At 44.6% G+C, this 63,097-nt stretch overlaps 1 protein-coding gene across 1 annotated transcript; it reads left to right on the top strand.

The window, feature by feature from the left end:
- The first annotated feature begins 6,849 nt into the window (after positions 1–6,849).
- Positions 6,850–28,576, top strand: HDHD5 (haloacid dehalogenase like hydrolase domain containing 5). The gene is made up of 8 exons (XM_066236259.1): positions 6,850–7,011; positions 16,220–16,423; positions 17,699–17,811; positions 19,354–19,447; positions 20,663–20,696; positions 22,830–23,004; positions 25,224–25,412; positions 27,749–28,576. The coding sequence occupies exons 1-8, from the start codon at positions 6,871–6,873 to the stop codon at positions 28,080–28,082; spliced, it is 1,284 nt and encodes a 427-aa protein (XP_066092356.1). The 5' UTR covers positions 6,850–6,870; the 3' UTR covers positions 28,083–28,576.
- The last annotated feature ends 34,521 nt before the right edge of the window (positions 28,577–63,097 follow it).

Below are 63,097 nucleotides of genomic sequence, written 5' to 3'. Positions count from 1 at the left end.
ATATCCACTGCGCCACCATAGGTCAGGTTCAAACATACCGTAATTTTCTGTAGTAGAAAAGGGACTCTTGCAACATCATCTGCTCTGAAGGAGGGTGGAGGCCCTCTTCCTTGCTGGCCACAACCATTCCCTAAAACTGGGAGCTATACTTAGGGTTCCAGATCTCTTTCAGAAAACCTCTGCCCTTCTTTACACCTGAATATCCACAGGTCAGGCAATATACCATATTTCCCCATTATAAGACGCTCCCATGTATAAGATGCACCTTAATTTTGGGGTCCGAAATCTGAAAAAAAATGTATTTCATAAAGTTATTGAACTCAAGATTTATTCATCATAAAATTCATACAACTTCTTATCTGCGTGAGAAAGCAGAAAATGCAAGTAAAAAAAAAACTATAATCACTGTATAAGATGCACCATTTTTGGACCCCAAATTTTCCAGAAAAGGGTGCATCTTATATATGGGGGCATATGGTATTGAGTTTCTATACATTAATAATGAATTATCAGAAAAATAAATTAAGGAAACAATTCATTTACAATTAAGAAAGAGTAACATACCTAGGAATAAATTAAACCAAGGAGGTGAAAAACTTGTACACTGAAAACTGTAACATATTGATGGGAGAAGTTGAAGAAAACACAAATAAATGGAAAGACATTTCATGATCATGGATTTAAGAAATTAATATTGTTAAAATATTTATACTATCCAAAACAATCTATAAATTCCATGCAATCTCTATGAAAAATCCTATGGCATTTTTCACATAAATAGAACAAACAATCCTAAAATTTATTTGAAACAACACTAGACCCCAAGAGCCAAAGCAATCTTGAGAAAGAACAAAACTGGGGCCATCAGGCTGCTTGATTTCAAACTATATTGCAGAGCTATAGTAATCAAAAAGGACACATAGACCAATGGAACAGAATGGAGAGCCCAGAAATAAACTAACACCTATATGGTCAATTAACCTGTGATGCAGAGCCAAGCATACATGATGGGGAAAAGACAGTCTCTCCAATAAATGGTGCCAGGAAAACTGAATGGCTATATGCAAAAGATAAAACTGGACCTCTACCTTACACCATACACAAAAATAAACTCAAAATAGATTAAAGACCCGAAGTCATAAAACTCCTAGGAGAAAACATAGGCGGTAAGCTCCTTAACATTGGTCGTGGTTATGATTCTTTGGATTTGACACCAAAACCAAAGGCAACAAAAGCAAAAATAATTAAGTGAGATTGTATCAAACTAAAAAAGCGTCTGTTACAGCATAGGAAACCATCAATAAAATAAAAAGGCAACCTACTGAATTGGAAATAAATATTTGCAAATACTATATCTAATAAGATGTTAATATCTAAAATAGGTCCTGGATGGTTGGCTCAGTGGTAGAGCATTGGCCTAGTGTGTGGATGTCCTGGGTTTGATTCCCGGTCAGGGCATACAGGAGAAACGCCCATCTGCTTCTCCAGCTCTCCCCCTCTTGCTTCTCTCTCTCTCTCTCCTCCTCCTGCAGCCATGTCTCAATTGGAGAGAGTTGGCCCTGGGCTCTGGGGATGGCTCCATGGCCTCAGCCTCAGGTACTAAAAAGAGCTTCATTGCGTTGCAGAGCAACACCCCAAATGGGCAGAGCATTGCCCCCTAGTGGGCTTGCTAGGTGGATCCCGGTCAGGGTGCATGTGGGAGTTTGTCTCTGCCTCCCCTTCTCTCACTGAAAAAAAAAAAAAAAAAAAAAAAAAAAAAAAAAAAAAAAAAAAAAAAAAAAAAAAATATATATATATATATATATATATATATATATATATATATATATATATATATATATATATATAAACCTCATACAACTCAATAGCCAAAAAACCCAAACACTCTGATTTAAAAATGGGCAGGGGATCTGCATATATATTTTTCCAAAGAAGACATACAGATGGCCAACAGATACATGAGAAGGTGCTCAATGTTACTAATCATCAGGGAAATGCAAATCAAAACCACAGTCAGCCTGACCTGTGGTGGCCCAGTGGATAAAGTGTTGACCTGGAACCCTGAGGTCCCAGGTTTGAAACCCTGGGCTTGCCTGGTCAAGGCACATGTGGGAGTTGATGCTTCCTGCTCCTCCCAGTTCTCTCTCTCTCTCTCCTCTCTAAAATGAATAAAGTCTTAAAAAAAAAAAAAAAACACCATAATCAGATATCACCTAACATGTTAGAATGGCTCTTCTCTCACGAAAATCAATAAATAAAATTTTAAAACACCCCCAAAACAAAATACGGAAACAATTTAGGTGCCAAGCATGGATGAAGGATAAAGAAAATGTGGTGTGTGTGTATATATATATATATAATGTAATATTATTCAGAAATAAAAACAATGAAATCTTGCCATTTGCAACAACCTGATGGACTTTGAGGGCCTCATGCTAAGGCAGCGTTTTTCAACCTTTTTCATCTCATGGCACATATAAACTAATAAAATTCTGTGGCACACCAAAAAATATATTTTTTGCCAATTTAACAAAAAAATTAGGTATAATTTTGATTCATTTATACCAGATGGCTATATGTTGTGTTAGCTGTTGTCATTTTTTTATATGACAATCTAAGGTAAAAGAGGTCAGTGCTTCTGACTAAATGGTCAGGTATTGCATGTTTTTTGTTTGTTTTAAGATTTTATTTATTTACTTTAGAGAGAGGGGCAGGGGAGAGAAGTGGAAAGCATTAACTCATAGTTGCTTCTCATATGTGCCTTGACCTGGCAAGCCCAGGGTTTTGAACCAGCGACCTCAGCACTCCAAGTCAACTCTTTATCCACTGTGCCACCACAGATCAAGCAGATATTGCATGTTTTTTAAATTCCTGAAGCACACCAGTGTGCTACAGCACAATGGTTGAAAATCGCTGTGCTAAGGGAAATGAGACAGAGAAAGACAGATACCATATACTCTCTTATATGTGGAATAAAAAACAAACAACTCATCCCAAAACCAAGGTCATAACGAGAACAGGAAGACAGATTGGTAGTTACCGGAGGCAGGGATGGGTGAAATGGCTGAAGGGGGTCAAAAGGTATGAACTTCTGTTAGTGTAGGCAGCTCCAGATTAAAAGAGAAGAGAGCTAGAGTGGCTGGACCTGGTTGACTCTGGGAGTTACACTTAATCAGGCTTAGATCTGGAAGTTACAGCTACAGACACCCTAAAGCAGTGGTTCTCAAACTTTTTGCAGTCAGGATGCATTTAAAATCCTGCAAATAATTATAGGCGTACTATATACAAATTTCTGAGAAATATGTTATAATAAGTAAAATATTAAAGAAAAAAATACAAAGTCCAAGCGTGCTTTTATGGTAATTAAATGAAATAAATATGACAAAATTAAATTTATTCTGATTTTTGTAACATTTTTCTGTTACATTTTTTGAGTTATGCTTTTTAGAATTCGTAAAAAAGAGGGGTTAAAAAATAAAAAAAATGACAAAAGAGTTATCTTTTTATATATATAGATACATTCTTAGTAAGATTTAGTAAATTTGGCAGGTCCCAGCGTGAATGTGTTAAGTTTTTCATTCTTGTGTTGATGAGAAACATGAGCTTGATGTGTCCTAGTGATTTCTTCAATGTTTGGGCATATATTTGAAAGGCAAACTCTCATTTCCTTGTCAAAACATTGAAGAATTCCTCTCTTTTTACTCTTAATTGTGTTGAGTGCAGAAAACCTCCACCATACATACCATCTTAACTTTACACCAAACAAAGCATAGAAGAAACTTGCCTCCAGTATTCCCGGGGAACATGGGGGATAATGTAAACAATCCAGCACCACAGCTTAACAGCCTTTTGCAACCTAATCAGGCAAGTGAGGTGGGGGGTTGGGCACACTGTCAGCTTACAGCCAATTCCCCACACCTCTGTTTCCCCAAACTCTAACTCCAAAAACCCTGTTGGTTTTTTGGTCCCCAACAGGCACATATATCTCTTGAATACCATAGGGCGCACCTGGAAATCTTCTAGGACACACCAGTGTGCCCTGGCGCACACTTTGAGAACCACTGCCCTAAAGGATAGCAGAATTCCTGCCCAGGGGATTAACATCCTTCCGCTCCACTTTCTGTGTAGGGAGGAAGGACCAGCATTCCTATCTCCCCAGAGAAATACCACTCTATTTCCCACAGACTACTGAGGTGAGAAAGAACCAGTAAAGGGGGAAGTTCCTTTGCTGGGTGCATGCGTGGTAGAAACCAAGATGATGCAAGCAGAAGTGAGCACATGGTCAGTAGAAACCAGAAACATAGCAGAATTTTGGGACATGCACAGTAAAAACCAAGATGATGCAGGGGAAGACCTTATACTTTCAGGCATGTACAGTAGGAGCCAAGATGGTGACCATAAAGGAGAAGTGTCTAACCTGGGAAAAGAACCAGATTGGATGAGGGACATGAAACCCACAAAGATCAAGGAAAGGGATTGGGTAGGGGAGAACCCAGCACAAGCATGTGATGGATTAGGAAAGAGATTGGTTAGTCTGAAAGAAAGCTGGCTCTTTCCCAAGCCTGAGATAATATAATCAAAGCTTAACACAGGTCTCTGTGGCGCAGTGGATAGAGTGTCAGACTGGGATGCATAGAACCCAGGTTCGAGACCCCAAGGTCACCAAGCTTGAGTGCGGGCTCATCTGGTTTGAGCAAGGCTCACCTGCTTGAGCCCAAGGTTGCTGGCTTGAGCAAGGGGTCACTCGCTCTGCTGTAGCCCCCGGTCAAGGCACATATGAGAAAGCAATCATTGAGCAACTAAGGTGCTGCAACGAAGACTTGATGCTTCTCATTTCTCTCCCTTCCTATCTGTCTGTCTGTCTGTCCCTATCTGTCTGTCCTTCTCTCTGTTTATGTCACAAAAAATAAATAAATAAATAAAAACAATAAAAAAAGCTTAACACAGTCTTGTCTGGGTGGCACAAGTTTGTTTGTTCGTTTGCTGGCCTGTTCATCCGTGCATTCTCTCTGCAGCAGCTGCACAGTCCCAAGTGCAGGCTGGGGTGCAGCGGACAGTGTTGGCTGGAGCAGAGCTGAGAAGAGACTAAGCTAGCCAGACAGGGCTAGAGACTAGCTGGACTAAACCTTGGCATGGACTGAACTGAATTACAAAAGCCTCGGATGCTCTGCTGATTGCCCTTCTCCAGGGCTTGATGAAGACAAGGCTGAACTTCTTTCACAGTGGAATGGAGTTAAGCCACTTGCTTGTGGATGAGACACTGGGCACAAGGGAACAGTCTTATGTATTTGCTCCAGCTGCAACAACTCTTACCACTACCCTCATCCTCCCATACATGGGTCCCTGAAATGCTTCTCTTGCAACTCCGTGGAAGAATCCCATTTCCACCATCAACACTTCTAGCTATAAGTAAATAAGCCCTATGGATGTAAAGTACAGCATGACAACTATAGTTAATAGTAGATTGTGTATTTAAAAGCTGTTAAAAGAAGCCTGACCAGGTGGTGGCGCAGTGGATAGAGCGTCAGACTGGAATGCGGAGGACCCAGGCTGGAGACCCGAGGTTGCCAGCTTAAGCGCGGGCTCATCTGGTTTGAGCAAGGCTCACCTCAAGAAAGGGGTTACTCGGTCTGCTGAAGGCCCAAGGTCAAGGCACATATGAGAGAGCAACCAATGAACAACTAAGGAGTCTCAATGAAAAACTGATGATTGATGCTTCTCATCTCTCTTCGTTCCTGTCTGTCTACCCCTATCTGTCTCTCCCTCTGTCACTGAAAAAATAAATTAATTAATTTAAAAAAATTCTAAAAAAAAAAAAAAAGCTGTTAAAAGAAGAGATCTAAAAAAAAAATTCTTGGCCTCAAAGCTGAGGACCAAAGGGTATTATTGCTAACCCCTGAGTTAGCAGCGTCCCTGTCCATCCCTGATGCCCACCTTTCTTCTTCTCCCTAATGTTAGATACATTGTAGGCTCACCTATTCTTAGTAATAACTACCATATCCCAGGACAAATCAAATGGTCTTGCCCTGGCTGGGTGGCTCAGTGAATAGAATGTCATCCTGGCTCACCGAGGTTGCAGGTTTGATCCTAGGTTAGGGCATGTAAGAGAAGCAATCAATAAGTGCACAACTAAATGGAGCAACTAAGTGGAATGAGTTGATGCTTCTCTCTCTCTCTCTCTCTCCCTCCCTCCCCTCTCTCAAATTAATGGAAACAAAAGATTTGATCAGTTCATTAAAAAAGGGGTGGGGTCCAGAGGCAACATCCTACACATTTCAAATGGTGGGAACACACAACTGTGCTTAATTAGTAATTCAATCCTCTTTTGGGACAGTTACTATTTCAGGACTTTGTATTACAATCGGGTCTCAACCACCATACAAAGTGTAAGTCTGGAGGGATTACTTCTTTCCCCAGGCAACAGCACAGAGCCCAGCAGAAAGTAGGATTATAGTAAATATTCACAAATACAAAAATGAAGAATTGATGTCTGGGGATTTGAACTTTAAAAGAAAGGTTTGCTCTCCCACCCCTTCCTGGCAATCAAAAGTTTAGTTACCTCCACATGCATCCCCTCCCTAAATGTTATCAAGGGTTGAGGGAGCTGGAACTTGAGGCTGAGCCCTACGATCCAGGAAGATAGCAGGCACAAAGGCCATGCCAACCATGCACGACAGCCTGTGACCCCAAATGTCTGCCTACCTTGAGCCTCTTAGCTGGCCCGCGTGCTGCCTGCCCCGCATACTGCCTATGTCCCCGACACACACGCGCGGGACTACAACTCCCAGGAGGACTCGGGCGGCGCGGACCGTTGATTGGCTGCACCGCGGCCGCGGGCGGACAGACGCAGAACGCTCTGGAGGCGGCCAGATGGCTGTTCTCGGCTCTCTGGCCTTGGTTCGTGGGGCAGCTGGGCTCTGGCGGCGGGCGGTGTGCGCGTCCGCGGGGCTCCGGACCCGCTGCCCCGGGAAAGGTTATGCGGTGGGCCCTACGCTAGGGAAGACCGCGCAGGTGAGCGGTCCGCTGGGTTCGTGGCGAGGCCGGGAGCGGCGGGAGGAAGGGAGGGCCGCCGGGGAGCGGCCGTGACTGGGCAGCTGCTGCCAGGACGCCCGGGGCGCTCATGTGCCCCTCACTGTCTCCCCGACGACGCGGGCGGCCCGGCGTGTCTCTAGCCGGGGGCACGGCCTTTCTGGCGGGGCGCCCGGAGATAGCCCCCGGCCTCTTGCCGCTCTCGACCCCCGCCACTCCCTGCGCTTTCTGCCCGTCGGTTTCGCAGGTCAGGGAATGGTGCGTGCGCCTCCCCTCTGGCTCCCACGATCACAGCCTTCTGTTTAATTCCCAGCTACATTTGAAAGAGGCTGGGACTCGTGACGGCCTCCCCTGCGTAGCCGTATGGGGAAAGGGACACCCCTTTGCGGTGGCCGCGGTGCCCTGCGGCCTGCGGGTGAGGAGCCGCTGAGGTCCCCTTGTTACAGCGAAATCTAATTACCTAGCTCTCTTGGGCTTGGAGGCCGGTGTAACCCCGGTAAAAAACTCCGAAGCTGCAGTTCGGAGTCAAGTTTTGTTGTTTTTTGTGACAAGCGGTCAGTGAGAGTCAGAGAGAGGGACAGACAAGACAGGAAGGGAGAGAGATGAGAAACATCAATTCTTTGTTGTGGCTCCTTAGTTCATTGATTTCTCGTATGTGCCTTGACCGTGGGCCTTCAGCAGACCGAGGGACCCCTTGGGCTCAAGCTGGTGAGCCTTGCTCAAACCAGATGAGCCCGCGCTCAAGCTGGTGACCTTGGAGTCCCAAACCTGGGTCCTCCACATCCCAGTCTGACACACTGTGCCACTGCCTGATCAGGCTAGAGTCAAGTTTTTAGAAACTTTTTTTTTTTTTTTTTTGTATTTTTCTGAAGTTGGAAATGGGGCGGTAGTCAGACAGACTCCCGCATGCGCCCTACCGGGATACACCCGGCATGCCGACCAGGGGGCGATGCTCTGCCCCTTTGGGGCGTTGCTCTGTTGCAACCAGAGCCATTTTAGCGCCTGAGGCAGAGGCCATAGAGCCATCCTCAGCGCCCGGGCCAACTTTGCTCCAATGGAACCTTGGCTGCGAGAGAAGAGAGAGACAGAGAGGAAGGAGAGGGGGAAGGGTGGAGAGTAGATGGGCACTTTTCCTGTGTGCCCTGGCTGGGAATCGAACCCGAGACTCCTGCACACCAGGCTGACGTTCTACCACTGAGCCAACTGGCCAGGGCAGCAACTTTTTTTTTTTCTTTCTGAAGCTGGAAACGGGGAGAGACAGTCAGACAGACTCCTGCATGCGTCCCACCAGGGGGCGATGCTCTGCCCCTCTGGGGTGTCGCTCTGCCGCGACCAGAGCCACTCTAGTGCCTGGGGCAGAGGCCAAGGAGCCATCCCCAGCGCCCAGGCCATCTTTGCTCCAATGGAGCCTTGGCTGTGGGAGGGGAAGAGAGAGACAGAGGAAGGAGGGGAAGGGGGTGGAGAAGCAAATGGGCACTTCTCCTATGTGCCCTGGCCGGAATCGAACCCAGGTCCCCCCGCACGCCAGGCCCACGCTCTACTGCTGAGCCAACCGGCCAGTGCTGCAGCCAACTTTTTTTAAAAAGGCCAAACACATGTGGTAGACCACCGTGGTGGGTTGCTAAGCCTGGTGGTCACGTCTGTCACCCTCACTTTCCCCTGTGCCACTTTGTCTTCTAAATCCATACTTTCTGTGAGTAATGTTGATAATATTACACATTTCTATAATGCTTTCACAATAACCCTTTGAGGTATTTTAAGTTAATTAATTATTTAAAAAAACAAAAACAGCCTGACCAGGCGGTGGTGCAGTAGATAGAGCATCGGACTGGGATACAGAGGACCCAGGTTCGAGATCCCGAGGCCACCAGCTTGAGCGCTGGCTCATCTGGTTTGAGCAAAATCCCACCAGCTTGAACCCAAGGTTGCTGGCTCCAGCAAGGGGTTACTCGGTCTGCTGAAGGCCCGCAGTCAAGGCACATATGAGAAAGCAATCAATGAACAACTAAAGTATTGCAACGCGCAATGAAAAACTAATGATTGATGCTTCTCATCTCTCTCCGTTCCAGTCTATCCTTCTCTCTGACTCACTCTCTGTCTCTGTAAAAAATAAAAAAATAAAGGATCTTTTAAAAAAACCCAAAAAACAAACAAACAAAACCCAACCAGACCAGGTAGTGGCACAGTGAATAGAGCATCAGACTGGGATGTGGAGGACCCAGGTTCAAAACCTGGAGGTCACAGGAAATGCTGAGGTCGCCGGTTCGAAACCCTGGGCTTGCCTGGTCAAGGCACATATGGGAGTTGATGCTTCCAGCTCCTCCGCCCCTTCTCTCTCTCTGTCCTCTCTCTCTCTCTCTGTCTCTCCCTCTCCTCTCTAAAATGAATAAATAAAAAATTTAAAAAAAACAAACCTGGAGGTCACTGGATTGAGCGAGAGGTGGCTGGCTTGAGAGTGGGATCATAGACCTGACTCCATGGTCGCTGCCTTGAGCCCAAGATTGCTGGCTTGAAGCTGGAGGTCACTGGTTTGAGCAAGAGGTCACTAGTTCTGCTGTAGCGCCTACCCTTCCCCATCAAGGCACATGAGAAGGCAGTCAATGAACAACTAGAGTGCTTCAGGGAAGAATTGATGCTTCTCATCTCTCCCTTCCTATCTGTCCCTCTTTATCTCTCTCTCACTGTCACAAAAAACAAGCAAACAAAAAATACCGTATTTTCCCATGTATATCATGCACCCTTTTTTGAAAAATTTGGGTTCTGAAAACTGGGTGCATATTATACAGTGGTTGTAGGTTTTTTTATTTGTATTTCATGCTTTTTCACACTTGTTAATGGTATGTTATGGTAGGTTATGTTTTGCCATGTTCTGCCCAGAAATGGCTCAGAAAAGATTTTCGTACAGTGCTGAATTCAAGTTAAAAGTGATCCAGCCCTGGCCGGTTGGCTCAGTGGTAGAGTGTTGTCGGCCTGGCATGCAGGAGTCCCAGGTTCAATTCCCGGCCAGGGCATACAGGAGAAGCACCCATCTGCTTCTTCACCCCTCCCCCTCTCCTTCCTCTCTGTCTCTCTCTTCCCCTCCTGCAGCCAAGGCTCCATTGGAGCAAAGTTGGCCTGGGTGCTGGGGATGGCTCTACAGCCTCTGCCTCAGGTACTAGAATGGCTCTGGTTGCAACAGAGCATCGCCCCCTGGTGTGCATGCCATGTAGCTCCAGGTTGGGCACATGTGGGAGTCTGTCTGACTGCCTCCCCGTTTCCAACTTCAGAAAAATACAAAAAAAAAAAAAAGTGATCCAGTTTGCAAAAGTGAATGGAAATCATGCTGCTGAACATAAGTTTGGTCCTCCTCCAACTGAGAAATCAATCCAAGACTGGCTACGGGAAAATGGCCTGATTTAGAGAGGGAACTGAAGATATGTATTGAAGAGCAAAGGGCAACTGGAATTTCTATGTGCACAAAGATGGTTCAGCATGAGGGAAGAATTGCTGATGAAAACAAAATTACTGATTTCAAAGGAAGACACAATTGTTGCTTCAGATTCATGAAACAGAATGGACTAAGCATGTGTACATGCACCAGATTTGCTCAAAAGATGCCTAAAAAAGCTATGAGCAGAAAGTCTTTGAATTTCATCGTTTTGTCATTCAATATTGGAAGACACATCAGTTTGAGTTGGGATGGATTGCAAATGTGGACAAAGTCCCCTTCAGTTTGATGTCCCAGGTAACAGAACTGTTGATAAGAAGGGGGTGAAGCCTGACCAGGCAGTGGTGCAGTGGATAGAGTGTTGGACTGGGATGCGAAGGACCCAGGTTCGAGACCTTGAGGTCGCCAGCTTGAGCGTGGGCTCATCTGGTTTGAGCGAGGCTCACCTGCTTGGACCCAAGGTCACTGGCTTGAGCAAGGTGTCACTCAGTCTGCTATAGCCCTACAGTCAAGGCACATATGAGAAAGCAATCAATGAACAACTAAGGTGTCACAACGAAAAACTGAGGATTGATGCTTCTAATCTTTCTCCGTTCCTGTCTGTCCCTATCTATCCCTCTCTCTGACTCTCTCTCTCTGTCTCTGTAAAAATAAGGGTGTGAAAATTGTAACTGTGAAAACAAGTGGACATGAAAAGAGTCATTATACAGTTCTAGCTTGTGCCGACGAAACCAAGCTGTCTCCTATGCTGATTTTTAAACACCAAACAATGCCAAAAGAAGACATTCATCAAGGAGAGATTGTCCATGTTCATGACAAGGGTTGGACGGATCAGGATGGGATGAAGATGTGGTTTGAGAAAGTTTGGAGAAGGAGATCAGGTGGGCTCTTACACAAACCTGCCCTATTTGTGCTTGATCAGTTCAGGGCACACATAACAAAAATACACAAAGAAGATTGCTGCAAAGCAAAAAATGAAACTTGCCATCATACTTGGAGGCTTGACATCCCAGCTCCAACCACTTGATGCATTAACAAACACTTCAAAGCTGTCACAAGAGACAAAAGGAACTAATGGATGAAGTGTTCTGGGGACAATTTGACACCAGCAGGAAGAGTGAAGAAACGAACTATAGGAGAAGTTTGTACCTGGGTGAAAAGATCCTGGGATAATATCAAGATTGAGATCGTTGTCAAGTTATTTAAGAAGTGTGGCATTTCAAATGTCATAGATGGAACTGAGGACGAGGCAATATATGAAGACAGTGATTCATCATCAGACACAGATGAGGACAAGCTAATGGATGGGAGTTTTGACAGTGATGAGGAGTTGTATGAATTTTATGATGAATATAACGAGTTCAATAACTTTATGTAATACTTTTTTTTTCTTCAAATTTTGGGCCTCAAAATTAAGGTGCTTCTTATACATCAGAAGTCATATACATGGGGAAATATGGTACATAGTACTTTGTCCCAGGTGCTATTCGAAGAACTTCACAAATATATAATTTATCCATATAACTTTCATAACAGCTCTGTGAGGTGTAGGTACTGTTATTGCCATTTTACAGCTGGAGGAACTGAGGCACAGAGAGGTTAAGTGACTTACTTGCCCAAGGGCACACCACTGGTGAGTGGCAGAAGCTGAAACCCAGGTCAGTTTGGTGCCAGACTTTTAGCTCTTAACAGCTATGCTATAATTATTACCATTTTGCATATGGAGCAGCTAAGTTTCAAGGAAGTGACTTGGCCAGTGTCACAAAGCTAAAAGTACCTAATCTGGAAGCACAGATTGATAATATGTCGATGAAGGGACTGTAAACTGTGATAACATAAGTATAAAGAATAACTGCTAATATTTATAATTGTATTGGTTCTAGTGTCTTACTGGGTTCTGAGATATATCTGAGTGACTTTTCTGATACAGTAGATAAAGGGAAGAAAGGGATGACGTATATGATAGAATGTAAGAGTACTAGTTTTTTTCTTTTTCCCTAGGTTTTTATTTATTGGTTGATTTTAGGGAGAGAGGATGGGGGTGAGAGAGAGAGGACAGAAACATCAATTTGTTGTTCCACCCCGCCCATACATTCATTGGTTGACTCCCTGCACGTATCCTGACAGGTGATCAAACTCACAGCTTTGGCATATCAGGACTACGCTCTAACGCCAGGGATCCCCAAACTTTTTACACGGGGCCAGTTCACTGTCCCTCAGACTGTTGGAGGGCCACCACATACAGTGCTGCTCTCACCACCAATGAAAGAGGTGCCCCTTCCGGAAGTGCAGTGGGGGGCCGGATAAATGGCCTCAGGGGGCCACATGCAGCCCGCGGGCCGTAGTTTGTATTTATCTGAAGTTGGAAACGGGGAGGCGGTCAGATAGACTTCTGCATGCGCCCCACCGGGATCCACCCGGCATGCCCACCAGGGGGCGATGCTCTGCCCATCTGGGGCATTGCTCTGTCGCAACCAGAGCCATTCTAGCGCCTGAGGCAGAGGCCATGGAGCCATCCTCAGCGCCTGGGCCACCTTTGCTCCAATGGAGCCTTGACTGCGGGAGGGGAAGAGAGAGAGAGGAAGGAAGAGGGGAGAGGGGTGCTTCTCCTGTGTGCCCTGGCTGGGAATCAAACCCGGGACTCCTACACACCAGGCTGACACTCTACCACTGAGCCAACCGGCCAGGGCCCACAGGCCGTAGTTTGGGGATGCCTGCTAACCAATTGAGCTATCCACCCAGGGCAGTATTAGCTTTTTTTTTTTTTTTTAAACTGTTTATTATTATTTTTTTATTTTTTTTATTTTTTGCATTTTTCTGAAGCTGAAAACAGGGAGAGACAGTCAGACAGACTCCCGCATGCGCCCGACCGGGATCCACCCGGCACGCCCACCATGGGGCTAAGCTCTGCCCACCAGGGGGCGATGCTCTGCCCATCCTGGGCATCGCCGTGTTGCGACCAGAGCCACTCTAGCGCCTGGGGCAGAGGCCAAGGAGCCATCCCCAGCGCCTGGGCCATCTTTGCTCCAATGGAGCCTTGGCTGCAGGAGGGGAAGAGAGAGACAGAGAGGAAGGCGCAGCAGAGGGGTGGAGAAGCAAATGGGCACTTCTCCTATGTGCCCTGGCCGGGAATCGAACCCGGGTCCTCCGCACGCTAGGCCGACGCTCTACCGCTGAGCCAACCGGCCAGGGCAGTATTAGCTTTTTAAAAAAATTATTTTTATTTATTTATTCATTTCAGAGAAGAGAGAGAGAGAGAAAGGGGGAGGAGCAAGAAGCATCAACTCCCATATGTGCCTTGACCAGGCAAGCCCAGGGTTTTGAACTGGCGACCTCAGCGTTCCAGGTCGACGCTTGATCCACTGCGCCACCACAGGTCAGGAGTATTAGCTTTTGAGTTGAATCCTGCCTGTACTGTTTACTGGCTGTTTGACCTAAGGGAAATTACTTACTTTCTGAGCTTTAGTTTCCTAATATATGTAATGGGGATCTTACTTACCAGGCAGTGTTTTTGCTAGAATGTGATAAATGTGGAGTACTTTGCACAGTGACTGGCATATAATAAGTTATCTCAAAAGTGGAAGTGATTGGAGGAGACAGTAAAATAGACTATAGTTGTAATGCTGTTGTTTAAAACATACCAAACTGGCCCTGGCCGGTTGTCTCAGTTGGTTAAGAGCATCATACGAAATGACAAGGTGACGGGGTTCGATCCCCAGCCAGGGCACACCTGTGAAGCAACCAAAGGATGAATGACTGAATGGAGCAACAAATGCTTCCCTTCCCCCTCCTCTCTCTCTCCCTTCGCTCTGTCTCTCTAAAAATCAGTAAAGTTAAACCCTGGCTGGATAGCTCAGTTGGAGCATCATCCTGGAGTGCAGAGGTTGCTGGTTTGATTCCCTGGTCAGAGCATGTAGAGGAGCAGTTTGGCGTACCTGTCTCTCTCTCTGGCTTTCTTAAAAATAAAAACAAAAACAAAAAACATACCAAACCAACTCGAGATAAGAAGTAAGATGAACATCAAAGTAGTTCCTTTATTTCAAATTAATCTTAAACCACACATTTTATCAGTGCCACAATATGAACTTTAATTAGAGAATATGGTCCAGTACCCAGGGCTAATTTTTAAAAAATCAATCAAGTGATACAGAAGAAAAATCAGAATATAGATAAGAGAAAAATAAAACAAAAGATTATTCCTTTATCCTTTTCACTAGGGATTTTCACTTTTTTCTTTCCTTTTTATTATAACTTCATTTAAAAAAATAGACTATTTTTTAGAGCAGTTTAGGTTTACAGGAAAGTTGAACAGAAAGTGTAGAGAAGTCCCTCTCTGTTTCCTTTGTTAGCAACAACGTCTTGCATTGTTAGTGTATACCTTCCCTCTCTGTGTTGCTGAGTGCCTGGAGCTGGATGTGCATTCACCTGAGAAGTGGAGTTGATTCATTGTATAGTTACAGTTGAGAGACCCTCAAGGATGTTGCTAAATTGTTCTGAAAACCCTCCTGTTCTGAGTAGCAGGGATTGAGGATTCTTATGTCTAAGAGAGCAAATCTTGTGACTGTTTAGAATATGGCCACTAAGACTACTGAAACTGAGCATGATTAAATTTTGCAGCCATAGGCACAGATGAACTATTTCATTTTATATATATATATATATATATATATATATATATATAAAATCTTCTTTCTTTTTTTTCTTTATTCATTTTTAGAGAGGAGAGAGAGAGAGGGAGAGAGAGAGAGACAGAGAGAGAAAGAAGGGGGGAGGAGCTGGAAGCATCAACTCCCATATGTGCCTTGACCAGGCAAGCCCAGGGTTTCGAACCTGCGACCTCAGCATTTCCAGGTCGATGTGTTATCCACTGCGCCACCACAGGTCAGGCTTATTTTATATTTTTAATGATGTAAGTTTTCAGAAATCCAAGAACAATAATACAGCATTTTGAATAGTGTCTTTTCTTTTTTTAAAAAAACTTTTTTTGTTTATTTTATTGATTTTAGAGAGAGGAAAAGAGAGAGAGGGAGAGATAGGAACACCAATCTGTTCCTGTGTGTGCCCTGACTGGGGGACAGACCTACAACCTCTGCACTTCGGGATGATGCTCTATCCAGCCAAGCGATCTGGCCAGGATCACACAGAAAGGACGGGAGAGAGGAGGGTGAAGGGAATCATTCGTGTTCCACTCAGTCATGCACTCTTTGGTTGCTTCCCATGTGTGCCCTGACTGGGGGTTGAACCTGCAACCTTGTCATTTCGGGACAACACTGACTGAGCTAATGGTCTGGGGCTAAGTCCTTCCTTTTAAGGGTCTCCTCCTTACTCCTCTTTGCTTTTTTGTTTTGTTTTGTTTTTAGTGAGATGGGGGGGGACAGAAACAGACTCCTGCATGCACCCTGACCGGGATCAACCTGGCACGCCCACTAGGGGGTGATGCCCTGCCCACCTGGGGTTGTTGTTCTGTTGCATCTGGAGCCATTTTTTAGCACCTGAGGCAGAGGCCATGGAGCCATTCTCAGAGCCTGGGCTAAACTCGCTCCAATTGAGCCATAGCTGCAGGAGCAGAGGAGAGAGAAAGAGAGAGAGAGAAGCGAGAGGGGGAGGGGTGGAGAAGCAGGTGGGTGCTTCTCCTGTGTGCCCTGACTGGGAATTGATCCTGGGACATCCACACACTGGGCTGATGCTCTACCACTGAATCAACTGGCCAGGACTCCCCTTTGCTTTTTGACTCAGGCAGTGGTGGCTCTCTTCTCTTTGCAGAGCTCGCCTACATTTGGGTTCCTGCTGGACATCGATGGAGTGCTGGTTCGGGGCCATAGAGTGATCCCTGCTGCTCTAGAAGCTTTTGGCAGGCTGGTAAACGCCCAGGGGCAGCTGAGGGTGCCTGTGGTCTTTGTCACGAATGCTGGGAACATCTTACAATGTGGCAAAGCCCAGGAACTGTCAGACCTGCTGGGCTTCAAGGTAAGGAGACAGCTGGAGACATGGAAGCCCAAGGACCTGGTTCCTAGTGGAACCCCCACTCCAGCTCCGACTGAGCCTTTCCCTCCCGGGGTGGGGTACAGTATTGATGAGTCTGAGGGCATGAACTTGGTTCAATATAAATCTTTCAACCCTGCTGGAAAATAACTTGAAGGTCAAGCTAGCCTCATGAGCACAGCCTCATCAACAGGGTCAGTTTTTAATGTATACATACATGTTGAGCACAGAAATCCTGCCCATGGACAGTTCAGCCTACTGTCTTTGTAGCCACTTCTTTTCTTCTGGGCATCATGGTTGTCTTGAATTGTCAGTTCTTACAAAGCAGGGAAGCATTTTCCCAAATCTCTGTACACAAGGTGGGGCTCTGCAGTAACAGCCCTTGTTTCTTATAAATAAGATGCACACAGGTGCATAAGCACTGTCTCCCAAAGCATCCGTTTGCACTCAGGCGCAGCGCTCCATGTACTCCATAGTGACACTCATTCTTTGAGGGCAGAGAGTAAACAAAGTGGCTGACTGATAAGGCAATCCTGCTTGGAGTGGGTGGAGGGCGAGTGGAGCATCAAGCTGGCTCCCTTCCGCGGTGTTTGGGGGACAGGCTGCATTGTTGTCATTAGTGGAAATGTTAGCAGGCTGTCTTCAGGAAAGTAGCGTGAGAACTGGAAGTCAGAGTTAGCAGCAGAGTTCTGTGACGGTGACCAGGAACTTGCACACAAACCGTGTGCGTTCCCAGGGGAGCTGAGCAGGACAGGGTGGCGACGGTATCGGAATCCGTGACCGGTGTAGGTCCCACTTGCTTGTTTTGTGTGGCAAGAGCCAATTAGAGCAATGGTTCTCATACCTGTTTGGGTGCTTTTTAGGAGGCAGGAAGGGGGGCTTTTCCCCCCTGCTTCTTTTTAATTTTAATTTTTAAAAACTTTTTTCCATTGATTTGAGACAGAGAGAGAGGAAGGTAGATGGGGGTGGGGAAAGGAGAGGGAGAGGGAGAAAAGCATCAACTCATTCCCAGTACTTGTTCCATTTAGTTGTGCACTCACTGATTGCTTCTTGTATGTGCCCTGACCGGGGATCGAACCCGTGACCTTGGTGCACTTGAAGGATGCTTTATCTGCTGAGCCACTTGACCAGTCCTCCCTCTCTCCCATTTCTTCTGGGCAGTTTTTCCTTCCTAGGTGAAAGGAGCTGCCATCTGTCTCCCATTACTGTCCCTCTGCTCCGTGTCTTCTCTTCTGTCCTGTCTGTTGGCTATCCCTGCAGGTGGAGCCAGACCAGGTTATCCTCTCACACAGTCCCATGAGGCTCTTCTCACAGTACCATGGGAAGCGGATGCTCGTGTCTGGGCAGGGACCCCTGGTGGAGAATGCCCGAGCGTATCCTTTTGGTGCTTCTTGTTCTGGCTGAAGAGGATGGGGGGGCCATCAAGGTGTGCTGGATGCAGGGTGTCAGGTCTTGGGTTGTGGTGGGCTCCTGAGGGAAGGGGACAACCCTCAGGTGTGGCCAGTCTTGGTGCCTGGTGGTTTCCAAAGCCAGCCTACTGCACCTTCTGGGAGCTGAACATGCAGATTCCCGGAGATTCCTGTGTGATTAAGTCTGAGATAAAAATTAGCAATCTGTGTTTAAAATAGCAAACCAGGTGATTCTGTGGTTAGGTTTGGGAGCCAGTACTCTGGGGCCGTTCCTCGTAGGCTCTGTCAGCCTCTCTGCAGGGGTAATTAAGTGTCTACAGTGGACTTATCCTCTGGGCCATGCACACATTCCAAAGGCAGAAGACATGTCCCTGACATCAAGTGGCTTATTTATTGCTTCTCCTGCAGACCCTGTCTGAATTGCCAGCTCCTGTGTGCTTCCTGTGCGCCAGCACTTCCTGTGCTGCGGGCTCCAGGGACAGGGCCCGTAAAAGCCCAGTGAGGGTGAGAGTTAATCGAAGGGCTCATACTTGAGGCAGGAGTCACACACCCGTACGTAATAAAGGAATACTTCAGATGGTGTGGGACTGAAGGCTTAAAAGAGACGGATAGGTTCTGGCTGTCACAGGTGTCAGGGGACAGGAATATCCTTGGAGCAGGAAGTAACTGTGGCTTCATGTAGGGCCATGGCTGTGCCACAGGAGAGGCTCCAGGTTTTCCATGCCGGGCATGGTAAGAAGGGATGGTGAGGATCCCAGAAGCAGAAGATTGGAGTGGGACAAGGTGGAAAATATGGACAGGAAGGGTGGTGCTGGGGGTGGGAAACCACAGAAGTAAATACAGGAAGTGAGCTAGTTTATCATGAGGGCACTGGGGAGTCCCCAGGTTTATTGCCGGTAAATGATCTGATAGAAGCATTGTTTTTGGAAAGCTCATTTTGAGAATGATCTGAAACTAGGTTCAGTTACAATTGCAAGTGGGGATTAAGGACAGGAAAATGGAAGCAGGTTTTGGATAGTCAAGTCCGGAGCTAGCTTACCTTTCCCCATGGCCTCCCCATTCTGGCGGAATACATTTCATCTTAAAGGTTCAGCTCAAGTCTCACTTCTCTAGGCTCTTTGCCCAGCTGCCCAGGCCACCGAGCAGTCTCCTTTTCTTAACTCCTTGGTACACAGAGGTGGCACTTCCCAGGGTGCTGGCTGTGATGGGCTTTGGGCAAGTGGGGAGCTCCTTGAGGACAAAAGTTCTTGTGCGTCTGTGCGTGGTGTTGCCTGGTGACTGGTGCTGTATTGCTGGGGAGGGCACAGCCCTGCTCTGCCTGTAGAGAGATGGCTTCCTGCTAGCACTTCCAGGATTGGTGTTGGCTTTCCGGGGCTCTGTGCTCATTGGATCACGCCTGTCTGGGGACTGGGTAGACTGGTTTGCTCAGGACTGGGTTGGTTCCTCTCCCTTTAAAGGCATCTTCCCCCAGAACTGTGTGGCTTTGTTTGCCTGACCTTGCTCCAGACTGGGCTTTGAGAACGTGGTCACTGTGGATGAGCTGCGGACGGCCTTCCCTGTGCTTGACATGGTGGACCTCCAGCGGCGGCCAAAGACCACGGTAATGGGACCAACACACGTGGGGCCTTGTGTTTAGTTATGTCCTCCTGTTCCTCCTGGGCTCCTCTTGTTGATCTTGCAACTCCACTTCCTTAGAACTGCAACCAGTCCAACCAGTTGGTGTTGTTTGTGACTGGCTGAGACCCTGCCAGAGCCCCAGAGTGTCTTTCAATTAGCAGCTTTGCCCTTCACCAGCTGGCTTCCCAGGATAGCTTGCAAGAATCAGCACCTTTGTTAAATTCTTCCCTGCTCTGCTCCGTCCTGGGGCAGTGTCCTTGGGAAGCAGCCTGCTTTTAAAGTAACAGACAGTTCAGTGTTTGGTGTGCTCCTTTTGGGTTCAGCTCGTATATGAACCACGAATTTGATTTTTCATCTCTTCTGGTCGGCGGTCACAGGGCCTCTCCTTGCTCTTCTACAGAGCAAGACTGGCCCTGTCCCTCTTTTCTGTGGCAACTCTCCCTCTATATCATGTAGCCTATGTTTTAAGTCAGACCACTATCTAAACAATATGCAATGTGTTATAAACACAGAAGTTTACTCTTAGTTACTTCTGTAGCTTTAGTCCTCCTTCCTTCAAGCTTTCCAATTAAGGAGAGCACTTTATTGCCTTGGAGAGCTTTGTCCTAGAACCATGCAGATTATGTGGAGAACCAGAATGTCAGGGTTGAAACAGAGCTCAGAACAGCACAGAGACTGAGCCTCGCATAGGGCAGGAGACTTCACTGCGGGTCACACAGCTGGCTGGTGGCACGGCGGGACTGTTATAGTCCGGTGAAGGGATGAAGCATTGGTCATGTGCACGCCCCCACCTCCTGATCCACCATCAACAGAAATGGTCCGTCACATCTCATGGCCTCCTTTTCCCCATAGTGCACCTTCCCCTTTAGATGCCTGACTGGACTCTTGCTGGGCTCATGCCTTGTCTCCTGTCCTTTCTGGAGGACAGCTGAGCGGTGTTTCCTCCTAGCTGACCTGTATGTGTGGAATCCCTCAACCTGTTCTGTGATTATCTAGTCATTCTTTCCTTGCCTTTCTTTGTGATTCTTCTCCCTCTGTCCTATCTTGCCTCTCCTTAGTATGGGCTGACCATGGGGTGGTCTTCGCTCCTGTCTGGAATGAGGCTTTCCTCCCCCCCCCCCCCAGAAGCCAGTGCGTGATTGTCCAATGGTGGAAAGTAGCTGCAGCATTGATGAGCCTGTTTTTTGTCTCTTGGCAGCCCCTTCCACGGAATGACTTCCCTGCCATCGAAGGTAATGAGGTCCCCTCCTGTGCGGCGTGGCTCTGGGGGCTCTTCCTCCTTCCAAGCCCTCCAGCTGCTGTCGCTGGGAGCATTGAACACAAGGCCCTGGGTTCTGGCCTTGGATCTGCCATTTATTGCTCCTGAGATATTAGATGTTAACCTTTCCTTTCCCATATCGCTTGCCATATTACTCCAGGAAAAACATGAGCTTAGAAATCTTAGAGTAGAAAGGTCCCTGGTAATCCAGTCCCGTGTTCGTTAGCCTACCAAACCCAGATTTCTCCTGTGTAACAAAAATACTGTAGTGTCTCCTTACTAAAATGAAATGAAATTCATAATGTATGTTAAAAAATAACTAGTTTAGCCTGACCAGGCAGTGGCACAGTGGATAGAGAGTCAGACTGGGACGCAGAGGACCCAGGTTCAAAACCCTGAGGTCGCCATCTTGAGCGCGGGCTCATCTGGTTTGAGCAAGGCTCACCAGCTTGAGCCCAGGGTTGCTGGCTCGAGCAAGGGGTCACTTGCTCTGCTGTAGCCCCCTGGTCAAGGCACATATGAGAAAGCAATCAATGAGCAACTAAGGTACCGCAACAAAGAATTGATGCTTCTCTCTCCCTTCCTGTCTGTCTGTCCCTATCTGTCCCTCTCTCTGTCTTTCTCTGTCTTTGTCACACACACACAAAAAAAAAAACCCCAAAAAGCTAGTCTAATGTAATTATAATAGGGAGAAATAAAAGGAAAAGTTTTAGTAAGGTAATTTGTACTTCAATATGTAATAATTATCCAAAAAGACGTAATGAAGTAGTAGCAAAAAGATTGAACCAAGCAAAGGTTCAGCTTGGTTCAGCTGTAACCATGACTGTTACAGCTACAAATGCAGACTGTTATGTTTATAGGTGATTTATTGATGACTCAAAAATTAGTAGGCATGCCTGACCTGTGGTGGCACAGTGGATAAAGTGTCGACCTGGAAACACTGAGGTCACCGGTTCAAAACCCTGGGCTTGCCTGGTCAGGGCACATGTGGGAGTTGATGCTTCCTGCTCCTCCTTTCTGTCTGTCTGTCTCTCTCCTCTTTAAAATGAATAAATAAAAAATATTAAAAAAAAAAAAATTAGTAGGCAGTATTGTCATTGTTGATTTTGCAAAATGGAAAAACTCTTGGTGGAATTTTGAAAAAGTAATGTATAGCTGCCTTCCAATTTATGTGATTAGTTACATTTAAAAAAAAAATCAGTTTTCATTAAACTACCAAAAATACTTTGTGTTTATGTGTAGCACAGAATTAGGGCTTAGGCTCAATTAATTATAACCAGGTTGTCCACCGACATGAATACCAGATGGGAGACTGAGATGTTTATAGACATGGGCAGTTTCTGATTAAGTAGGGCTGTCCTGAGCATGTAGCATCCCGGTCCTTCCACAGTCCTCACCACAAGTGTCAGTCATTGTGATGAGTAAGATATGTCCTCCAGGTTCTAGAACCTGCCTGGGGGCAGTGGTTCAGTTCCCTGGACTCTAGCTGATCCCACAGCTTCCATTTGTTGAATACTCTGTGTGCAGCACAGGTTGAGCGCTTTTATAATTACATACATCTTGTTTTTATTCTCAGAACAACAGTAAGTGTTGTTACTGTGTAGTTGCTGAAGCTGAGGCTTGGAGAGGGTAACTAACTTGCCCACAATCAGAGGAAAGCTGGCACAGCCAGCCTTGGAGTTCAGGTCTCTGTCACTCCATATCCCTCTCCTGGCTGTTAGGTTTCTTGCCCCTGGGCCCCGAGAGGAGTGGCTGAAGCCGGTGAGCACTTGCTAAGCACCTGTAGGGGAGGAAGTAGGAGAACACCCATCAGCAGGAGGCAGCAGGCCTGAGACAACTGCACTTGTCTTGTTTCACCTCCTCCATGAAGTGTGGTAACACAATGACAGTGTGGCCCTAGGCTGTGCTCACCTTGGGTGAAGAAGTGTGTCCCTCTTTGCAGGCTGTGCAGGGAACCGTGCCCTTGCCAGGGTGAGTGTACTATGGGGGCAGCTTGTGCTTGGGTGGCTTCACTGGCCTCAGCAGGTCTTTGGGGGTCTCCCTGCTGCTGCCACAGAAGCACGCTCAGTGCCTGGCACCCTTACCCCTGTACCTTTGCTTTTTAAAGGGGTGCTCCTCCTTGGGGAGCCTGTGCGTTGGGAGACAAGTCTGCAGCTGATCATGGATGTCCTTCTCAGCAATGGGAACCCTGGGACTGGTCTGGTGATGGCCCCCTATCCCCATCTCCCTATACTGGCCAGTAACATGGATCTTCTCTGGATGGCTGAAGCCAAGATGCCCAGGTGAGGACACAGTCTCTGGCCTTGACCATGATGGCCCATTTCCAGCTGCTGCCTGAGCCGTCCTGATAGTTTCCCACTGTCATTTAATACTCTGGACCTTTAAGCCAGTACTGGGTGGGCCCTGTAGTTGCCATGGTACTTTGGCCTTCTGAGAGGGTTTCAAGGCACTTCACATCCTAATTATTAAATGAAATTGCAGCTGATTAAGCACTGAAGATGTATTGAGATGGTCTTTAACAAACAGCACTTGCCTTCCAGAATCTTACAGAACGTGTTCTTTTGACTAGACAGAGGAACCCAGATGATGGCTGCCTTCTGGGCATATTAATGCAGATTACTCAATGGCTCTTCCTTTCTTCCTTCTCCCTTCACCCTGTGCACTGATTCTTTCCCTTCCTGTTTCCTTTGGCTCTGGTATCTGTAGACTGGAGAACAGACCCAGTGGAGGAATGGCTTTCTCAGAGACACTTGTGGAGTGAGCCGGCTCATACACTCCCTGCGCACTGGTGTAGAGCTCACCTTTCCTGTCCTTTCCTGAGGTTAAGCACAGTACAGGCAACCCTTTTTCTGGCCTAGCAGGTGCCTTACTGGAAGGGCAGCTGGAGGCTGATGTGTACTGTTTGTCTGTTCTTATCTGCAAGGCCAAAATCTAGGGTTTTCTTCCCTGCCCCTGACTCGCAGGGAGCTGGGTGAGTGACCCATTAGGAGGGCAGCAGGGCCCAGCTCTGCCTTGGGTCACACCGCTCAGTAGCCTATGAGATATGGGGGTACAGTGTTCTCTCTCGTTACTTCTCAAGTAGTTTTCTGTAGCTTGAGGGTAGGCATTTTTTCTGAAGTACTCTTCCTAGAGTTAGGCTATGCTTACACTACGTGAAGGGGTTTGGTTATATAGGCTGTGAACTGAATTGTAAGGGGCAGATTTCAATTTATAAACCAGATTTGAGGTTAATCTTTCGTTCAATAATTTAAAAATTGGAAATAGAATTTATTACATAAATAAATGACAAATAAACCTCAGTATTGTGCAGTATCAGTTCAGATTTGGTTTGGCAGCAAGGGATGAAAGCCCAAAACAAAGTTTTCAGCAAGATAGGAATTTCTTTCTCGTGTAAAATAAGCCTGGAGTAGGCACTCCAGGTCTTGTGTGGAAGCTCCACCTGTCAGGAACACAGGCACCTCTGTCTTCCTGCTATGCAGTCCCTAGCCCTTTCCTGCATAGTCCAAAACAGCTGCCTAATTTCACCATTGTACCAGCATTCCAGGCAGCAGGAAGGAACAGGGGAGGGTATAGCACAGCATCACCTCATCAAAATTTTTTTTTTTGTATTTTTCCGAAGCTGGAAACAGGGAGGCAGTCAGACAGACTCCCGCATGTGCCCGACCGGGATCCACCCGGCACGCCCACCAGGGGGCGATGCTCTGCCCATCTGGGGCATTGCTCTGTTGCAACCAGGGCCATTCTAGCGCCTGAGGCAGCGGCCTTGGAGCCATCCTCGGCGCCTGAGCCAACTTTGCTCCAATGGAGCCTTGGCTGTGGGAGGGGAAGAGAGAGACAGAGAGGAAGGAGAGGGGGAGGAGTGGAGAAGCAGATGGGTGGTTCTCCTGTGTGCCCTGGCCGGGAATCGAACCCAGGACTCCTGCACGCCAGGCCGATGCTCTACCACTGAGCCAACCGGCCAGGGCCCACCTCATCAGTTTTAAGGGTACTTCCTAGAAATTTATCCCAGCACTTGTAATTTCACTGACTCTTTGGCTACAGCGCAGTCATGTGGCCAAGCACACTGCTGCAGAGGAGGAAGGGAATGCAGTTGTTATACCTGGTAGCACTGTGCTCTGTTGAAGATCGGCACTGAGGGAGAAGGGGAGCGTGGCTGCCAACAGTCTGCCACAGAGCTGAAGCAGAATTTAAACTTTCTGGAGTCCAAATGCTGGGCTACAATCCTAGCACTGCCACCTTGAGCAAGTTACTTAGTCTCTTTATGCCTCAGTTTTACAGCCGTCAGACGAGAACAGTGGTCTGATAGAGTTTTCTGAGAATGAAATGTGGTGTGTATCTCCAGTGCTTGAACAGTGCTCAATAAATAGTATTAGGTAATACATATCATTATTGTCAGAAATAATTGATTTTGGCCTGTCACCCCTGGGGCCCTGGAGTGAGAGGCTGTGCCTGCAGAGCCCAGGGACGGAGGACTGAGCTGCTGGGGGCTCTTCTCTGGCAGGTTTGGCCATGGCACCTTTCTGCTGTGCCTGGAAACTATCTACCACAAAGTGACGGGCAAAGAGCTGAGGTATGAGGGCCTGATGGGCAAACCCAGCATCCTTACTTACCAGTATGCGGAGGAACTGATGAGGCAGCAGGCTGAGAGGCGGGGCTGGACCGCCCCCATCCGGAAGCTCTATGCTGTCGGGTAAGCCCTACCTGCCTCTGTAGCCCTCCCCAACTTCCCCTTCCCTCGCTCCCTACCCTTGTCTTTTCTATTTTCTGCGTGTTTTTTATTACACACACACACATACATGCACACACAAACGCATATATGTACTGAAATTGGAATCACCCTTGGTAATTTTTAAAGTGCCTTTTAGAGCTCAGGCATTCCCCATGCTACCTGATTGCATAGTAATACTCTTTAAGTATATTTATATATGTAATTAATGTACATGCTGTATTATTATTTTTATTATTTTATTATTTTATTTTACAGAGTCAGAGAGAGGGACAGATAGGGACAGACAGACAGGAACGGAAAGAGATGAGAAGCATCAATCATTAGTTTTTTGTTGTGACTCCTTAGTTGTTCATTGATTGCTTTCTCATATGTGCCTTGACCGTGGGGCTATAGCAGACCGAGTAACCCCTTGCTCGAGCCAGCGACCTTGGGTCCAAGCTGGTGAACTTTGCTCAAACCAGATGAACCCATGCTCTAGCTGGCGACCTCAGGGTCTCTAACCTGGGTCCTCCACATCCCAGTTCGACGCTCTATCCATTGCGCCACTGCCTGGTCAGGCTGTACATGCTGTATTAATACTGCATATATATGACATGTATGTAATTAGTATGCTATAGTAACATTTGGCATAATACTACACCAAAAAGGCAGTTGAATTATCTGGACTGAACAATGTCAGCTTATTATGGTCACTTGTTGAATGGGCAGTGAAAAGGGAGAAATGAGAAAAAATGGCAAGAGGGCACATAAAAGAGATAGGAGGTGGGGACACCTGTAAGAGATGAGCTTTTGTTCATTTGTTCATTCATTCAGAGGTGGGAAGAAAGGGAATGGGAAAAGAAAAGGAGAATAGCATTTCCTTTGTGATTTTTAATTGTTGCTAACTTATGCTTTTTTTGAGAGAGAGAGGGAGGGGCAGATAAGAAGGGAGAGAGATGAGAAGCATCAATTCTTCATTGCAGCACTTCAGTTGTTCATTGATTGCTTTCTCATATGTGCCTTGTGCCTTGACCAGGGAGGAGGCTATAACCAGGCTGGTGACCCCTTGCTCAAGCCAGTGACCTTGGGTTCAAGACGGTAACCTAGGCTTCAAGATAACAACTTTGGCCTGACCAGGCGGTGGCGCAGTGGATGGAGCGTCAAACTGGGATGTGGAGGACCCAGGTTTGAGACCCCGAGGTCACCAGCAGCGTGGGCTCATCTGGCTTGAGCAAAGAGCTCACCAGCTTGGACCCAAGGTCGCTGACTCGAGCAAGGGGTTACTCGGTCTGCTGAAGGCCCGCGGTCAAGGCACATATGAGAAAGCAATCAACGAACAACTAAGGAGTCGCAACGAAAAACTGATGATTGATGCTCCTCATCTCTCTCCGTTCCTGTCTGTCTGTTCTTGTCTATTCCTCTCTCTGACTCTCTCTCTGTCTCTGTAAAAAAAAAAAAAAAAAAAAAAAAAAAGGTAACAACTTTGGGGTCCTGTCTATGGTCCCGTGCTCAAACCAGCGACCATGCACTCAGGCTGTCAACTTCAGGGTTTCAAACCTGGGTCCTCTGTATCTCATGCCAACACTCTCTCCATTGCACTACCACCTGGTCAGGCTAACTTATGCTTTTAAAAAAAATTATTGATTTTTAGAGAGAGTTGAGAAAGAAAGAGGGGTGGGGATGAGCAGGAAACATTACTCTTAGTTGCTTCCCACATGTGTCTTGACTGGATAAGCCCGGGGTTTTGAACCAGTGACTTCAGCATTCCAGGTCAAATGTTTTATCCACTGTGCCACCACAGGTCAGGCACTAGCTTATGTCTGTATACAGCATTATATTTCAAAAATTGAGAAGAGGTTTTAAAAACAGACAGTGCTAAATTTAGTTTAAAAGTGGAGGACTTGGGAGAGAACGTTTTCTCTTTCCTGAGGTTGGGCTAGTCTGGGATGGGCTTCCAGATGTCCTAGCAGGAGGCTCAGAAAGACTCCCTGTGGTCCTGGTCTCCTTAGCCTGCAAGCAGCATTGTGTGCAGGCGATGTTGCTGAGGAGGAATGCTTCCCCAAGGGGGCCCTCCAGCCATTTCCTCACCAGTGGTCTGAGCCCATGGCACAGGGCGCATGAAGCCAGGCCTGCCTGTTAGCTGTCGGCCGTGGAATTCTGGCCACTCCGGTAGCCACACACGTGACAGTAACAGGGCATTTATATGCTTGACCACTTTGATTTGTGTCTTATGCAAAATGTCCTCTGCTCTCTGTACCTCACAACACTGAACTTAGGTTTTCTCCTCTTTTCTTTTCCGGTATGGCTGCCCCTGCTAGTGACAACCCTATGTCTGATGTCTACGGTGCCAACCTGTTCCACCAGCACCTGCAGATGGAGAAGCACAAGGGGGCAGAGGAGCTGGGGCCTGGGGGTCTGTGGAAGGAGTGGCCCTCAGCAGCCCAGAGCTGCCTCTCCATCCTGGTGTGCACTGGCGTGTACAGTCCTCAGTCCCCAGGGGCCATAGAGCCTGTTGAGGGAGGAGGGAAGCCTCCCTTCCATGGACACCGGGACTTCAGCTTCAGCCCAGGGCTGATGGAGGCGTCCTACATTGTAAAAGATGTGTACGAGGCTGTGCAGTTGGTTTTCCACAAGGAGGGCTGGGTTTTATAGTGAGGACTGGGTGATCCAGGCTGGGCGAGGGGGGCGCCTGGAGCTGTAGGTGAGTTCCATTTGCTGGCTTCTCCCCACGTCAGGACCTGCTGCCCCACTGATGTGACACTGTTGGCTACTTAGAAGAAGACACTGGCTTTTTCTACCACTGGGCAGTAGCCACTGAATTGTACCTAGATAGCATTATGGGTAGAACTATCAGGATTTTCTGAGTCCAATTCCTGTCTGCCTCTTTTGGCAGTCTGACCTCAGGCCATCGCCTTTACCTCTGTGCCTCAATTCCCTCCTCATTTCAGTAGGGACTTCTGAAGGGGAGGGCAACATGGAAGAATGTGGAAATTTCTGCAGGAGCTTTGCGTGCAGTGAGAGCTCTGCTGTGCACTAGCAAGGCGTGTTGCTAACACTCAGATGGTACTTTTTACTGTATTTCAGCTCACTGCCTGAGCTTATTTTTTTTAATTAAAATAATCATAATAAATATCCATTATGCCGTCTCTTGTGAGGCTTTTTATGGAACATACAAACTATGTCTTGGGGAAGAATCCTGGAGGGTGAGTGGTGGTACTTTTTACCCACAGATCCCCCAGGAGGGCTTGGTGTCTCCTTTTCCACCTTTGTCCCCTCCCACCCTTGTCTGGGCCGTGGAGCAGTCTGTCTAAGAATGAGTTATGCCCAGGCTTTGGTGTATACTTAGCAATTTTCCTGATATGGGAAAGGAAAAGGGCCTTGCCTGTGGTTTTTCCTGAAGGAAGGAGCTTTCTCTGCAGTGCTTCTAGAGGATATGTGTCTCTGTCTTCCCTCTAGGAATAACCCATCCCATTTTCCTTGGTCTGTTTCACCCATGACCTTGCATTTGCCAAATCCCCGTGCCAGTTCTCACACCTCCAGCTGTTGTTGGTCGTGGCACAGGCAGAGCCCCTCCCTTCTCACAACACTGTCCTTGGCTATATTTGACTGACTACTTGAGACCTGTGTTTAGATAGCTGGTGGTTGTTTAGAATGGAGGGAGCCAAAGTGGCTAAGAACATGGCCAGTGAAATGGGAAGGGCTGGAGAGCCGGTGTCTTGGAGGCTGAGTGAAGAACACACTTCATGAAGGGGCAGTGAAGAGCTATGCTCACCTTGTAAACATCAGAGCTTATCCCCTCCAAGCCGCACGCAGCCTGACCCTTCTCCAGCACCATAAGCAGTCTGGGTCCTGTCCCAGTCCTCCCTACATCAGACACCAGCAACTCACCCTCGTCTTACCCCATCTCCCACATCTAGTCCACCAGCAGATCCTGTTGGCTTCGCCTTCAGAGTGGGCTGGTCTGAGCACTTTGCAGCTGTCCACGCCACCCTGGTCCCAGCTGCTGGCTTCTCTGTCTCACCCCCTACCCCCACTCCACTGTTCTCCACTCACTGGCCCAGAAGTCACATCATAAGTTTGATCTATTCTCTGATCAAAACCCTCCTGTGACTTCTCATCTCACTCAGTGTAAAAGCCCAAATTCCTTCACACAGCATGATCTGTGTCCTGCCACTTTCTCTTCAATCATTTCCTACTGGCCACACGGTTGCCTGCTGGTCCACCACACACTCCTGCCTCCTGGCTCTACACTCGCTGTCCCTCTGCCCCATTTCTAGTATCCACAAGGCTCACTCTTTAAAAAAAAAAAAGCCTGACCTGGGTTGGCACAGTGGTTAATGTGTCAACTTGCAACACTGAGGCCCCAGTTCGAAACCCAGGGCTTGCTCGGTCAAGGCACATATGGAAGTTGATGCTGTCTGCTCTAACCCCCTTCTCCCTCTTGTCTCTCTCATTTTTATATTATTAAGTGAGAGGAGGGGAGGCAGAGACAGACTCCTGTATCTGCCCTGACTGGGATCCACCCGGAAAGCCATTAGGGCACGATGCTCTGCCCATCTGGGGCGTTGCTCTGTTGTTCAGGAAGCGAGCTCTTAGCGCCTGAGGCAGAGGCCATGGAGCGTCCTCAGCACCCCGGCCAACTTGCTCCAATGGAGCCTTGGCTGCAGGAGGGGAAGAAAGTCTCTCTCCTCTCTAAAGTGAGTAAATAAAATCTTTAAAAAAAAGAAAAGCCTCACTTCACCCTAGCCCCTTTTTTCATCACTTTCTTCAAGATGGGAAGAAAAGATGGTGGATATGTCACCTCAAAGAGGTTCCCTCAACTTCCTGGTAAAAAAATCCTTCTTGCTTAATTTTCTCTACTACTTATCACCCACCCTATGACTCATTATTACTCCTCATTCTGTCTAGTAAAATATAAGCTGCATGGACTTTGTCCACATTGATTCACTCTGGTACCCCATACCTGCAGGCCTTGCACTGGGTAGGGTGACGGTCCCTGTAAACCGTCCTGTATGGTCCTTAGAGACAAATGGGCTTTCTTCTCTTCCTCCTTTTGGGGCCACAGCAGAAGTGAAAGGTTACAGGCTTTGGCGTTGGACAGGCCCACCCTCCAACCCCAGGTCTGTCCTTCACTAGCCAGATGGCCTTGGGCAGTTTCCTCTTCTCCGTATTTCCCTTTTCTCATCTGTAAAATTGGCAATGTGCATTTCATCAATGAGCTATTTTTAAGTACAGTACTGTGTCATTTAGGATTTTGTTCAGCTGCTTGTCACAGAAACCTGACTACAGTGGCTCAAACAAACAGGTGCTTATTTCTCTACACAGGCAATCCAGAGGCAGGCGTTTCAGGCTGTGGAAGTAGTGCAGGGCCACCGAGGACTCAGGTACTCGCCCATCATCCTTAGCACCCTTAGTATGTGTCTGTCCAGTGGCAAGATGTACCTGTGTACTTTCAGGCTGCACATCCACATTCTGAGGAGGAGGGGGAAAGAGCAAAGATGTTTTAAAGAACTCTCCCAGAAATTCCACCTTTGGACTTGGGTTCTATGTGATTGACTCCATCTGGGTCCCACGGGCACCAGTGGCTGCACGCAGGCAAGGCAGCGCACGCTGCTGCTCAGACAAGATCGGGTCTGTCTGAAAGGGAGGCTGGTGGGGGGGGTTCTGGGTTGACAACTGCAGTACAGCTCTGGCTCCAGCACCAGGGACCCAGAGGACATTTATTTAACTGTGATTGTTTCTTCAGGAGCTCTGAGGAAGCACCTTGTCTGTTACCTGAACCACTGGGTCAAGTAAGTCTTGCCAGCTTACATGTGTTTATCAGGCAACCTTTTCCAAAGTGTTTTAGAACAGATATTCATCCATACTTTGTTAGAGCCTCACAAAGCCCCTAATGGAGAGAGACAGTTCTTTTGTGTGTGTGTGTGTGTGTGTGTGTGTGTGTGTGTTTATGTAGTTCAAGTGTCACATCGAATATATCTCCCTCTCCCCACCCCGTGTTCCCTTTGATACCCCTTTGCCCCCTCTCCCCAGTGCCCTCCCCGCTTCCCTCCAGGATTTGCTGTCCTGCTCTCTTTTTCTCTGTGTTATGTATACATAATTTCACTAATCCCTTTCCCCTCTCTTCTCCTTTCCTCTGTTCCCTTTGATCCCTCCTCTTCTCTATTCTATTCCTCAGTTCACATTGTTCCTTGGATTCCTCAAATGAGTGAGGTCATATGATATTTTTCTTTCTCTGCCTGGCTTATTTCACTTAACATAATAGTCTCCAGGTTCATCCAGGTTGTCATAAAATGTAAGATTTCTTTTTTTGTTCATGGCCCCATAGTATTCCATTGTGTATGTGTACCACAGCTTTTTAATCCACTCATCCACTGATGGACACTTGGGGTGTTTCCAGATCTTGGCTATTGTAAACAATGCTGCAATAAACATGGGGGGTATATGTCTTCTTTTGAATCAGTGATTTTGTATTCTTAGGATATATTCCTAAAAGTGGGATAGTTGGGTCAAAAGGCAGTTCCATTTTGAATTTTTTGAGGAAATCCCACAGAGTTCTCCACAGTGGCTGCACAAATCTGCATTCCCACCAGCAGTGCAGGAGGGTTCCCTTTTCTCCACACCCTTGCCAGCACTTACTGTGTGTTGATTTGTTAATGAGTGCCATTCTGACAGATGTGAGGTGGTATCTCATTGTGGTTTTAATTTGCATAATTATTTACTTATAAATTGTTTATAATTTTCTGAGTTCAAGTCTTTAACCTCCTTGGTTAAATTTACTCCTAAGTACTTTATTTTTTGTTGTTGTTACAATAATAAAGGGGATTGTTTCCTTAATTTCTCTTTAAGACAGTTCATTGTTGGTGTATAAAAATGCCTCTGATTTCTGAATATTGATTTTATATCCTGCCATCTTGCTGAATTTATTTATCAGATGCAGTAGTTTTTTGAGACTTTAGGGTTTTCTATGTACAGTATCATATCATCAGCAAATAATGATAGTTTTATTTCTTCTTTTCTAATTTGGATGCCTTTTATTTCTTCTTCTTGTCCGATTGCTGTGGCTAGGACTTCTAGAACTATGTTGAATAAGAGTGGTGAAAAGGGTCACCATTGCCTTATTCCTGATCTTAAGGGAATTGCTTTTAATTTTTGCCTGTTGTTGGCTTTGGGTTTGTCATAGATGGCCTTTATTATGTTGAGGTATGATCCCTGTATTCCCACTTTGCTGAGAGTTTTGATCATAAATGAGTGCTGGATTTTATCAAATGTTTTTTCTGCATCTATTGATATTATGTGATTTTTCTCTTTCCTTTTGTTTATGTGATGAATCACATTGATTGATTTGGGAATATTATACCAGCCTTGCCTCCCAAGAATAAATCCTACTTGATCATGGTGTATGATTTTTTTCATATATTGCTAGATCCAGTTTGCTAATATTTTGTTGAGAATTTTGGCATCTAAGTTCATCAGGGATATTGGCCTATAGTTTTCTTTCTTTGTAGTGTTTTTGCCTGGTTTTGGAATGAGGATTATGCTCGCCTCATATAAGGAGCTTGGAAGTCTTCCTTCCTCTTGAATTTTTTTAAATGGCTTGAGAAGGATAGGAGTTAGTTCTTCTTTGAATATTTGGTAGAATTCGCCTGTGAAGCCATCTGGTTCAGGGCTTTTGTTTGTTGGGAGGTTTTTTTTGTTTTTTTGTTGTTGGGAGTTTTTTAAATAACTGTTTCGATCTTATTTGTAGTAATCGGTCTCTTTAGGTTTTCTGATTCTTCCAGATTTATTTATTTTTTTTAATTTTTATTTATTTATTCATTTTACAGAGGAGAGGGAGAGACAGAGAGAGAGAGAGAGAGGAGAGACAGAGAGAGAGAGAAGGGGGGAGGAGCTGGAAGCATCAACTCCCATATGTGCCCTGACCAGGCAAGCAGGGTTTCGAACCGGCGACCTCAGCACTTCCAGGTCGATGCTTTATCCACTGCGCCACCACAGGTCAGGCCTCTTCCAGATTTATTTTTGAAATATTATATATTTCAAGGAATTTGTCCATTTTACCTAGGTTGTCTAATTTTTTGCTATACAGTTCTTCATAGTATTTTCTTACAATCCTTTGTATTTCTGCTGTGTCAGTTGTTACTTTTCCACTCTCATTTCTAATTTTATTTATTTGAGTCCTCTCCCTTTTTTTCTTGGTGAGTCTGGTTAAAGGTTCATCAATCTTGTTTACCTTTTCAAAGAACCAGTTCTTGGTTTCATTGATTGTCTATTATTTTTAGCCTCTATGTCATTTATTTCTGCTCTGATCTTTATTATTTCCTTCCTTCTACTTCCTCTGGGCTTTACTTGCTGTTCTTTTTCTAGTTCTTTTAGATGCAGGGTTAAGTTGTTTATTTGAGCTTTTCCTTCTTTTTTTTAATTTTTTTAAAAAATTATTTATTTTTTACAGAGACAGAGAGTGAGTCAGAGAGAGGGATAGACAGGTACAGACAGACAGGAACGGAGAGAGATGAGAAGCATCAATCATTAGTTTTGTTTTTTTTTTCTGTTTTTTTTTTTCTTTTTTCTTGCACTTCTCTGAAGCTGGAAACGGGGAGAGACAGCCAGACAGACTCCCGCATGTGCCCGACCGGGATCCACCCGGCACGCCCACCAGGGGTGACGCTCTGCCCACCAGGGGGCGACGCTCTGCCCCTCCGGGGCTTCGCTCCGCCGCGACCAGAGCCACTCCAGCACCTGGGGCAGAGGCCAAGGAGCCATCCCCAGCGCCCGGGCCATCCCCACTCCAATGGAGCCTTGGCTGCGGGAGGGGAAGAGAGAGACAGAGAGGAAGGAGGGTGGAGGGTGGAGAAGCAAATGGGCGCCCCTCCCATGTGCCCTGGCCGGGAATCGAACCTGGGTCCCCCCGCACGCCAGGCCGACGCTCCACTGCCGAGCCAACCGGCCAGGGCCAATCATTAGTTTTTCATTGCGCGTTGCAACACCTTAGTTGTTCATTGATTGCTTTCTCATATGTGCCTTGACTGGGCCTTCAGCAGACCGAGTAACCCCTTGCTGGAGCCAGCGACCTTGGGTTCAAGTTGGTGGGCTTTTTGCTCAAACCAAATGAGCCCGCACTCAAGCTGGCGACCTCAGGGTCTCAAACCTGGGTCCTCTGCATCCCAGTCCGACACTCTATCTACTGTGTCACCGCCTGGTCAGGCTTTTTCTTCTTTTTTTTTTTTTTTTTTTTTTTAAATTTTTTATTTATTCCTTTTTAGAGAGGACAGAGAGAGAGAGAGAGAGAGAGAAGGGGGGAGGAGCTGGAAGCATCAACTCCCATATGTGCCTTGACCAGGCAAGCCCAGGGTTTCGAACCGGCGACCTCAGCATTTCCAGGTCGACATTTTATCCACTGCGCCACCACAGGTCAGGCAAGGCTTTTTCTTCTTAAGGTATACCTGTAATGCTATGCACTTCTCTCTCAGGACTGCTTTTGCTGTGTCCCATAAATTTTGAGTTCTTGTATGTTCATTTTCATTTGTTTCAAGGAAATTTTTGTTTTCTTCCTTGATCTCATTGTTAATCCATTCATTTTTGTTTTAAGATTTTTTTTTCATTTTATTTACTCATTTTTAGAGGGGGGAGAGAGAGGGGGAGAGAGAGAGAGAGAGAAGGGAGGAGGAGCTGGAAGCATCAACTCCCATATGTGCCTTGACCAGGCAAGCCTAGGGTTTTGAACCGGCGACCTCAGTGTTTCCAGGTCGACGCTTTATCCACTGTGCTACCACAGGTCAGGCCATTCATTTTTTGATAACATGTTATTTAGTCTCCCAAGTGTTTGAATGTTTTTCAGTATTTCTATTGTAGTTAATTTCTAGTTTTATGCCATTGTGATCAGAAAAGATGCTGGTTGGTATGGTTTTAATCTTCTTAAATTTATTGAGACTCGTTTTGTGTCCTAACATGTGGTCTGTCCTAGAGAATGTACCATGAGCATTTGAAAAGAATGTGTATTCTGCTGCTTTAGGGTGAAAGGTTCTGAAGATATCTATTAAATCTAGTTCATCTAATGTATCGTTTAAGGCTGCTGTTTCTTTGTTAATTTTCTGTCTTGAGGATCTATCCATTGATGTTAGTGGGGTATTGAAATCCCCTGTTATAGTATTGCTGTTGATCTTGCCCTTTATGTCGATCAAAATCTGCTTTATATATTTAGGTGCTCCTATATTAGGCACACAGATATTTATAATGGCTATATCTTCCTGTTGGATTCCTCCCTTTATCATTATGTAGTGACCTTCTTTATCTTTTACTGTAGCCTTTGTTTTTGTTTTTTTTTTTTAATTTTATTTATTCATTAGAGAGAGAGAGAGAGAAGGGGGGAGGAGCAGGAAGCATCAACTCCCATATGTGCCTTGACCAGGCAAGCCCAGGGTTTCGAACCGGCGACCTCAGCGTTCCCAGGTTGACGCTTTATCCACTACGCCACCACAGGTCAGGCTGTAGCCTTTGTTTTAAAGTCTCTTTTGTCAGATATAAGTGTTGCTACCCCATCTTTTATTTCTTTTTCTTTTGATTGAAATACTTTTTTCCATCCCTTCACTCTGAGTCTATGTGTATCTTTTGTTCTGAGGTGAATCTCTTGTAGGCAGCATATGAACAAGTCATGTTGTCTTATCCATTCAGCTACCCTATGTCTTTTGATTGGAGCATTTAATCCATTTATATTTAAGGTTATTATTGATATGTAGTTGTTTATTGCCATTTTATTCTTTAAATCTACAGTCCTCTTTTTCTAGATTATTTTTTCTTTCCTTTGCTCTGTTTACAGCAGGCCCCTTAACATTTCTTGTAGCATTGGTTTAGTTGTAATGAATTCCTTGAGGTTTTTTTTTTTGTCTGGGAAGCTTTTTATTTCTTTTTCAATTTTAAATGATAACCTTGCTGGATAAAGAAGTCTTGGTTGTAGGCTCTTTTTTTTCATTACTTTGAATATTTCTTGCCAGTCCCTTCTGGCCTCTAATGTTTCTGTTGAGAAGTCGGATGTCATCCTTATGTGGGCTCCTCTGTAGGTAATTGACTGCTTTTCTCTTGCAGCTTTTAGTAGTCTTTCTTTATCTCTTAATTTTGGTATTTTAATTATGATGTGTTTTGGTGTAGGCCTCTTTGGGTTCTTCTTTAGTAGGACTCTCTGTGCTTCTTGAATGTGTGTGACTTTTTCCTTTATCAATTTAGGGAAGTTTTCAGTTATGATTTCTTCAGTCAGATTCTCTATCCCTTGTTCTTTCTCTTCTCCTTCCATAACCTCTGTGATGCTGATGTTATTTCTCTTTGTGTTGTCACAGAGCTCTCTTAGAGTTTCCTCAGACTTTTTGGGCCTCTTTTCTTTTTGCTGCTCTGCTTCCATGCTTTTGTTTATCTTGTCCTCTAAATCTGATTCGATCTTCCGCTTCATCCAGCCTGCTTTTTTGTTTGTTTGTTTGTTTGTTTTTTAATTATTTTTATTTATTCACTTTAGAGGGGAGAGAGAGAGAGAGAGAGAAAGAGAGAGAAGAGGGGGAGGAGCAGGAAGCTTCAACTCCCATATGTGCCTTGACCGGGCAAGCCCAGGGTTTTGAACTGGCAACCTCAGTATTCCAGGTCGACGCTTTTATCCACTGCGCCACCACAGGTCAAACCATCCAGCCTGCTTTTAATTCCTTCTAGTGTAGTCTTCATTTTTGATATTGTATTTGTCATTTTTGACTGATTCTTTTTTATGATTTCAATGTCCTTTTTGATGCTTGCTATCTCTTTATTTAGGTGCTCATTACATCCATCCATTGTTGTTTTAAGATCTTTGAGCATCCTAACAATCATTATTTTAAACTCTGCATTCAGTAATTTGGTTACTTCCATTTCATTCATTTCCTTTTCTGGAGATTTCTCTTGTTGATTTATTTGGATTGCATTTCTCTGTCTTCCCATTTTTTCTATGTATAGACTCCTCTCCTCATTTGGGTGTGCTGTTTGAATGGCTAGCTGAGGCTAGGGTTTAAGTTTTCTGCTTCCAGCTATCAGTTGTGTTAGTTCTAGATCTTCTTGGGTTGGCATCATCTGTTGTTTGTAATCTGCTGTGGGCTACTTGTCAGTAGCTACTGCTCTTTTTGCTGTTTGTGTGGGTGGTTTTTATGCCTGGGTAGTGTGTGAGGGGCCAACCTGTCTATAAGGATCAGCTTCCTCCTGCTTAGAGCTGTCAGCAGCTTTGTACAAGCTGCAAGCTCTGAATGATTTGCCTCCGCTTTTCAGCTGTTCCTCTTGCAGCTGCCTCGTCTTTCCAGAGTCCTCTGTTGAAGGACTGTAGTGTGGGTCCAACTGGCCTCACCTAACCTACCCCTGCACAGATTGCAAACTTGTTGGGTTAGGGCAGCTGAGGTTACGAATACAACGTTAGTGGGACCCCCTACTTCAGGGGTCTCATGGGCTGTAGCTCAGTACCAGGAATGTGGCCCCTACTCTGGGGCCTAATCCCTGGAGAGGGGGAAGTGGGCATGGCTTGCTCTTTGGTCCCAGTTATCACTCTATCCAGACTTTTTTTTATAAACCTCCATAGGGTATGGCCACAGGAGTGTGGTGGGTGTGGCCTCTGAGAATCAGAGGTGGTGTCTGCCCATCAGTTCTCTGGGGGTGGGGCCCATTCTCAGCAGTGGATGGGGGAGGTGTAGTTCGGGTCTCGCCGGAAACCTGAGTCGCTGACCCTCCCCCTGCTTCTTTGCCTTTTGGAACGACTCTTTCCCCTGGCTGGATATGGAGAGATTTCCAGGGGTGGGGCAGCTGCTTTTCCCCAGACTGGTGCAGGACAAAAGGATCACTCCTCCCATGTAAATGTCCACTTTAGCCCTGGAGAATGACTCAGTGCAGGTGTTCTGGTCACCTTCACCATGTCTCTCCCTATGCCTCCAGCTTTACACTTTTCTCGTGCAACTCCAGTCCTCTCAGCACTTCTGCCCCTGGTGCCCCAGGCAAGTGGTCACAAGTGAGATTTTCTGCGCAGGCCCTTTAAGACTGAATCTACTTTTCTAACCCCCTTGTGACCCCCGCAGACAGAAACCCTGCTCTTTTCACCACTCAATGCTGTCTGGTTGCTTCTTCCAGTCACTGGGGCTCCAAGCTGGGGCTCCAGACCTGGGGCTGAGGCCCCCCCACTTCTCAGGTTCTCTCTCCCCACAGTGAGAGTCCTTCTGGGCACTCTGCCGCCTGTCGCTCCTGGGAGTGGGGCAGCCCCCACCTGGTCTCCGCACTTCCTACCAGACTCCGTGTGGCTTCTTCTGTGACCCTTGGTTATAGTAGAGTCCTCTTTGTTTTGTCTGAAGTTGGTTTTTCACAATGGTTGTTCTTAAGTTAAGTTGTAATTAATTTGGTCCTAGGAGGTGGCTGTTGTAACATCTGCCCACTTCTTGGCCATCTTGGAATCTGAGACAGTTCTTAATCTATTATTTTTATAAACAAGGGCATTAAGGCAGAGGTTATTCATTTTAGAAACGTTTATTGAAGATCTGTATACTTAGCTCCATTGTAGGTGCCATAGCAGTGACCAGTCATTGGCAACAGTGCCTGCTCTGTGGAGTTCACCTTTTAGTGACAATGTGTCCAAAGTCAGTAAATGAAGGGGTCTGGCCTGACATTGAGTCTCCTAACTCTGATTCCAGGGTTGTCCCCAAGGTGGGTGCCAAGAGCCTCCCATCCTTAGGCAGCCCACTACCCTTACTCCCAGTATTGCTCTATGTCCTGGAGCAGCTGCTGTTGTGTATAGAGCCCAGTTGAGCTCTCTGTGGGCCAAATAGTTTGAGCTTACCAAATGGGATAACAGGATAGCACAGAAATAGGTGGGAAATAAAGCTGAGTGTGGCTACTTGGGGAAGAGTCTTGCAGGGTTGAGAACCCTGAGCTCCAGGTTGAAGTGAAGGAGCAACAGCATCTCTCACCCTGGGTCTCTCTTGTTAACCATTGCCTTGGAGTCGGAATGTAGGGGTACTTCTTCGGTGTTTCTCTTGGTGGCAGCAGCTTCTGGCCTCCTGAGGACCCCTGTTGCTGCCAGAAGCAGGTACCATGAGCAGGCTGGTGATCAGTTCCCAGGAGAGCGATGGTTGCTGTAGCAACTGATGTTGCCTTGAGGGCAGAATTTTAAAATATCTCAGCTATAATAGTTATTCTTTCCCCATTCACACTGTCACTTCTCCAGTGCTGAGCCATGCTGGTATGCCTGCTTCTCTGCTTGGGGCTCTTAGCAGCTTTTTCGAGGACTGAGGTGGGAGGACTGTCTCTGGGTGTAAACTGCTAGGGCATAGACAGAATTTTAGTGTTTGCTTCCAGGCTCCTCCAGCTCTTGGTTCCAAAAGTCTTCTGTTACACTTTCTTTTTTGGGAGGCACAGGAGAGAGGGCTAGCTTGAAGCTTGCCTGGCCTCCTCCCACTCAGACTTGAGCTTTCCGGCTCAGACCTATCTGAACAACCTTAGCATTCCTGGGACCTCTCTTTGGAGAAGGGAAGGACAGGTCCCTTCTTGTCAGGTTTTCCCTTTGGCCTTTCTAACTTCCTATTTTGGCTTCATGGATTCACTCTACAAATGACTACCAAGCACCTACTAAGCCCCGGGATAAGAAATGAGAAACTGCCCTTGTCTTGGAGAACAAGTTGCCTTGTTCTTCGACCCTGAACTTGGCCCTACCAGATTTCATTTTTTGTCAAGTTACAGTAACTCAGTGTTCTGTTGACAGAGGGAGGGATGCCAACCATGAGACCAAACAGCAGTCTGAAGCATATATGAAATTTATGAAAATGTGACTTATTAAAATGTGTATTTCTTGCCTGACCAGGCAGTGGTGCAGTGGATGGAGCGTTGGACTGGGATGCGAAGGACCCAGGTTCAAGACCCCGAGGTTGCCAGCTTGGGCGCGGGCTCATCTGGTTTGAGCAAAAACTCACCAGCTTGGGCCCAAGGTCGCTGGGTCCAGCAAGGGGTTGCTCGGTCTGCTGAAGGCCTGCGTATGAGAGAGCAGGGCACGTATGAGAGAGCAGGGCACGTATGAGAGAGCAGTCGATGAGCAACTGGGGTGTTGCAACGCGCAATGAAAAGCTGGTGATTGATGCTTCTCATCTCTCTTCGTTCCTGTCTGTCTGTCCCTGTCTATCCCTCTCTCTGACTCACTCTCTGTCTCTGTAAAAAATACATAAATAAATACATAAATAAATAAAAAGAAATAACCCCCATAAAATGTGTATTTCTTACTGATTTCGTAGTCTGATGTGCATAGGTAGCTCCTCTCAGCCTTTCTCCTCCAGGTGGTGACTCGGACCCAGGCACTTTCCATGCTGTGGTGCTCTCATTTTCAGCCTGTGGTCCCTGAGGTCTCTTTGGAAGAGGGAGAGGAAGGGGGGGGTGACTGGAGTGATCTATGGCCAGACCTGGTAGGGGTGTACATCACTTCTATCACTCTCATTGGCCAGCCATATGGAGCGAGTGCAGCTCCTGGCATAAATGGAAATGTGGTCTTCCTCTGTGCCTAAGCAAAGGCAATGGGATCAGCTGGTTTCTAGCCTGTCTCTGTTGCCACATTACAATTTACTAGGATAAATAAGTTCTGCTTTGCCTGACCAGGCGGTGGCGCAGTGGATAGAGAGCATCAGAGTGGGATGCGGAGGACCCAGGTTCGAGACCCCGAGGTCGCCAGCTTGAGCGCGGGCTCACTGGTTTGAGCAAAAGCCTACCAGCTTGAACCCAAGGTTGCTGGGTCTAACAAAGGGTTACTCTGTCTGCTGAAGGCCCAAGGTCAAGGCACATATGAGAGGGCAATCAATGAACAACTAAGGTGTTGCAACGCGCAATGAAAAACTAATGATTGATGCTTCTCATCTCTTTCCATTCCTGTCTGTCTGTCCTTGTCTATCCCTCTCTCTGACTCTCTGTCTTTGTTAAAAAAAAAAAGTGTGTATATATATATATATATCCTGCTTTGCTTAATTTTTGTTTATTTAATTTTTTATGAAGAGATTAAGTAAGGTGAATGAAAAGTGTGTATTAGAATTATTTTTTGTACAGATGTCTTTAATCTATATAATTTTATTTTATTTTATTTTTGTATTCCCATCATCCCCTTCCCCTTGGCACCTATCAGCTTGTTCTCTAACTTGTGGGTCTGTTTCTGATTTGTTTTGTTTATTCATTTTTTATTTTATTTTTTTTTACAGAGACAGAGAAAGAGTCAGAGAGAGAGATTGACAGGGACAGACAGACAGGAACGGAGAGATGAGAAGCATCAATCATTAGTTTTTCGTTGCGCATTGCGACACCTTAGTTGTTCATTTATTGCTTTCTCATATGTGCCTTGACCGTGGGCCTTCAGCAGACCGAGGAACCCCTTGTTTGAGCCAGCGACCTTGGGTCCAAGCTGGTGAACTTTTACTCAAACCAGATGAGCCTGCGCTCAAGCTGGTGACCTCGGGGTCTCGAACCTGGGTCCTCGCCATCGCAGTCCGACGCCCTATCCCCTGCGCCACCACCTGGTCAGGCTGTTTATTCATTTTTTAAAATATTTTCTACATATAAGTGAAATCATATGGTATTTGTCTTTGTCTGATTTGTTTCTATTAGCATAACACTCTAGATCCATTCTTGTTGCAAATGGCAAAATTGCATCTTTTTTACTGCTGAATAATATTCTATTGCAGATAGATAGATAGATAGATAGATATTCTTTTATCCATTCATCTATTGATGGACAACTATGTTGCTTCTATATTTGGCTATTGTAAATAATACTGCAAGGAACATAGGGACACATGTATCTTTCTGAATTAGTGTTTTTGTTTTCTTTAGATAAATAACCAGAAGTGGAATTTCTGGATAATATGGCAGCTCTATTCTTAATTTTTTGAGTGATCTCCATACTGTTTTCCATAGTGGCTGCACTAATTTACAATTCCATCATCAGTGCATGAGGGTTCCCTTTTCTCAACATCCTCACCAGCACTTGTCATTTGTTGATTTATTGATGATAGCTATTCTGACAGGTGTCAGGTGATATCTCATTGTGGTTTTTTTGTTTTTGTTTTTGTTTTTCATTTTTCTGAAGCTGGAAACAGGGAGAGACAGTCAGACAGACTCCCGCATGCGCCCGACCGGGATCCACCCGGCACGCCCACCATGGGGCAACGCTCTGCCCATCCTGGGCGTCGCCATATTGCAGAGCCACTCTAGCGCCTGGGGCAGAGGCCACAGAGCCATTCCCAGCGCCCGGGCCATCTTTGCTCCAATGGAGCCTTGGCTGCGGGAGGGGAAGAGAGAGACAGAGAGGAAAGCGCGGCGGAGGGGTGGAGAAGCAAATGGACGCTTCTCCTGTGTGCCCTGGCCGGGAATCCAACCCGGGTCCTCTGCACGCTAGGCCGACGCTCTACCGCTGAGCCAACCGGCCAGGGCCTCATTGTGGTTTTAATTTGCATTTCCCTGATGATTAGTGATGTTGAACACTTTTTCATATGTGTGTTGGCCATCTGTATGTCCTCTTTGGATAAGTATCCTCTATTCAGGTCCTCTGCCCATTTTTAAACTGGATTATTTGTTTTATGTGTTAAGTTATATGAATTTCTTAGAGATTTTGAATATTAACCCCTTATCAGATATGTCATTTGAAAATTTCCCATTCAGTAGGTTGTTTTATTCATTTTGCTGAACTCTTTAGTTTGATGTAATCTCATTTGTTTATATTTGCTTTTGTTTCCCTTGACTGAAGAGACATATCCGAAAAGATATTACCAAGAGCTATTTCAAAAGGTTTACTGCTTATCTTTTCTTCTAGGTGGTTTATGATTATTGGTCTTACATTTATCTTTAATCCATTTTGAGTTTATTTTTTATTTTTAAGTTGTTATTTATTGATTTTAGAGAGAGAGAGGAAGATAAAGAGAAACATTGATTTGTTGTATTTCTTATTTATACATTCATTGGTTGGTTCTTGTATGTGCCCTGAGGATTGAACGTGTAACGTTGGTGTATCAGGATGACACTGTATCGAACTGAGCTACATGGCCAGGACTTGAGTTTATTTTTGTATATGATATAAGGAAGTGTTCCATTTTCATTTTTGAAAATGTGTCCATTCAGCTTTCCCAGCACTTGTGCTGTGGAATCACTGCTGTGGAATTGGGAATGCTGCCCATGTCTGATGCTGGAGTCATGGTGCAGGGCTCTCCAGGGCAGCGTCATAGCTGAATGCCTGGTATTATATCTCAGTGGTCAAAGACATCTTGCCTAGAAGCTCCTAAGCTCAAGAACAGGCACTTCTGATTGTCTCCAAGCCATTGTAAGACTGGGATCCAGGTGCTTTTTTCCTATATAGATTTCAGAACTGAGCCCCTGCCACCAGAGTGAAATTTGATGATTATGCTGACAAACAGATGTTCATGAGGAAAATGGTCTAGCTGCTGCAAATTAGCAAAGTTGCTCGGGCAGAGTCCTTTTATTCCAGAGTTTCTGTTTTGCTACTACAGAGCTGCCTATAGCCTGAGCTCAGGTACCAGAAGCTCAGTGGACCTACATCTTCCTAGACGCTGTTGTGCAGTCCGGACCCAAGCCATGGTGTGAGTGGCATTGTGTCCATGGTGACACTGAAGGCCTTGGGCACTGACCAGAAAGAGCAAGCTGCTGGGTCACTGTTGGAAAATTTTGCAGCTATGTTCACCAAGGATATTGACCTGTAATATTCTTTATTTGTAATGCCTTTGTCTGGTTTTGGTATCAGGGTGATGCTGGCTTCATAGAATGAATTTGAAAGCATTCCTTCCCCTTCCACTTCTTGAAATAATTTAAGAAGGATAGGTATTATTTTTTTCTTGAATGTTTGGTAGAATTCACCTGTGAAGCCATCTGGTCCTGAATTTCATTTTGTTGGGAGGTTTTGTTTTTTTTTAATTTATTTATTAAATTTAATGCAGTGACATTGATAAATCAGGGTACATATGTTGAGAGAAAACATCTCTAGATTATTTTGACATTTGATTGTGCTGTATACCTCTCCCCCAAAGTTAAATTGTCTTCTGTCACCTGCTATCTGGTTTTCTTTGTGCCCCTCCCCTCCCCCAACCCCTGTCTCCCTCATCACCCCATCCCCCCTCCCCCCAACCCCCACTCCTGTTGCCATCCCATTCTTGTTCATGTCTCTGAGTCTCATTTTTATGTCCCTTCTATGTATGGATTCATATAGTTCTTAGTTTTTTTTCTGATTTACTTATTTCACTCCGTATAATGTTATCAAGGTCCATCCATGTTATTGTAAATGATCCGATGTCATCATTTCTTATGGCTGAGTAGTATTCCATAGGATATATGTACCAAAGTTTTTTAATCCACTCATCCTCTGACGGGCACTTGGGCTGTTTCCAGATCTTCGCTATTGTGAACAATGCTGCCACAAACATGGGGGTGCATTTCTCCTTTTGGAGCGTTCTATGGTGTCCTTGGGGTATATTCCTAAAAGTGGGATAGCTGGGTCAAAAGGCAGTTCGATTTTCAATTGTTTGAGGAATCTCCATACTGTTTTCCACAGTGGCTGCACCAGTCTGCATTCCCACCAGCAGTGCAGGAGGGTTCCCTTTTCTCCACATCCTCGCCAGCACTTATTCTGTGTTGTTTTGTTGATAAGCACCATTCTGACTGGTGTGAGGTGATATCTCATTGTGGTTTTAATTTGCATTTCTCTAATGATTAGTGATGTTGAGCATTTTTTCATCTGCCTATTGGCCATCTGTATGTCCTCTTTGGAGAAGTGTCTATTCATCTCTTTTGCCCATTTTTGGATTGGGTTGTTTGTCTTCCTGGTGTTGAGTTTTACAAGTTCTTTATAAATTTTGGTTATTAACCCCTTATCAGACGTATTGTCAAATATGTTCTCCCATTGTGTAGTTTGTCTTTTTATTCTGTTCTTGTTGTCTTTAGCTGTGCAAAAGCTTTTTAGTTTGATATAGTCCCATTTATTTATCTTGTCTTTTATTTCACTTCCCCGTGGAGATAAATCAGCAAATATATTGCTCCGAGAGATGTCAGAGAGCTTACTGCCTATGTTTTCTTCTAAGATGCTTATGGTTTCACAGCCTACATTTAAGTCTTTTATCCATTTTGAGTTTATTTTTGTGACTGGTGTAAGCTGGTGATCTAGTTTCATTTTTTTTGCAGGTAGCTGTCCAATTTTCCCAACACCATTTGTTGAAGAGGCTGTCTTTACTCCATTGTATTTCCTTACCTCCTTTGTCAAATATCAGTTGTCCATAGAACTGTGGGTTTATTTCTGGGTTCTCAGTTCTGTTCCATTGATCTATATGCCTGTTCTTATGCCAGTACCAGGCTGTTTTGAGTACAACGGTCTTGATATGTTTTGAGTATAACTTGATATCAGGAAGTGTGATACCTCCCACTTTATTTTTCTTTTTTAAGATTGCTGAGGCTATTCGTGTTCTCTTTTGGTTCCATATAAATTTTTGGAATATGTGGTCTATATCTTTGAAGTATGTCATTGGTACTTTAATTGGTATTGCATTGAATTTATAGATTGCTTTGGGTAATATAGACATTTTAATGATGTTTATTCTTCCTTGCCATGAGCACGGTATATGCTTCCACTTGTTTGTATCTTCCTTGATTTCTTTTATCAATGCTTTGTAATTTTCTGAGTACAAGTCTTTAGTCTCCTTGGTTAAGTTTATTCCTAGGTACTTTATTTTTTTGGTTGTAATTGTGAAGGGGATTGTTTCCTTAATTTCTCTTTCTGACTGTTCATTGTTGGTGTATAAAAATGCCTCTGATTTCTGAGTATTGATTTTATATCCTGCCACTTTGCTGAATTCATTTATCAGGTCCAGTAGCTTTTTGACTGAGACTTTAGGGTTTTCTATATACAATATCATATCATCTACAAATAATGATAGTTTTACTTCTTCTTTTCCAACTTGAATGCCTTTTATTTCTTCTTCTTGTCTGATTGCTGTTGCTAGGACTTCCAGGACCATGTTAAATAAGAGTGGTGAAAGGGGGCACCCCTACCTTGTTCCTGATCTTAAGGATATTGCTTTTAATTTTTGCCCACTGAGTATGATGTTGGCTGTGGGTTTCTCATAGGTGGCTTTTATCATGTTGAGGTATGTTCCCTGTATTCCCACTTTGCTGAGAGTTTTGATCATGAATGGGTACTGGATTTTATCAAATGCTTTTTCTGCATCTATTGAAATTATCATATGGTTTTTCTCCTTTTTGTTTACGTGATGAATCACATTGATTGATGTACGAATATTGTACCAGCCTTGCCTCCCCAGAATAAATTTCACTTGATCATGGTGTATGATTTTTTCCATATATTGTTGGATCCGGTTTGCTAATATTTTGTTGAGGATTTTAGCATCTATATTCATCAGAGATATTGGCCTATAATTTTCTTTCTTTGTGTTGTCTTTGCCTGGTTTTGGAATCAGAATTATGCTCGCCTCATAAAAGGAGCTTGGAAGTCTTCCTTCCTCTTGAATTTTTTGAAATAGTTTGAGAAGGATAGGAGTTAGTTCTTCTTTGAATATTTGGTAGAATTCCGTTGTGAAGCCATCGGGCCCCGGACTTTTCTTTGTTGGGAGTTTTTTGATAACTGTTTTGATCTCATTTGTTGTAATCGGTCTGTTTAGGTTTTCTGATTCTTCCAGATTGATTTTTGGAAGATAGTATGCTTCAAGGAATTTGTCCATTTCATCTAGGTTGTCTAGTTTTTTGGCATACAGTTCTTCATAGTATTTTCTTATAATATTTTGTATTTCTGTTGTGTCAGTTGTTATTTCTCCTCTCTCATTTCTAATTTTATTTATTTGAATCCTCTCTCTCTCTTTTTCTTGGTGAGTCTACTTAAAGGTTCATCAATCTTGTTTACCTTTTCAAAGAACCAGCTCCTAGTTACATTGATCCTCTGTATTGTTTCTTTAGCCTCTATGTCATTTATTTCTGCTCTGATCTTTATTATTTCCTTCCTTCTACTACATTTGGGCTTTACTTGCTGTTCTTTTTCTAATTCTTTTAGATGCAGGGTTAAGTTGTTTATTTGAGCTTTTTCTAGCTTCTGAAAGTGTGCCTGTAGTGCTATGAACTTCCCTCTCAGCACTGCTTTTGCTGTGTCCCATAAATTTTGAGTTGTTGTATGCTCATTGTCATTCGTTTCTAGGAATTTTTTTATTTCTTCTTTGATCTCATTCTTAATCCATTCATTATTTAACACCCTGCTATTTAGTTTCCATATGTTTGAGAATTTTTGAGCTTTTCTGTTGTGATTCATTTCTAGTTTCATGCCGTTGTGATCGGAGAAAGTGCTTGATATGATTTCAGTCTTCTTAAATTTGTTGAGAGCACTTTTGTGCCCTAACATGTGGTCTATCCTAGAGAATGTACCATGAGCACTTGAAAAGAATGTATATTCTGCTGCTTTAGGGTGAAAGGTTCTGAAGATATCTATTAAATCGAGTTGATCTAGTGTTTCCAATAAGTCTGCTGTTTCTTTGTTAATTTTCTTTCTTGAAGATCTATCTAGTGATGTTAGTGGGGTATTGAAATCCCCTACTATTATAGTTTTGCTGTTGATCTCGCCCTTTAAATTCATCAAAGTCTGCTTTATATATTTGGGTGCTCCTATATTAGGTGCATAGATATTTATAATAGTTATATCTTCCTGTTGGATTACTCCCTTTATCATTATGTAGTGGCCTTCTTTATCTCTTACTATATCCTTTGTTTTAAAGTCCAATTTGTCTGATATAAGTATTGCTACCCCAGCTCTTTTTTCATTTCCGTTTGCATGAAATGTTTTTTTCCATCCTATTACCTTCAATCTATGTGTGTCTTTTGTTCTAAGGTGTGTCTCTTGTAGACAACATATGTATGGGTCCTGTTTTATTATCCACGCAGCTACCCTATGTCTTTTGATTGGATCATTTAATCCATTTACATTTAAGGTTATTATTGATATGTAGTTGTTGCCATTTTCTTCTTTAAAGGTGTATTCCTTTTTTGCTATATTCTTTTCCCACTTTGATCTGTTTACAACAGGCCCCTTAACATTTCCTGCAGCATTGGTTTGGTTGTAATGAATTCCTTGAGTTGTTTTTTGTCTGGGAAGCTTTTTATTTCTCCTTCGATTTTATTTTATTTTATTTTATTTTGTATTTTTTTGTATTTTTCTGTATTTTTCTGAAGCTGGAAACAGGGAGAGACGGTCAGACAGACTCCTGCATGCGCCCGACCGGGATCCACCCGGCACGCCCACCAGGGGCGACGCTCTGCCCACCAGGGGGCGATGCTCTGCCCCTCCGGGGCATCGCTCTGCCGCGACCAGAGCCACTCTAGCGCCTGGGGCAGAGTCCAAGGAGCCATCCCCAGCGCCCGGGCCATCTTTGCTCCAATGGAGCCTTGGCTGCGGGAGGGGAAGAGAGAGACAGAGAGGAAGGAGGGGGTGGGGGTGGAGAAGCAAATGGGCACTTCTCCTATGTGCCCTGGCCGGGAATCGAACCCGGGTCCCCCGCACGCCAGGCCGACGCGCTACCGCTGAGCCAACTGGCCAGGGCCTCTCCTTCGATTTTAAACGATAGCCTTGCTGGATAAAGTAGTCATGGTTGTAGGTTCTTGTTCTGCATTACTTTGAATATTTCTTGCCATTCTCTTCTGGCCTCAAGTGTTTCTGTTGAGAAGTCAGATGTCATCCTTATAGGGGCTCCTTTGTAGGTGATAACTTTTTTTTCTCTTGCAGCTTTTAATATTTTCTCTTTATCACTTAGCTTTGGTATTTTAATTATGATGTGTCTTGGTGTAGGTTTCTTTGGGTTTCTCTTTAATTGAGTCCTCTGTGCTTTTTGGACTTGTGAGAGTTTCTCTTGCATTAATTTAGGGAAGTTTTCAGCTATGATATGATTGAACAACATCTCTATTCCTTGTTCTTTTTCTTCTTCAGGAACCCCTATGATGCGGATGTTATTTCTCTTTATGTTGTCACAGAGCTCTCTAAGGGTTTCCTCTGACTTTTTGAGTCTCTTTTCTCTTTTCTTCTCTGTTTTCATGCCTTCATTCCAGTTGTCCTCTAATTCGCTGATTCGATCCTCTGCTCTCTCTATCCTGTTTTTAATTCCTTCCATTGTGGTCTTTATTTCTGATATTGTATTTGTCATCTCCGACTGATTCTTTTTTATACTTGCTATTTCTTTATTTAGGTGTTCATAGTGACCATCCATTGTTGTTCTAAGATCCCTAAGCATCCTTACAATCATTATTTTGAACTCTGCATCTGGAAGTTTGATTATTTCCATATCACTCAGTTCATCTCCTGAAGGTGTCACTTGTGGTTTCATTTGGATTGCACTTTTTTGTCTTCTCATGGTGTTTTATTTGTAGACTTGGTTGAGTCTAGGCTTGGTGTTGTCTGACTCCAGTTTTCAGTTGTGTTATTTCTAGGTCTTCTTGGGTTGGTATCAGCTGTTATCTGTAATCCACTTTTGGATTTGGGCAGCTTTGAAGTCTTGATTTGTTTGTTTTCTTAACAGGTGATAGTCTTGTTTACTGATCTCAGCAGGGGGCTTCTTTGAAACTGTATCCAGGAATGGGATGGGTGTAACCTGATACTCTGAAGGCCTCTTTAGCCAGCTAATCTCACTGGGGGCAGGGTGTTTTCTCAGCTTCAGTAGGGGGAGGTGTATCTCAGATCTCCATGGAGACCTGAGTTACTGCCCCTCCTCCCCACTTCTTGTTTTCAGCTGTGTCTTGTTGCGCTGATTGGAGCTGGATAGATGTCCGGAGATCTCTGATCCGGAAGCAATTCAGCTCTGTTTTGTGAAAGGTTCAGTCCCTCCCCCAGCTATGGCTGCCTCCAGCCCAGATGAGTCAGCTTTTTTAGTTCGTTTTCTCCATTCCTTAGCCCCTCACAGTCTGTCCCTCTCCCTGTCCTTTCCACTTGGGAGATAAGCTGGTCTTTTCAACACACCTCGCTCCCTGGTCGCCAGGTAAGTGGCTGTGAGCAGTAGTTTCTGCTCTTTTCCCTATGTGAGATCCTCTCTGGGCTCTCAGCCTCACCCCCCCTCTGTTCCTGTAAGCAGAGGAGATGCAGGCGCTCCCTACCAGGATTGTGGCTTCTTCTTTGCTCCTTGGTTTTTGAGAACTGTTCTTGCAGTTCAGAGTTGGTTTTTCATGCTGATTTTTCCTAAATTGATTTGTATTCCAGTTTGGTGGTGAGAGCTGGGCGTCTGTGCATCCGCCTACTCTGCTGCCATCTTCCTTCTCTGGGGAGCTTTTTGATTACTGCTTCAGTATCATTCTGAATAATTGGTTTGTTTACATTTTATATGTTTTCCTGGTTCAGTCTTGGAAGGTTACATCTTTCTAGAAATTTGTCCATTTCTTTTAGATTGTTGAATTTGTTGGCATATACTTGTTTTATAATTCTTTGTATTTTTTTTGCCTGACCTGTGGTGGCGCAGTGGATAAAGCGTTGACCTGGAAATGCTGAGGTCGCCGGTTCGAAACCCTGGGCTTGCCTGGTCAAGGCACATATGGGAGTTGATGCTTCCAGCTCCTCCCCCCTTTCTCTCTCTCTCTGTCTCTGTCTCTCTCTCTGTCTCTCCCTCTCCTCTCTAAAATGAATAAATAAAAAAAAAAATTATAATTCTTTGTATTTTTGTGGTATCTGTTGTAACTTTTCTTTCATTTCTGACTTTATTTTCACTCTTTTTTTCTTGATGAGTTAGCTATACAGTCCTAACTCAAAAAATAAGAAAAATCACAAATACACGATCTAACTCTATACCTAAAGGAACTAGAAAAAAGAATAAAAATAAACCAAAGTAAACAAAAAAAGGAAACAGTTCAGAAAAAAATAGAAATTTTAGAAAACCGCTAAAACTAAGAGCTGTTTGTTAAAAATGATAAACAAAATTGGCAAACCTTTAGCCAAACTCATCATGAATTTTCCTTTTTTTTCTTTTTTTTTCTTTTTTTTTTTTGGTATTTTTCTGAAGCTGGAAACGGGGAGAGCCAGTCAGACAGACTCCCGCATGCGCCCGACCGGGATCCACCCGGCACGCCCACCAGGGGCGACGCTCTGTCCACCAGAGGGTGATGCTCTGCCCCTCCGGGGCGTCGCTTTCCCGCGACCAGAGCCACTCTAGCGCCTGGGGCAGAGGCCAAGGAGCCATCCCCAGCGCCCGGGCCATCTTTGCTCCAATGGAGCCTCGGCTGCGGGAGGGGAAGAGAGAGACAGAGAGGAAGGAGGGGGTGGGGGGTGGAGAAGCAAATGGGCGCTTCTCCTATGTGCCCTGGCCGGGAATCGAACCCGGGTCCCCCACACGCCAGGCCGACGCTCTACCGCTGAGCCAACCAGTCAGGGCCGAATTTTCCTCTTATTACTTCTTTGGCTGAATCTCATAAATTTTGCAAAGTTGTATTTTCATTTTCATTTGTTTCAAAATAGTTTTTGATTTACTATTTGAATTCCTTTTTGACCCATTGGTTGTTTAGTAGCATGCTATTTAATCTCCCCGTATTTGTGGGTTTTCCCCAGTTTTCTTTCTGTAGTAGACTTCTAATTTCATACCATTGTGGTTGGAAAATATGCTTGATATGATTTTAGTATTCTTTAACTTACTGAGGTTTGTTTTGTGGTTTAATATGTGATCTCTCCTGGAGAAAGTCTCATGTGCACTTGAAAAAAATGTGTATTCTGTAATTTTCGATGAAATATTCTAAAATGTCTATTAAGTTGATATGATAAATGTGACATTTAAGGCCATTATTTACTTATTAATTTTTCTGTCTTGATGATCTATACATTGATATAAGTAGTATATGAAAATCTCCTATTATTATTATATTACTGTGAGCTTCTCCATTTATGTCCATTAATAATTGCTTTATATATTTAGGAGCTTCTATGTTGTGTGCATAGATATTTATGATTTTTATATCTTCTTCTTGGATTGACCCATTTAAATTATGTAATGTCTTTCTTTGTCATTTTTTACATTTTTTTGTTTTAAAGTCTATTTTTTCTGATATTAGTATTGTTACCTCAGCTTTCATTTCATTTCTGTTTGCATGCAATATCTTTTTCCATGGCTTCATTTTCAGTCTATCTGAGTCTTTCATTTTGAAGTGTCTCTTGTAAGCAACATATAGATGGATCATGGCTTTTATTTTATTATTAAATTTATTAGGGTAAAATTAATTAATAACAAATTTCAGATATACAACTTTTTTTTTTTTTTTTTTTTTTTCATTTTTCTGAAGCTGGAAACAGGGAGAGACAGTCAGACAGACTCCCGCATGCGCCCGACCGGGATCCACCCGGCACGCCCACCATGGGGCAACGCTCTGCCCACCAGGGGGCGATGCTCTGCCCATCCTGGGCGTCGCCATGTTGCGACCAGAGCCACTCTAGCGCCTGGGGCAGAGGCCACAGAGCCATCCCCAGCGCCCGGGCCATCTTTGCTCCAATGGAGCCTTGGCTGCGGGAGGGGAAGAGAGAGACAGAGAGGAAGGCACGGCGGAGGGGTGGAGAAGCAAATGGGCGCTTCTCCTATGTGCCCTGGCCGGGAATCGAACCCGGGTCCCCCGCACGCTAGGCCGACGCTCTACCGCTGAACCAACCGGCCAGGGCCACAACTTTTTTTTTTTTAAGATTTTATTTATTTATTATAGAGAGGGGAGAGAGAGAGAGAAGGGGGAGGAGCAGGAAGCATCAACTCCCATATGTGCCTTGACCAGGCAAGCCCAGGGTTTTGAACCGGCAACCTCAGCGTTTCCAGGTTGACGCTTTATCCACTGCACCACCACAGGTCAGGCTCAGATATACAACTTTATGGTATGACATCTGTATCCTCTATTGTGTGCTCACTACCTGAAGTCCAGTCTCCTTCTGTGATTGAATATTTGACTCCCATTACCCTTTTTGTCTCCTGCTACTCCTTTTCCCTTCTGATATCCACCATTCTATTGTTTGTATGTACGAGTTTTTTTGTTGTTCATTTGTTGCCTTTTGTTTTATATCCTATATATGAATGAAATTATATAGTTCTTGTTTTTTTCTAGTCTGATCATTTCACTATTATGATGCTCTTAAGATCCATCCATATTGTTACAAATGGAAATATTTCTTTCTTTCTTTTTTATTTTGTATTTTTCTGAAGTTGGAAACGGGGAGCAGTCAGACAGACTCCCGCATGCGCCCTACCGGGATCCACCCGGCATGCCCACCAGGGGGTAATGCTCTGCCCATCTGGGGCATTGCTCTGTTGCAACCAGAGCCATTCTAGCGCCTGAGGCAGAGGCCACAGAGCCATCCCCAGCGCCTGGGCCAACTTTGCTCCAATGGAGCCTTGGCTGCAGGAGAGGAAGAGAGAGACAGAGAGGAAGGAGAGGGGGAGGAGTGGAGAAGCAGATGGGCGCTTCTCTTGTGTGCCTTGGCCGGGAATCAAACCCGGGACTCCTGCACCCCAGGCCAATGCTCTACCACTGAGCCAACCAGCCAGGGCCGAAATATTTCATATTTTAAGAACAATTTTATTTATTGATTTTACAGAGAGAAGGGGGGGCGAGAAGTATCAACTCATAGTTGCCTCACTTTAGTTATTCATTGGTTGCTTGTTGTATGTGCTGTGACTGGAAAGCTGAGTGTTTTAAACTGGCGACCTCAGCATTCTAAGTCAAGGATCTATCCACTACCACCACAGGCCAGGCAGAAATAGTTCATATTTTTAACAGCTGAGTAATATTCCATTGCATATATGTACCTCCCCATCTTTATCCAATCATCTATCAGAGGACACTTAGGTTGTTCCCATGTCTTGGCTACTGTGAATAATACTGCAGTGAAGGGAGGAATACTGCACTTATCTTTATGAGTAAGTGTTTTCAAGTATTTTGTGTAGATACCCAAAAGAGGATTTTCTGGGTCATATGATAGCTCTATTTTTAATTTTTCGAGGCACTTCAATTATGTTTTCCATAGTGGTTTTACCAGTTCACATCCCCACCAGCAATGTTGGAGAGAGACAGATAAAGTCAGACAGACAGAAAGGAAGAGAGATGAGAAGCATCAACACATAGTTGCAGCACCTTAGTTGTTTACCGATTTTCTTCTCATATGAGCCCTGACCAGGGGGCTACAGCAGAGCGCGTGACCCCTTGCTCAAGCCAGCAACCTTGGGCTCGAGCCAACAACCTTGCGGTCATGCCTATGATCCCACGCTCTATCCACTGCACCACTGCCTGTTCAGGCTGAGGGTTCCCCTTTTCACATCCTCTCCAATACTTGATGTTTCTTGTCTTATCAATGATAGCCATTCTAACACGTATGATATGGTATCTTGTGGTTTTGATTTGGATTTCCTTTATAACTAATGATGTTGAACATCTTTTTATATATCTGTTGGCCACCTATATGTTTTCCTTGGAAAAATGTTCAGGTCCTCTGCCCATTTAAAAATAGGATTGTCTGGTTTTTTGTTGTCGGGTTGTATGAATCCTCTATATATTTTGTATATCAGACTTATCACAAGTATTGCTTGTAAATATTTTTTCCTATTTATTTGGTTGCCTTTTTAAAAAATAATTATTTTCTTTAAAACTTAAACATTTTTTAATTGATTTTGGAGAGAAAGAGAGAGAGAGATAGGAACATTGACCTGTTCCTGTATGTGCCATGACCAGGGATTGAACCAGCAACCCATGTGTTTCAGATCTATGCTCTAACCCAGTGGTCCCCAGTACCGGTCCATGGGCCATTTGGTACCGGTACACAGAGAAAGAATAAATAACTTAAATTATTTCTGTTTTATTTATATTTAAGTCTGAAGGATGTTTTATTTTTTAAAAATGACCAGATTCCCTCTGTTACATCCATCTAAGACTCACTCTTGATGCTTGTCTCGGTCACTGATACATTTATCTGTTCCCCCACCCTAAACGCCAGTCCGTAAAAATATTTTCTGACATTAAACTGGTCTGTGGCCCAAAAAAGATTGGGGACCACTGCTCTAACCCACTGAGCTCTCTGGACAGGGTAGTTACCTTTTTGTTTAGTTAATAGTTTCTTTTGCTGCACAGGAGTTTTTTATTTGATATAGTCCCATTCACTTCTTTTTTGTTTTGTTTTCTTTCTTTCTTTTGAAGAGAGACAGGCTTCTACATGTACCCCAACCAGGATTCACCTGGCAACCCCCATCTGGGGCCGATGCTCAAATCAACCTAGCTGCCCTCAGAGCCTGAGTCTGATGCTTGGACCAACCGAGCCACTGGTTGCTGTAGGAGGAGAGGCAGGGGAAGAGAAGCAGATGGTTGCTTCTCATGTGTGCCCTAACTGGGGATTGAACCCCGGATGTCTGTATGCTGGGCTGACACTCTATCCACTGAGCCAACTGGCCAGAGACCCTATATTTTCTTTTACTTCCCTTGCTTTTCAGGGTCAAGTTCACAAAGAACCCTCTGAGCTTTCCTCATTAAAAAAAATTATTTTCAGTTTGCTGTCTGATTGGGTGCCTTCCTCTACCTTCTCTCCCAAATTGCTGGTTTGATTTTCTGCTCCATCTAATCTACTGTTGATTCCCTTTAATGAAGTCTTCATTTAGTTATTATATTCATTTCTGACTAGTTCTTTTTTATGTTTTATATCTCCATTTTTGTGTTTCCTATCTCTTTGTTAAAGCTCGCAGAGTCCATCTACTCTTCCCCTAAATTCGTTCAGCATCTTTATAACCAGTGTTTAGAGCTCCGCATCTGGTAGATTGCTTGCTTCCATTTTATTTAGTTCTTATTCTGGAGTTTTGTCCTGTTCTTTTGTTTGGGACATATTTCTTTGTCTCCTCATTTTGGCTATATCCTTGTGTCTGTTTCTGTGTTAGATAGAACTGCCATGTCTCCTGGTCTCGGTAGAGTGGTCTTATGTAGTAGGTGTGCTGTGGGGTCCAGAAGCATAGTCTCCTTGGTCACCTGAGCCTGGTGCTCCAGTGGTGTCCTTTGTGTGGATTGTGTGTGTTCTCCTGTTGTAGTTCAGCCCTGATTGCTGTTGTGATGTTGGTGGGAGGGACTGACCCTCATGCTGACTGGCTATGAGGAATGACCCTGACTATAGCAGATGAGCTGTTTGGTGTGTGTGGAGCTGACCCCACAAGTGGGAATCACTTCAGCAGGGCTCTGGTGCCTACCTGCAGAGACCAGCTCTGCCAAGGACAGTCCAGAGTAGAAAGCTCTACAAAACTTTTAAAAAGCACAGACGCAAGATGCAGAGAAGATGGGATCAGAGGTCTCCCAGCCTCAAGGACTGGAGAGCCTCGATATGCAAGTCCTCACCATATTTATTTGTCTTCTTTATCTACTTATAAAGCTTCAGTGCACGGGGTAATCATTCTCTAGTACATCAGGGCAAGCTTTCTTATAAGCACGTACTCAGGAGAAACAGGAAATGGCAAACAGAGTACAGAAGCTTCTTGTGCAGATAATCATGACAGGGACCCAGCATTCCAAAGTATACATGTTCAAAGTAACATTCTGTTCTCAGGCCATTTTCCCATTTTTCCCCCTTTCTGTTTTCTTAAAGCAGCAAAAGCAGATTTTGGCTTTCCATTACATTACTTGCTGGAGGCTTTGTTGCATGCATCTGAGGACTAAAAAGAAGCAAAGCAAGATTATGCATAATAAGACAATTTCTCCTAGCTGTCCGGAGCCCCATTGTTTAATCCAAGTTACTGGATTTAAAGATTGCAATCCATCAGCTATGCCAGCCATGGTATGAGAGGCAGGTAAAAGTTGCAGTTTTGATTTTTGCATATTAAGCACTTCAACTTGAAGCTGACTGATGTTAAGACTTACATAGTCCTTACATCCAAGGATATGCCTCCGGACAGTTTCCCATGGGGTCCAAGTTCCATTAAAACTGTGAGGAGTAATACAGTAAGCAGTCTGGTTCCAATCATAGTGTAATTTTAACTGCATTTTTACATTTTGTAATTCTTTCCCTAACACCAAAACAGCATTCTGTAGATCAGCCAGGCAGGAGTTAATTTCCTGGTCAATATGTGCCTGGCTTCCCCAGGCTTTACTAGCATTATCATGCCATTTTTGGACAAATTCTATAGTTTGTATACTTTGGTGTAAAGCAACTCTGGACACGGCTGCCACTATAGCAAGAGCTATGATGCCCATGATAGCAGCAATAAATATCCTGATGAATCTCTTAGATCACTTTAAGACATCCTTTAGAATCAAAAGAAAGGCATGTATATTGGGAGAGGCTTCCCACAGTTGGGTCTGATTTACTGGGTTCCATATGCCCATTCTCCTCCTGAGGAGCATGTAGCTGGAGGTTTCATTATACAGGGAAGCATTTAAACAAGTATGTAAGGTACAAGTTTTGCAGGCAATGCTTTGATCAGAGATATTATAAATGATCCTACAAGGAAAATGTAAGGGTTGCAGACACAAACTTGACGATAATGAATAAAATTCCAGGACATATTAAAGGACAGAGTATAGTTAGTTAAATGTGTATATTGTCCGTCCTATATTTTAAAAGGCTTGATACTTGAAAGGGATTTTCCAAATTGTTGTTTATCATGGACCAGAGTTGAGTTGAGGACTTGGGGGGCCATACCCATTCTGTGCCAAATAATGGAATGGTCAGAATGCGTGGTGATACGGATATGGTTATGGGATGACACACTCCATCTCAAGGCTTCTTGAGTGTCACAAGTCTCATTATTCCTGCTGCAAATACGAGCTGCATACCCCTTGGGGGCCCGCTCTATGTCAGTTCCATAGGACTATTGAGCAGCAAGACACTGCTAGGCCTGCATTAATCCTCCCAATGGGTTTTCTCGCTTTCTGGTGTCCATAGCACTGGAACCTTGCCTAATAGCAAATCTGGAATCTGGTTCAGGTATGATTAAGTTGAGCATACTGAAAACTCAATCCTGATAAAAAAATGTAATTTTATTTGGACACATTACTCTGTTTTGGAGTGATGGCTAACCACACCTGATGAGTTAAATTTAAGCACCCTTCTTGTGTCCCAAAGCAAATGGCCATTCCGACTTCTTAAAACCTAGAGACACATTAGAAGTAGTTCCTTCTTCCCCTGGGTGTAATGGTAGCCGTGGATCTTTGAGCCCTTGAACCCAGGAAGAATCATTCACATAAACAAGGGTTGGATTATCATCCCACATAACAGGCCATAATAATGGGGGGTTAGATATATAGGCCCAATAAGTATAATTTTTCTCAGCAGTTATGATGGGAACTATACTTAGCTAATACAGCAAAAAGAGCAATAGTCATATTAGGGGCAGTCATAGGAGATCATAGACTTTGTAATTGTTCTTCAGCTTCCTGACAGAGATGCTTGATCTGTCCCTATATTGGCAGGGTTGCCTTCTGAGTCATCTGCAGTGGCCCCACCCATTGGGTGGTCAACAGAGTGAGCCCTCCCATCTGCATTATGGGAGGCTCTGAGTCCCACATGAACTTTTTCCGCTTTTGTTTGCTCATGGTATGGCTTCAACCGTCGAGACGGAATCCAGATAGGAGCTTCACCTGTAGAAGGCGACACTCAAGCAAATCCTCATCCCGACCTTAATAATTGACCAGTGTTCCATGCATCTATTAAGGGATCCTACCACCATACTGTGAGCTGCTACTCTCCTTCGGATTGGAGAGTAGGGGTATGGTGTTTTTCTGCTGCTGAGTGTTGCCATGAAATAGGGTAATTCAAAAAATTAAGAGTAAATAAAGCTCTGGGTAACTGGATAGAGGGCGTCTCCTTTGCTCCCCCTTTCTGTTTACTTAACATTAACTTATTCATCCTCTCAACAATGGCTGCCCTTGAGGATTATACGGGATTCCAGTGACATGGTGAATATTCCATTGGGTAAAGAAGGCCACCATGGAGGAGCTGAGATAAGCCGAGGCATTGTCTGCTTTTTTGTTTTGTTTTGTTTTGTTTTTTGTATTTTTCTGAAGCTGGAAATGGGGAGAGACAGTCAGACAGACTCCCGCATGCGCCCGACCGGGATCCATCCAGCACGCCCACCAGGGGCGATGCTCTGCCCCTCTGAGGTGTCGCTCTGCTGCGACCAGAGCCACTCTAGCACCTGGGGCAGAGGCCAAGGAGCCATCCCCAGTGCCCGGACCATCTTTGCTCCAATGGAGCCTTGGCTGCGGGAGGGGAAGAGAGAGACAGAGAGGAAGGAGGGGGGGTGGAGAAGCAAATGGGCGCTTCTCCTATGTGCCCTGGCCGGGAATCAAGCCAGGGTCCCCCGCACGCCAGGCCGACGCTCTACCGCTGAGCCAACCGGCCAGGGCCCATTGTCTGTTTTGATAGTGGTTACAGACCCATTACCGTGAAGCAGGCATAAAGGTGATTGTTCACGTCGTCGTGCAGTTTCACCTGTTTGAGCAGTGGCCCAAATGAAATGTGAGTATGTGTCGATAGTGACATGACAAAGGCTTGTTTCCCAAAGCTGGGACGTGTATCACGTCCATTTGCCAAATTTGGTTAGGGGTAAGGCCTCTGGGATTAATGCCAGGATGCGATTGTTTAGGATTATTAAGAATCTGACATTTAGGACCTGTTTGGACAATGCGCCTGGCCATTTGCCAGGAAATAGGAAAGCACGCACGTAAACCTGGAGCCCATGACATGCACCAAGGCATGAAATTGCATAGCCTCAGTGTAAACGGGGATAATAAATTTATCAACTTTAGCATTACCTTTGGTTAATGGACTGGGTAAACTGGAATGCGAGCAGATATGAGTGATATAAAAAGGAGCAGAGCGAGAACGAATAACTTGCTAGAGGTCAGAAAATAAATGATAGAGAGGCTGAGGTAATGAAGACTTAATATGTGCCGTCTCAATATGAGAGGCTACCTGAACCACATAAGCAGAATCACTAATAATATTTATAGGATTTGGGTAATCTTGTAAAATAGCTAAGACAGCATAGACTTCAGCCTGTTGAGCAGATAATCCAGGAGTTGACAACTGTTGATAATTATTGCTAACACAACCAGCATAGCCATTACTGGATCCATCTGTGAAAAAATTTGGAGCATTCAAAATAGGTGTTGTTTTTGTGATGTAGGGGAGTGTCCACTCAGTTCATTTAATAAACTGAAAAATTGGATTTTTTGGATAATTATTGTCTAGGACACCCAGAAAATCAGCAAAGGCAGTTTGCCACTTATATGGTCTGGAAACAGGAATTAGCTTCCTGCCTTCCTGCATTGTTAAAGGCAGAATAATAGCAGAAGGATCGTGACCATGAAGGGAGTGAATTCGCTTGCATCCTCTTTCCACGATAGTGGCTATACGGTCAAGCTAGAGAGAAATAGATTTGACAGTAGTATTGGGAAGAAATAACCATTCTACTAAGTTATCATCCTGAACTATAATATAATGCCTGTCGAAGAGTGCAGAGAATGAAAAATCAATAGTTGTAAATGCCAATTTGCAACTATGTGATCAACCTGTGCTTCCTGTATTTTCTTTCATATAATTTGTAATTCCTGTTTGGCCTCTGGTCTCAATGTTCGAGGACTATGAAGATCTGAGTCCCCTCAAGCTTTTATTTTAGCTTCTCCTTACCCTAAACTCTAAATGACCCCAGAACTTACTTTTTATAAAACTCCCTATCCCTGGCCTTGGAGCGAGGTTTGCAAAATTGCACAGGTGGCAGGGGTGGTAAACCCTAGAATGTTTAGAAATGTTTTTGTTAGGCATATGAAAAATTTATCACTACTGTGTTACCATCTTTAAAACTTATGACATTAGTATTTAGAACAGTTTTTTCTCAAATTGATTCTATAGGTAAACATTGTAAAAAGTCAGTAAAATTTAATGAGCTTGTTAGCGAGATTAGTGGATATGTTTTACTGCTTTGTTTGATTGCTTTTGTATCATGCATCACTGGGTTCTTCCTCCTCCCTGTACCCCAATCAGTGTGTGATTTTTTTTTCTCTTTAAAAGCTAACCTCAAACTGTGTTTGGGGCTGCTTGATTTGACTGACTTAGGTCTCTGTGGGGTCGCCAGCTTTGAATAAAGACTCCTTTGAATTTGCACTTTGGTGTGGAGAGCTTCTGTATACACGCGCTGGTTTCATTACAACAAAAATAGTAATGGCATCTCTTAGAATTTGTACCTTTTGTGGCTTGTCATGTTATCAACTTATAGTGCCTAGGTAAGAAACCAGGTAAGTTTGCTGTACTTTTTCAGGGGCTGAAACTAGACTTGCCTTGGAGACAGAAATTTGTAAATTGTTATACATTTGGGCTAATAATTCTTAAAATACCATCCATATAATAGATTAAGTAACAGGAAGGATATTGTAGCCATACAGGTTCAAGTGCCTAAGCCACAAAATTTTGACATATGGTGGGACTATTAAGCATACTTTGTGGTAATACTTTCCATTGAAGTCTTTTCCTAGATTCTTTAGCATTTAGAAATGGAATAGAAAAGGCAGATTTTTTGCAGTAAATGTATAGTGAAAAAACAGTCTTTAAGGTCTATTACTAAAAGTGGCCATTCCTGGTGAATCATAGCTGGATTAGGCAAACTGAGCTGTAGTGGCCCCATCGGCTGGATAACAGCATTGATGGCTCTTAAGTCAGTTAAAAATCTCCACTTCCCAGATATTTTCTTGATGACAAATACTGGACAATTCCAGGGGCTTAAAGATTCTTCAATACGCCCCTTTTTGAGTTGTTCTGTTAACAAGTTCATGTAAAGCTGTAAAGCCTCCAACTTTATTGAGTGGCTACTGTTCTACCCACAGTCAAGCAAGAGTAGTAGGTGGCAGCAGAGGAGCAGGCAAAGGAGATATAGGAGCTTTTGCCCCAAGTGTGCCCTCCAGCACCATGTACTCAGTCCTGCTGAATTCATCCTCATTGTTCTCCCAGTCATCATCCTCCTCCATTTGTAAAGGTTCAAGGACTGATTTTACTAAGGTCCATGAGGGCCAGATGATGAGTGGGAGAGGCACGCCCTGCACATGGAGTCTTTTTAATTCCTTTCCAACCTTTTTCCAATCCTGTAACTCTAAGCTGCCTAGAGGAGGAAACCAAGTACAATGCTTTTCAATAACTTGCAAAAGCTCTAATTTAGCTTCACAAATTTTCACTCTACCAGCCTTCAACAGCTGTTTTAAAAGGCAAACATAGGGGTGTTATTTTGTTACACTGTCCCCATTTCCCATTGTTACCCTGTAAAAATTCCTGAGAGCGGCTTTACCTTCCAATTACTTGAAAGGGCATTTTTCCTCCCTCCACTCTAGGTTTTGCAGCATTATACCACAGTTAAATTTGCTCCCGCGATCCTCCACATTGGGCGCTACCCCACATTGGGCGCCACTTGCAGAGACCAGCTCTGCAAAGGACAGTCCTGAGTGGAAGGTGCCACAAAACTTAAAGAAAGCGCAGATTTAAAGACAAGATGCAGAAAAGATGGGATCAGGGGTCTCCCAGCCTCAAGGATTGAAAGCCTCGATAGGCAAGTCCTCATCATGTTTGTCTTCTTTATCTACTTATCAAAAAGCTTCAGTGCACGGGGTAATCATTCTCTAGTACATCAGGGCAAGCTTTCTTGTAAGCACGTACTCAGGGG

This window comes from Saccopteryx bilineata, chromosome 6, assembly GCF_036850765.1.
Source record: "Saccopteryx bilineata isolate mSacBil1 chromosome 6, mSacBil1_pri_phased_curated, whole genome shotgun sequence".
NCBI classification, from domain to species: Eukaryota; Metazoa; Chordata; class Mammalia; order Chiroptera; family Emballonuridae; genus Saccopteryx; species Saccopteryx bilineata.
The sequence above is the reverse complement of the archived record's forward strand: the minus strand, read 5'-3'. Positions and strand labels throughout refer to the sequence as shown.

Bases quoted from the DNA above. Each gene is read 5' to 3' on its own strand.
- HDHD5 (XM_066236259.1), top strand. From the start codon at position 6,871: ATGGCTGTTCTCGGCTCTCTGGCCTTGGTTCGTGGGGCAGCTGGGCTC. The intron at 17,812-19,353 runs GTATCCTTTTGG...ACCTTGCTCCAG, and splicing joins CTGGTGGAGAATGCCCGAGC to ACTGGGCTTTGAGAACGTGG. The intron at 19,448-20,662 runs GTAATGGGACCA...GTCTCTTGGCAG, and splicing joins AGCGGCGGCCAAAGACCACG to CCCCTTCCACGGAATGACTT.